The 72,089-nt window shown below is 36.5% G+C and overlaps 1 protein-coding gene across 2 annotated transcripts; it reads left to right on the top strand.

Annotated features, from left to right (window-relative positions):
* The first annotated feature begins 16,490 nt into the window (after nucleotides 1-16,490).
* Nucleotides 16,491-71,106, top strand: LOC124363259 (serine/threonine-protein kinase 3). 2 transcript variants are annotated; one of them, XM_046818466.1, is made up of 14 exons: nucleotides 16,491-16,609; nucleotides 27,200-27,671; nucleotides 33,180-33,260; nucleotides 36,801-36,981; nucleotides 37,512-37,739; nucleotides 37,854-37,959; nucleotides 38,062-38,274; nucleotides 40,564-40,688; nucleotides 41,560-41,716; nucleotides 60,414-60,502; nucleotides 61,765-61,857; nucleotides 62,482-62,610; nucleotides 65,263-67,867; nucleotides 68,605-71,106. In XM_046818466.1, exons 2-13 carry the CDS (start codon nucleotides 27,535-27,537, stop codon nucleotides 65,419-65,421), a joined length of 1,698 nt encoding a protein of 565 aa, XP_046674422.1. In that variant the 5' UTR covers nucleotides 16,491-16,609; nucleotides 27,200-27,534; the 3' UTR covers nucleotides 65,422-67,867; nucleotides 68,605-71,106. The 2 variants fall into 2 exon arrangements, with proteins under 2 accessions (XP_046674422.1, XP_046674421.1); XM_046818465.1 differs by lacking the exons at nucleotides 16,491-16,609; nucleotides 27,200-27,671; nucleotides 33,180-33,260 and adding an exon at nucleotides 36,588-36,722 and having other exon boundaries at nucleotides 36,904-36,981.
* The last annotated feature ends 983 nt before the right edge of the window (nucleotides 71,107-72,089 follow it).

Raw genomic sequence — 72,089 nt, 5'->3', positions numbered from 1 at the left:
ATAGTCCATCTGGAGTCGCCAAGTTTAAAATTTACGAACACTACGGTGAACAAAATATTACTCAGTAATAATACGGAAAATGAAAAGCAGGACAAGAAGTACAAACTACAACATACTAGGAACATTTTAAGATATAAATCTCAGAACTTGGACAACAACGATCAGACCGGCGCGGCGTTTATAAACTGACTCATTCCGATTGCATGGTTTTTTTATTCGGACAGACAAGTGACAAGTGGATATATCGTTTAGCTAAAGATTTAAAGAGCGTTGCCCGAAATCTGAATTTAAAAAGCAGACTTATCATTCGTCCACAATTTGCTGGCTGAGAACCACACAATAAACGGAATTAAGGAAAATACGGAAGTTTTACATCGATTTCGCTAAGGAAGCAAATTAAACACGCTTGAAGAATTTGAAATTTATAAACATTCCAACAGGAGTGTATTAGGGGCTCATTTTAAATTAGAAGCTACAATTCAGCTCCCATTATTTGTTCAGCACATTACTCCATCGCAACAACGTCTCGCCGACCGACCGATCAGCTGGTAACTGGAATCACCCAGTGTCAGTTGTCCTGTCTCCTGTCTCTTACCGGCCGTGGTATTGTATCGTGTGCGATACGCCTATCAAATCCTATTAGTTATTTATTAATAATGAGTTTTGTACCGTGTTCAGAAATTTTGAACTATGACGACTCCAGATGGATATTGACACCGACTGCGTCTTGTTGTGAAGTTATTGCGTTGAGTTCCGATCATTTTAAAATCCGCTAGTATGTGTACATTTGTTTCGTTATACACACCAGAAAGTACACCACAACACGTGTCGTGCAGCAGATTGCGCTGAGGTTGCTTGCAACATTTCAAATCTGTGGCTCATTTCATTCTCTCGAGATGTCACGCGAACTGATAAGAAAAGCAATCAGAAAAGAGTGACGCACAGCCAAATTCCATGGCTACACATCATAGAACTTTTTCTTGTCGCTGTCAAAGTAAAGTTTTATCCCAAATTTAAAGTCCACGGATGATCCGTACTCGAGATATATTCCCGACACATTCATATTAATTGCACAATAACCTTTCATAACAGTAAGTTTCATAGACGTGTTAATGTATTTTTTTTTTTTTTAATCAGGTGGTCTGTACTACAACGCAAAAATAGTGCGCTGAAATCAAGTCTTAGCGCCGACTTTTAACATTAACTTTCCACTTTATTACTTTTTTAACATTTTCTCTGTGAATAAAAATGTTACATGTTATAATCTCATATGGTTGTAATTATTTTGTTTTGGAAATTGATGTATTGTGCTATCTTTAGTTGCCATCATGGTTACCCAAAGAACAATGTAAAAATATCGTTAAATCTCACCCAAATCCCAAGGGGCGACACGCGCCATCTTCATACTCATTGTTGCTTATACAGAAATGAAGCTTCATGCACAAAATTGCACGTCTATAGGTCAGATCATTTTCGACATATCATGCGGACAGATAGACACCTCCGAATCTGCCAAATTTACCAATGGCGCAGTGTAGCGGGTACGGCGGTTATCAAGCAGCCCGCCTGCCCGACCATTGGTAATGGTTCGGAAGTCACCTTTAAGCCGTTGGTCCCCAGGTTAAGTGTTAGAGAGCGTTTCTTAGCCCTAACTTCGCCTGGTAAAATAAGACATCTTCGCTTTTCTTGATGACATACGGAAATAAGTCAATATATAACAGTTTCAGTATAAGAAATTACAGCTTATAAAATTGTACAATTCAAACAAATAATGACACCTGTGAGGTAATTAAAATTTTGTTTTATAAAACGTGACAGTTTATTGCTGCAAGTTTGTGCGACACACTTCAGCACTAATGCTTGCAGCGTATTACCGCAATAATTACAAACTAATAGCGGTAGTGGTGGTGGGATCCTCCAGTAGCTTATATGTGAATGAGTCGTTGCGGTAATCCAGATCACCCCGTGCCGATATCCCAAGGGAGTGTTGGGGCTATCATAAAGTCAAGGGTCAATTCTCCCCCCCCCCCCCCCACCACTCAGCCACCCTACGCGGTAATCCCTTAGAGACGCGCCAGGGTGGTACGCTGTTATCTGCTGAATTTTAAAGGTGGCTTTTGTTGAAAATCGTATGGGGATGAATGTAAAGAAAAATTAAGTGTAACATTGTTAAACTTCCACCATAAAAGGCTGGTGCTTGAAGGGTCAATGTTCTTATTAGTCTACTCCATTGAGACTGTCAAATAATAGAAATATTAATAAGATATTATTATTATTATTTCAAAATGACAGAGGGTAATGATTGTGAGGGTTACAGAGAACTTTACAAGCACAGTTTAGAGTGCATTTTCCTTGGTAGTTTGCCGTATGTATTTTTGTTTTGTTTGTTATCCCTAAAGTACCCCAAGAAGTATGTCTAATGTATATGTAAAAGTTATTATTTAATTAGATTAAAGACAATAATGGTGAATTTTGGTAAGGTCCAGGTTCATTATTTACTAAATCATTTTTATCCTTCTTTTAATAATTTTACTTCTCAAAAAACAGTGTCCAGTCTGAGGTGCGTGTTTTTCCATGGCTGATCTTTCTTTTTGTTGCTGCTCTAGGCACACTTTATGTTCCTTAACTGTCTTTTTTTCTTCATTTTTGTTCGGCCAATGTGTTTTTTTATTACAGTTGTTACATTGAATTTGATCAATTCCAGATTTTTATTCATTAGGCTTCTATTTAATTTTTTGGATCTCCTAATATATTTTTAGAATCCTGTTATTCTTTTAAAATGTCCTCTGTCAGTATTTTCATTTGTTGGTTCTGTAAACTAAAATCCCAGCATAAGATTACATTTTAATAATTTTAGAGACTAATTATTTTGTGTCATTTGACAATGCGAACCTCCAGTCTACACTTAATGCGCTGCATATACAAATTAGTAGAATTAATGGAAGTCAAATTGTAACATGAATGATTTTAATAATTTTAGAGACTAATTATTTTGTGTCATTTGACAATGCGAACCTCCAGTCTACACTTAATGCGCTGCATATACAAATTAGTAGAATTAGTGGAAGTCAAATTGTAACATGAATGATTTTAATAATTTTAGAGACTAATTATGTTGTGTCATTTGACAATGCGAACCTCCAGTCTACACTTAATGCGCTGCATATACAAATTAGTAGAATTAATGGAAGTCAAATTTTAACATGAATGATTTTAATAATTTTAGAGACTAATTATTTTCTGTCATTTGACAATGCGAACCTCCAGTCTACACTTAATGCGCTGCATATACAAATTAGTAGAATTAATGGAAGTCAAATTGTAACATGAATGATAAAAGTATTTAAATGAAAAGCTGTAAAGGCACGAATGGCCTACTCTATAAAGTATACCGTCAGCTAAAATGTGTAACACGTTAATGACAACCAATGGCAAGACGGTCAGGCCATTGAGTTACCCCTCCCTCCCCCTCCTATGATCTAATTACGTAGTTATCTTGTTTACCGCACTCGATCCTGAAGTTCCTTGCTTCAATTCTGTTCGGTAACACATTCTTGGTGCTAACATGATCAAAGTACGTTGAACAGAACAAATACGTATTATGTTCATGTATGTTAGCCTCTGGGGTGTTGAATAATCTGATATAAATGTAACTGGCCTTTAATGATCCTTGTTTTTTTTGTTTTATACCACCGAGACCGGATTAGATGTCGAAACATCGTAAGCCAGGTTTTAGAAAGATGTAAATGATTCATCTCCTCTACAGGACCATCAATTATGTTAAAATAAGACATTATTATACAGTACACTCAGTAGGTATAGACAAAAAACTGGATACTTCATTGGTTAGCCAACACGTCTAACCTAACTCACTGATGCCAAGTATGCAGACAGGACTAATAACAACGTTATCTTAACTGTACAAGGTTTTTTAAGTAAATGATTCATCTTCTCTACAGGGCCATCAATTATGTTAAAATAAGACATATTATACAGTTACACTCAGTAGGTATACACAAATATAAAATATATCCAAAAACTGGATACTTCATTGGTTAGCCAACCACGTCTAACCTAACTCACTGATGTCAAGTATGCAGACAGACTAATAACAACGTATCTTAACTTTACAAGGGTTTTAAGTAAATGGATTCATCTTCTCTACAGGGCCATCAATTTATGTTAAAATAAGACATATTATACAGTACACTCATGTAGGTATAGACAAATATAAAATATATCCAAAAAACTGGATACTTCATTGGTTAGCCAACCACGTCTATAACCTAACTCACACTGATGTCAAGTATGCAGACAGACTAATAACAACGTATCTTAACTTTACAAGGGTTTTAAGTAAATGATTCATCTTCTCTACAGAGCCATCAATTTATGTTTAAAATTAAGACATATTATACAGTACACTCAGTAGGTATACCACAAATATAAAATATATCCAAAAAATGGATACTTCATTGGTTAGCCAACCACGTCTAACCTAACTCACTGATGTCAAGTATGCAGACAGACTAATAACAACGTATCTTTACTTTACAAGGTTTTTAAGTAAATGATTCATCTTCTCTACAGGGCCATCAATTATGTTAAAATAAGACATATTATTACAGTACACCTCAGTAGGTATAGACAAATATAAAATATATCCAAAAACTGGATACTTCATTGGTTAGCCAACACGTCTAAACCTAACTCACTGATGCCAAGTATGAGGACAGACTAATAACAACGTATCTTAACTGTACAAGGTTTTTAAGTAATGATTCATCTTCTCTACAGGGCCACCCAATTATGTTAAATAATAAGACATATTATACAGTACACTCAGTAGGTATAGACAAATATAAAATATATCCAAAAACTGGATACTTCATTGGTTAGCCAACCACGTCTAACCTAACTCACTGATTGCCAAGTATGCAGACAGACTAATAACATCGTATCTTAACTGTACAAGGTTTTTAAGTAAATGATTCATCTTCTCTACAGGGCCATCAATTATGTTAAAATAAGACATATTATACAGTACACTCAGTAGATGTCAAGTATGCAGACAGACTTATAATAACAAACGTATCTTAACTTTACAAGGTTTTTAAGTAATAGTAAATTATTCATCTTCTCTACAGGGCCATCAATTATGTTAAAATAAGACATATTACTACAGTACACTCAGTAGATGTCAAGTATGCAGACAGGGACTAATTAACAACGTATCTTAAACTTTACAAGGTTTTTAAGTTAAATGATTCATCTTCTCTACAGGGCCATCAATTATGTTAAAATAAGAACATATTATACAGTACACTCAGTAGGTATACACAAATATAAAATATATCCAAAAACTGGGATACTTCATCGGTTAGCCAACCACGTCTAAACCTAACTCACTGATGTCAAGTATGCAGACAGACTAATAACAACGTATCTTAACTGTACAAGGGGGGGTTTTTAAGTAAATTATTCATTCTTCTCTACAGGGCCATCAATTATGTTAAAATGTAAGGACATAGTATACAGTACACTCAGTAGGTATACACAAATATAAAATATATCCAAAAAACTGGGATACTTCATTGGTTAGCCAACCACGTCTAACCTAACTCACTGATGTCAAGTATGCAGGACAGACTAATAACAATCGTATCTTAACTTTACAAGGTTTTTAAGTAAATGATTCATCTTCTCTAACAGGGCCATCAATTATGTTAAAATAAGACATATTATACAGTACACTCAGTAGGTATAGACAAAATATAAAATATATCCGAAAACTGGATACTTCATTGGTTAGCCAACCACGTCTAAACCTAAACTCACTGATGTCAAGTATGCAGAAGACTAATAACAACGTATCTTAACTGTACAAGGTTTTTAAGTAATGATTCATCTTCTCTACAGGGCCATCAATTATGTTAAAATAAGACACTATTATACAGTATAAATCAGTAGGTATATGACAAATATAAATATATCCGAAAACTGGATTACTTCATTGGTTAGCCAACCACGTCTAACCTAACTCACTGATGTCAAGTATGCAGACTGACTAATAACAACGTATCTTAACTGTACAAGGTTTTTAAGTAAATGATTCATCTTCTCTACAGGGGCCATTCAAATTTATGTTAAAATATGGACATTTTATACAGTACATCAGTAGGTATAGACAAATATAAAAATATATCCAAAAAACTGGATACTTCATTGGTTAGCCAACCCACGTCTAACCTAACTCACTGATGCCAAGTATGCAGACAGACTAATAACAACGTATCTTAACTGTACAAGGTTTTTAAGTAAATGATTCATCTTCTCTACAGGGCCATCAATTATGTTAAATAAGACATATTATACAGTAACACTCAGTAGGTATAGACAAATATAAAATATATCAAAAACTGGATACTTCATTGGTTAGCCAACCACGTCTAACCTAACTCACGATGTCAAGTATGCAGACAGACTAATAACAACGTATCTTAAACTGTACAAGGTTTTTAAGTTAAATGATTCAATCTTCTCTACAGGGCCATCAATTATGTTAAAATAAGACATATTATACAGTACACTCAGTAGGTTTACACCAAAATATAAAATATATCCAAAACACTGGATACTTCATTGGTTAGCCAACCACGTCTAAACTAACTCATGATGTCATGTATGCAGACAGATTAATAACAACGTATCTTAACTGTACAAGGTTTTTAAGTAAATGATTCATCTCTCTACAGGGCCATCAATTATGTTAAAAATAAGTACATATTATACAGTACACTCAGTAGGTATAGACAAATATAAAATATATACCAAAAACTGGATACTTCATTGGTTAGCAACCACGTCTAACCTAACTCACTGATGTCAAGTATGCAGGACAGACTAATAACAACGTATCTTAACTGTACATGGTTTTTAAGTAAATGATTCATCTTCTCTACAGGGCCATCAATTATGTTAAATAATAAGACATATTATACAGTACACTCAGTAGGTATAGACAAATATAAAATCAGAAATCAGAAATTCTTATTTGTCAGACAGTAGAACACTGCAAAATAGCGTCAACAATATTATGTAATAGTTAATTACATTAAGTTATTTTCAGAATAGCCCAATAAAATTAAATATAAAAACGTCAGATTAATTTTAAACAGCACTAAAGTTTTTGTCAATTGCTAAAATAAATCAAACTAAAGCTTTACATAGGTGGCTGGTCTTAACATAAAGCTTAACATAAGCTAGTCTGACCAGAGCACTCGACAATAGGTCCCTGACACTGTAGTAAGCCCGCTGTACCAAATGCCGCTTGACCTCCCCTCTCAAAAGAAGGACTTGTTTTTGTTTTCATAGAGTCTGTGAGTGCATTATATAGTTTAATGCCGCTGGTTAATAAATGTCTTTCAAAAAAACTTGTTCTATGGGCAGGGAATGGTAATCATATTGGAGTGACGTAGATTGTGACGATGTAGGGGATTTTGAGATTTGAAAAGGTGGAGGTTTTTGTGAACAAATGTCACGCAGTACAAGATATAAATCGATGGGAATGTTAGAACCTTTGCCTCCCTAAAAGCGACCTACAAGAAGCTCTACACGGTTTCCCAAACAAAACCGCTCTCAAACGCCCTTTTCTGGAGTTTAAAAACGAATTTTGTACGTACACTTTTCACATCCCCAAATGACTTACAGCATATGTGAGAAAGGGGTAGATAAGCCCATAGTAAGCAGCCAAGGTCACTATGGTTATCAGCAAACTTTGGACAGGTTTCTAAATAACAAAAAAATCCCCGAGCTTAGTTTCCTACAAACGAGCTCATATGATCGTGGAAGCTTAATTTATTGTCAATCTGAAACGCCTAGAAAACTTTAGCGGACTTACCAGATGAAATCTCTTCATCCCCAAGTGGAATGGAATTTGCATCCAAATCCGGAGGTACTTCTGATAGAAAAATGGATCATTTGAGTTTTCTCGTTATTTACTACGAGCTTGGTTATGCTGGGAAACCACTGGGATATTTTTTGTGCTTCTTCAGAAGCCAGAGTCATGAGGTCCAAGTGGTTTGGGGCTTTCACTGTGAGGGATGTATCGTCTGCAAAAAGACAAATTTTGGCATTGGGACCAGAAATGCAATTTGGGAGGTCATTTCACAAACAAGAGGAACTAGAGATTGGTCCAGTACTGGAACCCTGCGGGACTCCTCTTATTACCTCACATGGTTTTGACGAGGCTGTTCTTTGACAGCCATAGCTGTCCAAAAAAGGAAGCTGAACTGATTGCGTCCTCCCACGCAGTGGTAAGATGAAATCCAACAGTACGATACAACCTCTAATGCCAAGTAAGTGAAGTTTTTTTTAGCAAAATTTTATGATTAACCATATCAAAGGCCTTGGATCAAGTCGAAAACAATCCCCATAGCTAAATTGCCCGAGTCCAGAGCCTGTGTCAAAAATGAAATAACAGAGTCAACTGGCGTCAGTGGTTGATTTTCCTTTAATGAAACCAAACTGACTTGCAGAGAGAACTCCGTTTTCTCGCCAGAAAAAAGACAATCACATATTTCCAGAAAATATTCTTTCAAATATCTTAGAAAAGGTTGTAACCAGCGAAATAGGTCTGAAGTTACTACAAACGTTCCTAGCTCCTCTCTTGTAGAGAGGGTGGACTATAGCGTGTTTTTGTGAATTAGGAATTCACCCACTGAAAAAAGATAAATTAATTAAATAAGCAAGTGGGGAAGAAATTAACATCATGGATCTGCTGAAAAGCTTAGACGATAGTCCATCATTTCCACAAGATGGCTTAGGTTTTTAAAGCAAGTATCACACGCGATACTTCCCGCTCTGTGGTGGGGGACAAGAACAGCGACTTGGTTACAGATTTGTGGGTGTAGTCAGTTTGTGTTGACTCGCTTAGGCCATGCGGAATATATATTTCCAATAGGTGTCATGGTTATTGACCAATAGTCGAGGAAGAAGTTGTTAAACATATTGGCAACCCTGACAGGATCCCTAAGGCTTCATTGTTATACTCCTCCCCCCATCATCAGAATCAAGCAAAGAGTGGGGAAAACATTATTTTATTTTTTCTGGAAGGCTTGCTGTCATTAATGAGAGTACCAAATTGGGTTTTTTGTCTTATTTGCTGATTCAGAGATCCTACTACAGGAGTTGATCCGACTTAGACTTCCCTTATTTGCACTTTTATAGGGCGCCTGGTTCGAATTTTCTGTATGCCAATCTGGAGGGATGTGAGGATGCTAGGTCCTTCGTAAAGGAATAGCAAAACTGTAGCTGATCCTTGAGTCTTAGAATTTCGGGACTCTCCGTGACGATCCTGTTAGAAGTATTAAGAGGGTGTATTCTTGTCTTTGTCAGAGGAAAAGTTGCTTCAAAGTAATAAAGAAATTAGATTTGTAAATTCATTAAATCTATCCATTGAAGTCCCTGATTTAAAAACACACTACTCCATGTTTCCCATTTTTTAGAAAATGCCTGAATGTTTGGATATTGCGGGACGTTATCCTTCGCGACATTCTAAACTTAGGCAAAGGTATGGTCTTAGCTGGGAGGACGATAACAGCTTCCTGACCATGATGATCTGATAACGCAGTTATCACCACATTGCTATTTATCAAGCTAGGATCAATGTTAGTAAATATATTGTCAATTGCAGTTTTTGAACCCTTAAAACTCTCATGGTGTAGAGGTTATGGTATGTCTTAGACCAAATGTTTTCATGATATGAATGAAATGTCTACTGGATGCCTGATTACTCAATAGATCTATGTTGAAGTCTCCAATAACAACAAGTCTATGACTCCGACGAACAACAGCAAGACAGTCACCAAAAAAAAAAAAAAAAAAAAAAAAAAAAAAAAAAAACAAAAAAAAAAAACAAAAAAAAAAAAAAAAAAAAAAAAAAAAAAAAAAAAAAAAAAAAAAAAAATAAAAAAAAAAAAAAAAAAAAACAAATAAAAAAAAAAAAAAACAAAAAAAAAAAAACGGGAAGAATTCTTCACAGTTATATCCAGGAATTCTGTAGACAGCAATAATTATAATACTCTCACCGTTCCAAAGCTGAACTTTTGCAGCAGATAATTGACAAGAACTCTCGGAACAAAACTGGGATACATCAACACGTTCACAAACCACATTACTATTTGCCAGGATACATACTCCACCCTTTTGCCGAGATTGGCAACAAAAGGCCGACACTTTGTTATACTCCAAATAGAGTGAGGACTCGAACTGTATTTCCGATAGATTGTGCTCAGATAAACAAATTATTTCAGGGTGGTCGCTCTCTAGGTGTATTTCTAGGAGGTCTTTGTTTGTTCGAATCCACAGAGATGTTCTGGTGGAAAATAGTGAAAGCTCCCTTTTTGTAACCGACACCTGTCGCAGAGGGAAAGACTAATGTCATTTTCTCTTGCTCCGTAACCTGTCCCGTTCTAAAAAATTATAATTTGCCTCAGAATTAGTCCATGTTTTCGATTCTAAGTTAGAATTGTGTACACTATTCGGGTACTAAATATTCGTTCTGCTTTAGAACATTGTTCCATTTTGATGTGTAGGGGGCCTGTGCTTTACGCCATTTTGAGGACTTCTCGAGATCCAAGCCCAGGAGATAAAGGCCTGATTTTCCCAAAACAGCTCGGTAGAGCATTGACTATCGAGTTCCGCAACCCTTCGCTTCCCGAGCTCGTTAAAAATGCAGCCCATGCCTCGTAAAGAATCGCCTTGGGATACACTCGAGTGAAACAAAAGTCGAGCATGATCATGTCTCCCAACCGTAGCAAGATAGATCCCGGTTAACACCATTAATGACATCATTTAGATTTGGAGCATCAAATCTCTTGGGAATACCAAATACAATAACATTGGTGTCCGCCAAACCCTCCAGTGCCCGACCGCGACGAGAGACACGCAAAGCCCCATCGCAGTGTGGTCAGGGACATTGTTTCGTACCAGCCAAGATGACAACATAATCCTGTTTTGTGAGTTTGCGGCCACTGAGGTTGCTGCCTTCCATTACACATTCAAATTTTTTACCCGGCAACACTACAGATTCAGTTTTAACTGCAGGTTTCACCAATAACTTCACTTTTACCACATAAACGCCGGGTCCATGTGAGTCACTTATTAGCAAAACACTTTGAACATCCTTTGGCGGCATATCTACATTATTATCAACAGACATTTCCTTGACTCGAACGCTGGAAGACACAACCCCGTAGATACGCCTTTAGATTGTTTCACCTTGCTCGTTGGTTTTTTTCACGGATGGATGGAATGAGTCGGTCGTTAAAGAATTATTTACATTGTCATCTGGGAGTGCCCTGGGATGAATGTTTTAAAGGTAGGATACTCAATTTATTTGACATATACTTAGGTTTAGCACTTTGCTTTGGGGAGACCACTCTCCATCCATCTTCTCCACACTTTTTAAGTCTTTATAGACAGGTAAAGAGTTTTCCTTAGACTTTAATGTCTCACTTGCAATGGAAATCATAGAGTTGGGCAGTACTTTATTTGGAGACAGTAAAGGGAGAGTGCTGCCCCATTTTTACTATCAATTACATTTTGTAGGGGATTTTTTAAAAAAACAATTTACTATACCACTCTATAAAAGATGACGGAAAATTTAGGGTTGAATGTAACAGTTTTACTATGATCTTGTAGATTTACCATCAGATTCAGTCCACATTCAAAATTGTTTTTTTGCTGAATACAAGGCGCTTCAATAAAGTTTTCCTCACTAATTCCCAAATTTGTAGAAAGCTTCATGTGCATGAGACAAAAATTTGCACCACGATAAGAGTCGAGGTGATCACGCCTGCTTAACATTTTTGTCAATAAAAAGGGAGACTCCAATGCGAGCCACTGGTCATCGTTAGTTTATCTATACTATTGCTGACACAACAAAGAATAAGTTTTTTACTGTGTGTTCTGACATTTGGCTTAGTAAACTTTGTGCTATCATCCCTCACTTAGTTTAATCCAGTGAGCAGTGCAAGGGCAAGCACAGTCACATCGTCTCTGTCAGCAATATGTTGCTCACAGGCGTCCACGTAGCATTGAATAGTTTCGTCATCTACCCACCTAAGCTTACTCCACTCTTTATTACTAGGCTTAGAGTTTAATATTTATTCAGGGACTTCAGAAGTGAGGCCTTATCATGAGTTCAACTCAGCAACTTTAATATTATTTAACTCTCAGATCTTTGTTCAACTCAGAAATCCAGATACTTTAAGCAATCGTTTTCTAAGCATACATTTTTTTAAAGCTTACCTGGGCAGAACTAAGTTCGTCTTTTAAGTTTACAAATTTTAGCCTCCAACTCGTCCCTTTCAAAAACTGCTTGTTCTGGAATTTAATGAATCGTTCATTTCAGAACGCCTTACTTCTTTCTCACACGAAAGTTTGCTTTCTAGTAGTAAAGCTAGATTACAGCTAAGGTCATTTATTGTTGTTTGCAGTAAAGTATAATCATATAGTGTGCTGTCAATTTCTTTCATGAGATATGCAAGTAAAACTACAAGGTTTACCATAGTCAATATTTGGGTATTAATAGTAAGGTACTTGAATTCACTAAGTAATTCATGGAATAATTTTCTATCTTTTCATTTTAAGTTTTTTGTATTATACAAAGCAGTTTTCAAATTCAATATAACTATTAGTTCCAGTTTGTTTATTCATGATTTTACAGCGTAAAAAACTAATATGGTGAACTATTACTAATGGTACAACATAACAAGAGTTATTGACATATAACACAAACAATTATCACAACAATGTACAAATAAATAAATAGTGTAGCTGCTTAATAAAAGTTAACAATATCCGTTAAGTAAAAACGCCTTCAACTTCTCGCTGCAACAACCGCAATACCGAAGCAGGACAGGAATCCGCAGCAGGAGAAATTTCGGTGCGGGAATATTCACCGCTGCTGGTCACACTGGTGAGTGATGCGCCGCTAGCATGAGCAGTTGACGTAATCAGGTGTAACTGTCAACTGCATGACAGGCCTAGTCCGTCTAGCTGTTGTTAGTTATGTTCCAAATACCATGCACATAGAATAACTTACAGTGTCATACGTGCGTTAATATTAAATGGAGCACTCACGAAATTAGTTTGCAAAATTCCACTGATTAATAAGTTTCCAATCACTACTGAATAAAGTGAAATTTTAAGGGCAACATTAAACCAGGACTTCTGAAGACGGCAGGCAGGCATGCCAACTCATAAATATATCCAAAAACTGGATACTTCATTGGTTAGCCAACCACGTCTAACCTCTAACTCACTGATGTCAAGTATGCAGACAGAACTAATAACAACGTATCTTAACTTTACAAGGGTTTTAAGTAAATGATTCATCTTCTCTACAGGGCCATCACATTTATGTTAAAATAAGACATATTTATACAGTACACTCAGTAGGTATAGACAAAATATAAAATATATCCAAAAACTGGGATACTTCATTGGTTAGCCAACCACGTCTAACCTAACTCACCGATGTCAAGTATGCAGACAGACTAATAACAACGTATCTTAACTGTACAAGGTTTTTAAGTAAATGATTCATTCTTCATTACAGGGCCATCAATTATGTTAAAATAAGACATATTATACAGTACACTCAGTAGGTATAGACAAATATAAAATATATCCAAAAAACTGGATACTTCATTTTGGTTAGCCAACCACGCTCTAACCTAACTCACTGATGTCAAGTATGCAGACAGACTAATAACAACGTATCTTAACTGTACAAGGTTTTTAAGTAAATGATTCATCTTCTCTACAGGGCCATCAATTATGTTTAAAATAAGACATATTATACAGTAACTCAGTAGGTATAGACAAATATAAATATATATCCAAAAAACTGGTTACTTCATTGGTTAGCCAACCACGTCTAAACCTAAACTCACTGATGTCAAGTATGCAGACAGACTAATAACAACGTATCTTAACTTTACAAGGGTTTTAAGTAAAATGATTCATCTTCTCTACAGAGCCATCAATTATGTTAAGATAAAGGACATATTATACAGTACACTCAGTAGGTATACACAAAAAATAAACTGGATACTTCATTGGTTAGCCAACCACGTCTAACCTAACTCACTGATGTGTCAAGTATGCAGACAGACTAATAACAACGTATCTTATTAAACTTTACAAGGGTTTTAAGTAAATGATTCATCTTCTCTACAGGGCCATCAATTATGTTAAAATAAGACATATTATACAGTACACTCAGTAGGTATAGACAAATATAAAATTATATATCCAAAAACTGGATACTTCATTGGTTAGCCAACCACGTCTAACCTAACTCACCGATGTCAAGTATGCAGACAGACTAATAACAAACGTATTCTTAACTGTACAAGGTTTTTAAGTAAATGATTCATCTTCTCTACAGGGCCATCAATTATGTTAAAATAAGACATATTATACAGTACACTCAGTAGGTATAGACAAATATAAAATATATCCAAAAACTGGGATACTTCATTGGTTAGCCAACCACGTCTAACCTAACTCACTGATGTCAAGTATGCAGGACAGACTAATAAACAACGTATCTTAACTGTACAAGGTTTTTAAGTAAATGATTCATCTTCTCTACAGGGCCATCATTTATGTTAAAAATAAGACATATTATACAGTACACTCAGTAGGTATAGACAAATATAAAATATATCCAAAAACTGGATACTTCATTGGTTAGCCAAACCACGTCTAACCTAACTCACTGATGTCAAGTATGCAGACAGACTAATAACAACGTATCTTAACTTTACAAGGGTTTTAAGTAAATGATTCATCTTCTCTACAGAGCCATCAATTATGTTAAGATAAGACATATTATTACAGTACACTCAGTAGGTATACACAAAAAAACTGGATTACTTCATTGGTTAGCCAACCACGTCTAACCTAACTCACTGATGTCAAGTATGCAGACAGACTAATAACAACGTATCTTAACTTTACAAGGTTTTTAAGTAAAATTCGAGGTGTGATAAAAAATACGTTGAATGAATGTTTATAGCGGCAACTGCTGACGCTACATCCATATGATGTAATTTGCCGAGTAGCGTGATCTGTTGACAGGAGCGACAAGTTTCAACACGCTGGAGCTTGTCAGTCGACTGCCAGAGCCGCTACAGTTAGGTCGTGTTTATCGTTGTCTGTCCCGCATCATGGATTTCGAACAATGCATTAAAATTAAGTTTTGTTTTAAGTTGCAAAAGAATGCCAAATACACTCACGAAATGGTAAAATCTGTGTATGGCTATAATGAGGTAATGCTGAAGACTATACAAGTGGTATGACCTATTTAAAAGCGGAAGTGAGTCGGTTGAAGACGAACATTGTTCGGGATGTCCATTAACCTCAAAAACAGACAATGTGCAAAAAGTAGAAACAATTGCTCGTTCAAGCAGGAATTACTATTTGAGAACTATCGAAAGATTTTAACATCTCGTACGGTACCGTTCAAAGCCTTTTAACCGATAATTTGCAAATAAGACGAATAAGTGCAAAATTTGTTGTGTTAATTTGAAAACTACAAGTCCCTTGTAACACCTGTAAGCATCTTGCTCTACGTCTTAGGTACAGTCGGCCTTGCTTTGTTGGAGAACTTAGCAGGTGTAGTACCTATTTCTTAACAAGATCTATGTTCAGACTTCGTTATTGACGATGAAAGGTTTAATAAGATAACAGGATTTCGAACATTTGCCATCGTTACATGTTACAAATTGTGTAACACAACGTTTCGATCAGGATTAAAATCTACCCTCTGTTCTGTTCTCAGGTGTAACAAACTTACATAAACATGTACGCACAATCTACAACGTGCGGCAATGGACTGCTGCTTGAAAACATGTATCAAAGCTGACACGAACAGTTTGTTGGAGTCCAGACTGGAGAAAATGAATCCAGGCGTTTTCACTGCACGCAAAGTCGAAAGCACAAACAACACTGCACACCTGCACATGCGGTAGTGGAACACTGTAGGAGTATGATACATTCCTTCAAGTGGCAGGCAGTCCATTGCCGCACGATGTTGATTGTACTGTACATGTTTATGTATCTCGACCTGAGGAAGAGGGCATATTTCTTTGAATCGTAGTGTTTTATATATATATATATATATATATATATATATATATATATATATATATATATATATATATATATATATATATATATATATATAGCAACATACGACGATGGGAGTGTCCGATACCTCTATTATCCTCCCAAGAAGATCTAGCTTTGTAGAGTTCGCAGACGAAGGTCGCTCTCAAGGTCGCTCATCTCCAACTGTCGGTGTGACAGGAAGGAGTATGGACGTGGTGTGACGTCATCGCCGGCTTATTTCTGTCCCGCGGGAAGTCTACAGATATCCGAGCGTATCGCCCGCCGCGCCGTCAGTCGTCAACCGCGATCGGAGGTTCTCGCTAGTGCAGTGTTTGTGTGGACGGAGAGTGATGTGATTATTTTAGTTTATCCGAACGTATTGTGCGATTCGGTTAGAATTTATTTGTATAGCAACTTTACAGTGGTACTTCAAATAATACTATTGCCTTAGAAAATCCACTTAGTTCATAATTATCAAATTTAGATGACAAACTTATTTAACTCTATCCACCAGGAAAAGTTTTAGTCGATATTTATTCTTTGCTATGATATCCTATAAGACGTCATGGATTTTTCTTACAAATTTACAATTATGTGTACTCATAGTTAATCAGGCAGGCCTTGGCCAACGTTATATAATCTTAGGTCCGTTTACTTCTTTGAAAGTTCTTGGTTTGCATATTACATGACCGTATGTCAATATGGTAAAAATTTACAATTATGTGCACTCATAGTTAATCAGGCAGGCCTTGGCCAACGTTATATAATCTTAGGTCCGTTTACTTCTTTGAAAGTTCTTGGTTTGCACATTACATGACCGTATGTCAATATGGTAACAGTTTTTATTTTTATTAATAATGAAATTATTTCGCTTCTAATCTACCTTTTAGGCATAACAATAAGTACATTTTGTGTGTGTTTATATATTCATAACAACTATTCATTTAAGAGGTTATTTATATATTTGAAAACATAAAACCGGACAATTATTAAGGTATGGGTATGCTAACACGCGTAAACTTGTAAGTTTCAAATTAAAAATCTCTGCATTTTCTTATGTTTAACATGGTTGTTAAACGAAGAAAGGAATAATGAATGAATAGTTAATATACAATGAATATGTAAACAAGATAAATCAGCATTCTAGTAATGAAAAATCTTTAATGGAATATAAACCAGATGAGAGGTAATACACCTGATTGTACTAATCACTGACCTCTTGTAGGTGATACCGATAGACTGCGGCGCCTGAGTTCAGGCGGTACCGATGGGAGCGGTGCTTGGCTTCAGGTGGTACCGATAGGGAGCCGTTGCTTAGTTCAGGCGGTACCGATGGGAGCGGTGCTTGGCTTCAGGTGGTACTGATAGGGAGCCGTAGCTTAGTTCAGGCGGCACCGATGGGAGCGGTGCTTGGCTTCAGGTGGTACTGATAGGGAGCCGTAGCTTAGTTCAGGCGGCACCGATGGGAGCGGTGCTTGGCTTCAGGTGGTAACGATAGGGAGCCGTTGCTTAGTTCAGGCGGTACCGATGGGAGCGGTGCTTGGCTTCATGTGGTACCGGTAGGGAGCCGTAGCTTAGTTCAGGCGGTACCGATGGGAGCGGTGCTTGGCTTCAGGTGGTACTGATAGGGAGCCGTAGCTTAGTTCAGGCGGTACCGATGGGAGCGGTGCTTGGCTTCAGGTGGTACCTGTAGAGAGCCGTAGCTTAGTACAGGCGGTACCGATGGGAGCGGTGCTTGGCTTCATGTGGTACCGATAGGGAGCCGTTGCTTAGTTCAGGCGGTACCGATGGGAGCGGTGCTTGGCTTCATGTGGTACCGATAGGGAGCCGTAGCTTAGTTCAGGCGGTACCGATGGGAGCGGTGCTTGGCTTCAGGTGGTACTGATAGGGAGCCGTAGCTTAGTTCAGGCGGCACCGATGGGAGCGGTGCTTGGCTTCAGGTGGTACTGATAGGGAGCCGTAGCTTAGTACAGGCGGTACCGATGGGAGCGGTGCTTGGCTTCAGGTGGTACCGATAGGGAGCCGTTGCTTAGTTCAGGCGGTACCGATGGGAGCGGTGCTTGGCTTCATGTGGTACCGATAGGGAGCCGTTGCTTAGTTCAGGCGGTACCGATGGGAGCGGTGCTTGGCTTCATGTGGTACCGATAGGGAGCCGTAGCTTAGTTCAGGCGGTACCGATGGGAGCGGTGCTTGGCTTCAGGTGGTACTGATAGGGAGCCGTAGCTTAGTACAGGCGGTACCGATGGGAGCGGTGCTTGGCTTCAGGTGGTACCGATAGGGAGCCGTTGCTTAGTTCAGGCGGTACCGATGGGAGCGGTGCTTGGCTTCATGTGGTACCGATAGGGAGCCGTTGCTTAGTACAGGCGGTACCGATGGGAGCGGTGCTTGGCTTCATGTGGTACCGATAGGGAGCCGTAGCTTAGTTCAGGCGGTACCGATGGGAGCGGTGCTTGGCTTCAGGTGGTACCGATAGGGAGCCGTAGCTTAGTACAGGCGGTACCGATGGGAGCGGTGCTTGGCTTCAGGTGGTACCGATAGGGAGCCGTAGCTTAGTTCAGGCGGTACCGATGGGAGCGGTGCTTGGCTTCAGGTGGTACCGATAGGGAGCCGTAGCTTAGTTCAGGCGGTACCGATGGGAGCGGTGCTTGGCTTCAGGTGGTACCGGTAGGGAGCCGTAGCTTAGTTCAGGCGGTACCGATGGGAGCGGTGCTTGGCTTCAGGTGGTACCGATAGGTTCTTATTTTTAGGTTAGGCTTTGGACTTGGTGTACATCTTTCAATAGACTTTAAAACAATGTACATCTTGAGCTATGCTTACGTAAATTTATTTGCCTAACTTCGTGTAGACCATCCTCTATTAGATGTGAAGAGACACTAACTACCTTAAAAACTATTTCGTATGTCCAGTATTCATTTATTAAGTTTTAACATTCACAACTTGAGACAAGACAAGAATATCAAACCATCCAGAACAAGACCCACATTGTAAATGTTTCAAACTTGAAACCAATGTCAATAGTGAACCTCTTGAGGTCGGATTTGCGGCCTTGTACTCTAGTAATAAAAACCCTTTAATTTGATGTACTACTCGTCCTATACCCTATCTTATAACTCCTTCTGACTCCCTGCGGGCCATCCCCCTGTCATGGTTGTTACTTCAAACAGTAGATTTTATGGTTACAGGAATAATGTACCAACTTTTATTGCTTTACCTGTATTCGTTCGGGAATTATCAAGCCCGTGCGGGACACACACACACACGTTTTAGAAGAATATAACTTAGTATTTTATCTCAGTCAAATGACAAATTATATTTTGTGCGTTGCGTATTTATTATGCTAGTATTTTGCCTGCCAACGCATTTGGTCATTTTTACTTGTCAGACTTGCCAATCAAAGTAAAATTAGAATATTTTCCTGAGCTGAGCGAGTGTGGTGTTTACGCTTATGAATCCATCAATAGCAAGCAGCCTCTGACCATTTGTTAAGCAATAAAACATTTGTTGTCATGGGTGCGGTGGTGTTTAATTTCCCGGAAGTGTTATCGCTGCGTGGCCGTTTTCTGATAACACAATATTAAAATATCGCTTAACTCAGTTGTTAACCATTACTCGTATGTCCTGGAAGATGAACACTTTGAGGTTACGGTTGTGTACATTTTACAATTTGTCTGTTATTCTTGATTTTATTCGTGCTACACGTTATTGGGGTTATTATAATAAACAATATAACTACAAAGTAGGCGTATAAATTAAAATTAGGCTACTTTTTCGTAGTTTTTGTTATGTGAGAGCATACAAAAGTTATTGTGTATGTTAGTATAACACCAACAATGCAAGGGTTTAATAAAAAACTATATATGGTTTGTTCATTGTTAATTGACAAATAATGTAACTGTTACAACTGAAATGTGCCATTTCACCAGATTAAACATGAATTTACAAACTTATAAAAGCTACCATATTTAAGGTGGTGAAGTCAATTTTACGTTTGTCTCTAATTTCAGAGCCACAACTCTAAAACCTAAAAAATGGGAATTTTTATCCGTCCACGAGTAATAATAAATAATAATAATTTTAAATAGGAACTTTGAGTAGTTTTTAACCAAACCTTTGCAAAACAGGTGAAAATATTAATTTTTTTACGGTACGTATATGAAACGCCGGGAATTACGTGTTTTTTTGTTAAGTAATGTATGACTCAAAGTAATAACACTTGCTTTTACAGTTAATTAAGGGATTTTGTTATAAATTTAAAATGTGCTATTTCCTACAGTCTTCCTTCATACACATACTGTATTTATCTTCAGAGTTAAGATACCACACAAAATATCTTAAGTGCCACAATTCCTTTTGAAATAAGAATTCCCTATTTTTCTGGTTGTGGCTGTGGGCTCTGGCTGAAAAAGTTACATTTTTTTTTAATTAACCTAATGGAACATCGACTTCGCCGCCTGGAAAAGGGTGTAATGGTCCGTAGTTTAAAAGACTTTCTAAAAATGGTAGAATAAATCGTATTGAAGTACTTCCATGTTATCAGTCAGGGGGGTCAGGTCGGGTCCGGCCATCGTTATCTTATCAGCCCGGGAGTCCAATTTGTTCATAGTTATCACATTGAGTCATATTATCGTAATTTTATCAGTTTGTTTATATTGAGGTATATGTTCATAAAAATGCAGTAGATAACATTCTAATTGTTGGTTGAATTTTAGTTACACTTTTGTAATATGTTTTTTTTCAAAATTTTTGCAATAAAAATAAAAAACTGCCTGTACTCTAACTACGTATGCTAGTATGTACTGGATCTGTGTTCCTGCACACACACCACATCCGCTCTGAACCTCGCAGTAGCCCCCCTGACCGCTTGAGGAAAAACTCAAATATCTTCTGTCAAGAGTAGACTATACATAATTATTATTCCACTTTTATAACTTTCGCACCAAAATGTACGTAACACGAATCTTTAGTTTTAAAGGTACTACTCAAATAAAAAAAGTTGTTATATTAACTAGTAGTAATAGATTTGCGTTTTAGTTGTTTCCATACAATTAGACTGAACGGTTCAGGGGGCTTCGTGACATGGATAGGGCGGGACAGGGGATTCATGCCCCCCCCCCCCTTCTCACAGTTGACCGAGCCTGGGCCGGTCCGGTCGCAGTGGGCGCCGTGATTAAGGTAACATTAATTGAATCGTGCAAATAATCAGATTAAAACGGTTCTCAAACTCCTTTTGGTGTCCAAGGCTTTCTACTCTGTTGATGAATTCGTGATAATATCAAGGTAAGATCGCTGGTCAACGCGATTGTGTCTTATATGATTGTTTGAAGTGTGAGTATGAGGGTGTGTGAATGTGTAGATGAAATTGTGTAAATTGAATTAAACTATTGACGATTGCAATAAAAATGCAATAGAGATTATTATTATGTTACTCACAGAATCGTTTCTTTGTCTGGGTCTGTTTTTGTTGAGATTTCAATCATCTACGGTAAATTACCATAATTTATTAAATCATAAGACTGTAAAGTATTAACTGAAAAGCTAAGAACTTCGACTTTAGTCTGCTTTATATTTAGAATTTTTCCACACTGGTCTAAAATATTTCAATTCTTACTGAAATCATTGGAGCTATTCAATAAACACAATGAATTATTGCACAGACATTTCGAAGGTGCCTATAAAAATGGAATATCTTTCAGTGACAATCAATTATCTCAGGATTGTTTTAAATGCAATTTACAAAGAATATGCCCATTGTGTGTCCCTGTTTTACAAAATGAAATTGCCTACAAAGCCTTGTATTATAATCATTATAAGTGGATTATGTATTGTTAAAAACAAATTTGTTACAAGGGGTGTCAGTACGGGAAGGAATAAGAATTTTTGTTTGTTTTGAAATTTTTGTTTTGAAGTTTTGTTTGGATACCACCTTCATGTTTTTTAAAGTAAAGAAATGTCTTATGTTATCACAGAAGCAACGGTTGTGATCCAAGTGATGGTAGGTGACTGTCGTGGGAGGAGGGGTGAGGAGGTGTAGTTCCACCCCTCAGATATTATTCACGGCCACTGCTGTACAGACCCTACAATAGCCCCGTTAATGTTGCAGGCTCTATTCCTCGCTCAGCGCCACTTAGTGTGTTACCTACTGTCATGGTCTTGGTGAAAGTAAAGTCGAGTAAAGAAGTCTTATTGTACCAGGTGAAGTTAGGGCTAAGAAGCCCTCTCTAACACTTAACCTGGGGACCAACAGCTTAAAGATTACTTCCGAACCACCACCACTGGCCGGGCAGGCGGGGTGCTTGCAAGGACAGGATCGCTCAGCGGTCACCCATCCAAGCAGCAGCCACGCCCGACGTTGTACCCTCTACACTACGGTATTTGCAAAGTACTGAGAAATTATTTTGTTAACAAGAGTGACATCGGTAACTGCTCTCCCAAGCTCACCGGGAAATGGTGCTTCTAGTTTTCAATCCACCTCCCACCTCGGCGCCATCATTATTATTTTATTGTTCTTCTAAACAGTTACAAAATTTGTTAACTTTGATTTCTAAAAATTTTTCATGAATATGGTCAACAGGTTTCAACTGGGCAAGGAAGATAAGAGATCTGCGATGGAAACAATTTCTTACCATAAACATGTGATGTAGCTATGGTAGGAAGGGTTGATTCAATGTGAATGTTAAGTTTAGCTCTATTTCACCTCCCTCTTAGTGTAGCGTCTGAAGTCTGACACTGTCAGATACTCAAATCCTGGAATCTGGAGTCCACATCTAAACAGGAACCAAAATATCGAGACTACAACTATTACGATCGCCTTCATTCATATGTGCACAACGTCAAAGTCAAATCTTTATTGTACACCCCCTTAGTTACGGCTATTAAGGCACCTTGTAATTATTCATAACGAGGCGACACCTATTACGATCGCCTTCATTCTAGTGCACAACGTCAAAGTCAAATCTTTATTGTACATCCCCTTAGTTACGGCTATGCACATTGTAATTATTCATAACGAGGCGACACCTATTACGATCGCCTTCATTCTAGTGCACAACGTCAAAGTCAAATCTTTATTGTACATCCCCTTAGTTACGGCTATTAAGGCACCTTGTAATTATTCATAACGAGGCGACACCTATCACGATCGCCTTCATTCTAGTGCACAACGTCAAAGTCAAATCTTTATTGTACACCCCCTTAGTTACGGCTATTAAGGCACCTTGTAATTATTCATAACGAGGCGACACCTATTACGATCGCCTTCATTCCAGTGCACAACGTCAAAGTCAAATCTTTATTGTACACCCCCTTAGTTACGGCTATTAAGGCACCTTGTAATTATTCATAACGAGGCGACACCTATTACGATCGCCTTCATTCTAGTGCACAACGTCAAAGTCAAATCTTTATTGTACACCCCCTTAGTTACGGCTATTAAGGCACCTTGTAATTATTCATAACGAGGCGACACCTATTACGATCGCCTTCATTCTAGTGCACAACGTCAAAGTCAAATCTTTATTGTACACCCCCTTAGTTACGGCTATTAAGGCACCTTGTAATTATTCATAACGAGGCGACACCTATTACGATCGCCTTCATTCTAGTGCACAACGTCAAAGGCAAATCTTTATTGTACACCCCCTTAGTTACGGCTATTAAGGCACCTTGTAATTATTCATAACGAGGCGACACCTATTACGATCGCCTTCATTCTAGTGCACAACGTCAAAGGCAAATCTTTATTGTACACCCCCTTAGTTACGGCTATTAAGGCACCTTGTAATTATTCATAACGAGGCGACACCTATTACGATCGCCTTCATTCTAGTGCACAACGTCAAAGGCAAATCTTTATTGTACACCCCCTTAGTTACGGCTATTAAGGCACCTTGTAATTATTCATAACGAGGCGACACCTATTACGATCGCCTTCATTCTAGTGCACAACGTCAAAGTCAAATCTTTATTGTACACCCCCTTAGTTACGGCTATTAAGGCACCTTGTAATTATTCATAACGAGGCGACACCTATTACGATCGCCTTCATTCTAGTGCACAACGTCAAAGTCAAATCTTTATTGTACACCCCCTTAGTTACGGCTATTAAGGCACCTTGTAATTATTCATAACGAGGCGACACCTATTACGATCGCCTTCATTCTAGTGCACAACGTCAAAGTCAAATCTTTATTGTACACCCCCTTAGTTACGGCTATTAAGGCACCTTGTAATTATTCATAACGAGGCGACACCTATTACGATCGCCTTCATTCTAGTGCACAACGTCAAAGTCAAATCTTTATTGTACACCCCCTTAGTTACGGCTATTAAGGCACCTTGTAATTATTCATAACGAGGCGACACCTATTACGATCGCCTTCATTCTAGTGCACAACGTCAAAGTCAAATCTTTATTGTACACCCCCTTAGTTACGGCTATTAAGGCACCTTGTAATTATTCATAACGAGGCGACACCTATTACGATCGCCTTCATTCTAGTGCACAACGTCAAAGTCAAATCTTTATTGTACACCCCCTTAGTTACGGCTATTAAGGCACCTTGTAATTATTCATAACGAGGCGACACCTATTACGATCGCCTTCATTCTAGTGCACAACGTCAAAGTCAAATCTTTATTGTACACCCCCTTAGTTACGGCTATTAAGGCACCTTGTAATTATTCATAACGAGGCGACACCTATTACGATCGCCTTCATTCTAGTGCACAACGTCAAAGTCAAATCTTTATTGTACACCCCTTAGTTACGGCTATGGCACCTTGTAATTATTCATAACGAGGCGACACCTATTACGATCGCCTTCATTCTAGTGCACAACGTCAGAGTCAAATCTTTATTGTACACCCCCTTAGTTAAGGCTATTAAGGCACCTTGTAATTATTCATTACGAGGCGACACCTATTACGATCGCCTTCATTCTAGTGCACAACGTCAAAGTCAAATCTTTATTGTACACCCCCTTAGTTAAGGCTATTAAGGCACCTTGTAATTATTCATTACGAGGCGACACCTATTACGATCGCCTTCATTCTAGTGCACAACGTCAAAGTCAAATCTTTATTGTACACCCCCTTAGTTACGGCTATTAAGCACCTTGTAATTATTCATAACGAGGCGACACCTATTACGATCGCCTTCATTCTAGTGCACAACGTCAAAGTCAAATCTTTATTGTACACCCCCCATTAGTTACGGCTATTAAGGCACCTTGTAATTATTCATAACGAGGCGACACCTATTACGATCGCCTTCATTCTAGTGCACAACGTCAGAGTCAAATCTTTATTGTACACCCCTTAGTTAAGGCTATTAAGGCACCTTGTAATTATTCATAACGAGGCGACACCTATTACGATCGCCTTCATTCTAGTGCACAACGTCAAAGTCAAATCTTTATTGTACACCCCATTAGTTACGGCTATTAAGGCACCTTGTAATTATTCATAACGAGGCGACACCTATTACGATCGCCTTCATTCTAGTGCACAACGTCAAAGTCAAATCTTTATTGTACATCCCATTAGTTACGGCTATTAAGGCACCTTGTAATTATTCATAACGAGGCGACACCTATTACGATCGCCTTCATTCTAGTGCACAACGTCAAAGTCAAATCTTTATTGTACATCCCATTAGTTACGGCTATTAAGGCACCTTGTAATTATTCAGAACGAGGTGACACCTATTACGATCGCCTTCATTCTAGTGCACAATGTCAAAGTCAAATCTTTATTGTAGATCCCATTAGTTAAGGCTATTAAGGCACCTTGTAATTATTCATAACAAGGCGACACCTATTACGATCGCCTTCATTCTAGTGCACAACGTCAAAGTCAAATCTTTATTGTACATCCCCTTAGTTACGGCTATTAAGGCACCTTGTAATTAGTCATAACGAGGCTACACCTATTACGATCACCTTCATTCATTTGTGTACAACGTCAAAATCAAATCTTTATTGTACATCCCCTTAGTTACGGCTATTAAGGCACCTTGTAATTAGTCATAACGAGGCTACACCTATTACGATCGCCTTCATTCATTTGTGTACAACGTCAAAATCAAATCTTTATTGTACATCCCCTTAGTTACGGCTATTAAGGCACCTTGCAATTAGTCATAACGAGGCTACACCTATTACGATCACCTTCATTCATTAGTGTACAACGTCAAGGTCAAATATTTGTTGTATATTTCCTTATATGGTCATTGGGCAATATAGACTAGTTTGTAGTGGAAACATCACTTTGCCTGCAGGAACATGGAGGGTTGTTGAATCCTCAAAGGGATTCTTTACATTCTAGAGGTGCTCCAATATAAAGAGTCCCTTTTCTTCCTGAACTACCTTGTTGTGCAATCTTGATATCTCTATTTTTTCCACTTTGAAATATAAACATTGAAAATATGTTATTTAAGCAAATGTATATTTGTTATTGGAAGATTACATAATTTATTTGGTTTTTCAGTAAAGATAATATTAATGTTGAAAGTTAGTAAATGCATTTGAAACTACATAACGAAAATGTCTAGTCCTCATTTCAATAGCGTTTTGGCAAAAAGAAAATAATTATTGTGTATTTGTGTTCAAGTTTTAACAAATATGAAGATAAATCCTGTAGATCAACAGTTGTAGTATGTACTGACAGACAGAAATCAGATTTCGTTGATCAGCGACGGGTGGGGGAGGCCTCTAAGTGCTCAACCAATAATTTCTATTAGATAAATTGTACCATTAAACAATTATATTATTAGTAGAAACATCATGATTTATTTTTAATTCAAAGTTGCATTCTTCCTTCAATATAATGAAGCTGTATTAAAGGCTCTCAAAGAAAGGTACAACAATAAAACCTATAATAAACTATTTAAAAACATGGAGAAGTTACTGAGAAACTATTGTTCTTACAAAATTTAAAATTATTTTATGTAGGAAATTTTTGTAACTTTTATGTTTATTTAAATATTTTTATCTATTAGTTCTGAAATTTATCATAGGGATGGAATGGACTTGATTTTCAACTCCAACATTCCTATTTTATGATTGAACAAATATTGTGAGAGGCTGGAGTCATCCAACCTGCTGGAATGGAGCCATCATCTGGCAGTCACTGGCACTATTTCTGGCATTCCCTGTTATTACTGGATAGGCTTTGATATATCAAAAATTTCAACAACTTCACTGACTCTAAGAAAGGTGCATTTCAAAATGAAGCAATGTCATTTACTATGTGTACTCTCATGTGTATTGGTCATGGACTGTGCGTGTCAGTGTGTGACTGTGTGACTGCAGTACAGTGATGGGAATGTGAAGTGATGAAGATTGGAGAACTATGGAGAACACACTGGTGTTTAAGAACGGTGGAGTGTTCGAGCCCAGTATGCCTACCATCAACTGCCAGACTTGCCGTGTTCGCAGGCTGCGCCGACTCATGTGTGCCTCTCTGCCGCAACACCACACTGACAACTGGTGCGGTTTGTTTGGCTCTCAGTCCGACTAGAAGTCATTAGAATGTATTTTCATTTTGTTAGGGGGTTCTCGAGAGCTTTGCGTCACTTTTAAAGCATCTTTAACGATGGAAAAGATCATTAATAACAGAAGTACCAAATCAATGTAAACATGCTTAATAGTTAGACTATGATGTGGGATTACACTTTTAAACATAAATTTGAATTAAAAAAAATAATTTTTCAAATAATACAAATATATTTGAATGAAGATGAAAAGTTATTGAATATTTTTTATATTGTAAATTTACTTTAGGTTGTATTCTAATTACCTAGATAAATGAAAACATTAATTGGATTCTGTTACTACAAGAGAAAATAATTCATTTCTTATGTTAAAATTGCAAGTACTGAAAATGGGAAGGTGTAAATAATTACAGTAGGGAAATACAGAAAAGTGGGATATTAACTATGAAATTTTATAAAGCACGAAGAGTTCTCCAGTTGTGGTTGACCTAGCTGATGAACAAAGCATGGAATGAGAGCTGAAGTCTGTCACAAGCCTACACATTAAACATTATGTCCAGATGTTAAAAAATTTAAATTTAATAATAGAATATTTTTAAAATCCGTAATAGTTTTCAAATAGAAATAAACGTTTTTTAGAATAAAAAGTTTAAAATTGTTGAAGGTTCTTCAAGATTAAATGTTTATAACACATCCAAATGACACGTTTCTCGACTTGCGTTTTCTACATGTCCTAATTGGTGAAGTTTGAGTTAGGTCTTTACTTACCAAATATTTCTTCTTTGCCACAGGGATGTCTTGATATTGCAAAAGGAGTAATAAAACTACTTTGGCAACTGTAGATCAATGAAGATTCGAGTTCTTGTTGACAATACTATCTTTATATTAAGGAAGTTTGCCAGGAACGGTACCCAGAAAATAAGCTTAACACAAATATATCCCTGCTGCTGGTGGTGGTAGGAAGGTTGGTACTGGTTAATCACATCACTGACCACTTGGTTCTGCACAAAACCATGAGGAAGTGGTGGCTATTTCAAAGCCCTTGTATAGTTTTCACTGCTTCATCCAGGAAAACCACAAACGTAACATATCTGGCAGTGAATGAGAATGTAGTATTTGGTTACTTTTGCGGCTTTTTTTCAAAATGGCTATCTGGGGTGACTCCAATATTTCTTATGGAAAGTCACATCTAGTAACCCTAATTTTAAAGATTTTGGTAAAAGAGTATTAATGGTGAAAACTAATGGCTGTTTGAAATTTTAACATGTTTTATTATCACCTTGTTGGTACGTTATTTTTTAGAAAATTTTAAACTATCACACCCCATCACTAATGTGGCAGAATATGTTTGAATCATCAATGTTTAAAGTTCTCGTAATTTGACAAGGGTAGAGAATGGACATATGGACAATAGCTGTCAGGGACAATATTGACAGTCCGTCTGTCAACATTTCACTGGATTTTTGGAAACATTTGGTTGTTTTAAATAATGCTGTATTTACTGAAAGGGATTTCAAATGAAAGATTGATGTATATCAGTATTTTTTAATCATTAACAGAATAAATAGCTTAACTTAGTTTTAGATTTTGTTGGTAAGTTCAAGCAATGATAATGGTTTGTTGTGGGGAATCATTTCTCTGTCAGGTTCTAAACAAGCACAGATGTCCTGTTATATTTAGACAGATAGTAGAAGCCTGCCACCGAAATAGTAACATTGTTCCTGAGGTTTGTAACATCTTGTCTCTCTCCCACAGAATGTTGGGACAACTTTCATTGTATGATTAGGGTTCATCTGTGACACATCCTGTGTTTGTCTTGTTTAAACTTGTAGACATATTCATACTTATAAAAACTGAATATACATTATATTTACCCTAGTAAAGTGATTTTATTTGTGTTGTATCTTGTTTTAATGTTCACTCGATTTACTCAGTATTGTTTTAAAATTGAATATTCTGCTAATTTAGACTTAACTTGGTTTCTCTAACTTGTGAAGAGTACTCAGTTAATATAAAGTACCTTTTTTAAATTAAATCATGGAGCAAAATATTTTCCCACGTCTCAAAATATCTAAACCCATACTATTCTTTCTCCAAAAAGGAGGTTAGAAGTATGTTGAATATTACATACCAATATCTCTTGCTACAATATTTAATAAATAGTGGCCGCTGTATAAAAAAGCAACTACTTATGTTTTTAATCAAATCAAGGTCCTGTATGAGAAAAAGTAAAATTTTGTCTAGGCTGAATACCATATTATAAAATCTTCACAAAACTGTGAGTGTTAACCCTTTTGCTGCCAAACAATTGTAGTTACATGTCTCCATATTGCTAAGCCTTTCACCATAGTGTATATGTTTTCAAATTGCCACGGTCACTTTTAAATGTTTTGCAGAGTTTAAAATAAACGTTCATAAAAGTGTTATATCTGCCAAAAACAAAATTATTTTTCACGTTTATTTAATGTAGGTAGTCTTAGGTGTTTATAATTTTTTTAAAAACCTATGGTAAAACTTGACACTTTCAATCCCAGTCATTTTTTGCAAAATTAACTAAATAATCCTGACCTTTTACTGAGATGTGCCTGTTGAAAATTCTCACCAATATTTGGCTCTTTTCGCAACCAATTTTCAAAATTGTATCTGATTTTATTCAGCATGAAATGGGCTCAATTATTAAATAATAACTCATTCTTCTAATATGTTATACTGAAACTAACATAACTAAAAAAAGGTTTTTGAACATTTTTTGACTATTTACGAGGTGTGTTAGAAAAATAATGAGACTGATTTCATACTAACCAAAGTTTTTATTATTTTCAAACAACAATGTTATCCCCTTCAAAGTAGTTTCCTTGGGCAGCTATACATCGGCGGAGTCGTCGTTCCCACTCTTGGTAGCAGCGCTGGAAGTCTTCAATTGGTATGGCTTTTAACTGGTCGGTCACAGTCTTTTGAATGTTCTCCAGAGTTCCAAAATGACGTCCTTTTAGGACATGTTTCAATTTCGTGAAGAGGAAAAAGTCACAAGGACTTAAATCAGGTGAATAGGGGGGTTGAGGAACAACAGTAATGCGTTTTGAGTTCAAAAATTCACAGATGGAAATGGCCGTGTGACATGGGAGCATTGTCATGATGAAGCATCCACTTGTCTGCAATTTCCGGTCTCACACGGATCACTCTTTTCCTCAAATTTTCAAGGACACTTTTATAAAACACTTGGTTGACAGTTTGTCCTGGTGGAACAAATTCTTTTGTGTACGATACCTTTCCTGTCAAAAAAACAAATTAGCATGGTCTTGATCTTTGATTTGCTCATTCGACATTTCTTCGGCCGAGGAGATGACGAAGTGTGCCATTCTTTACTTTGCCGCTTTGTTTCAGGATCGTACTCAAATATCCAGGATTCATCACCAGTGATCACACAATTGAAGAATTCTTGGTCATTAGCAATCCTCTCAAGAAGATCAACGCACACATTTTTTCGATTGTCCTTCTGTTCAGTTGTGAGATTTTTCGGCACCAATTTGGCACAAACCTTTCGCATGTTCAAATCATCTGTCACAATTTGATGCACGGTGAAAGTGTTTAAATTTAGCTGTTCACTGATCATCTTTATTGTTAAACGACGGTCTGATCTCACAAGCGCCCTCACACGATCCATGTTTTCGTCCGTTCTTGAAGTCAAAGGTCTCCCTGAGCGAGGTTCATCTTCAACGTGTTCTCGGCCTTCCAAAAATGATTTGTGCCAGCGGAAAAACTTGTGCTATCGATAAGCACTGTTTCCCATAGACCTGTTTCAACTTTTCAAAAGTCACACTCGCGGATTTCACCAAGTTTAGCACAAAACTTTATTGCACAACGTTGCTCTAAATTTCGATGCTCCATTTCTGTGACGCACAATTAAAACACAACTTTACTAATGGCGCTGTCAAAACTAATGTGTTAACTGTACGGAGTTGTAACTCGGACTGAGGAAGTGGAAGGGATAAATAAACAGGTTTAGCGTCAGCCGGTAGACACAACGTTGCCAGATCTCCCGCAGTGTTACCAATCTCATTACTTTTCTAACACACCTCGTATGTAAGTAAATAGTACTAAATGTAAATAAAACAATACCTTTCCAATATAGTTTTTTTTTCTAAAAAAAATGTGTATGGTAACAAGGCCAATTACGACAAAAAATTATTATATTATCTGTAATAATTTCAAAATGGCAACCATTAAAACATTTTAACTTTGAATATTTTGAAAACTAGCAATTTTACTAAGGAATTACAAGAATAACATTCATGTTTTAATAAATTAAAGTTTTCTTTGGAGATGGGTGTGTCCTACACTGATACAATGGTTTGGAACTGCAGATTTGTTTTCTCTATTTATTTTGATGTGGGAGTAATGTTATATACCGTACATTTTGTAGGAAATTTTCATTTTGTTATCCCATGTATTTCTTATTGCAGCAATTAACTTGTATTTGGTATATTCCTGATTTATTTTATTTTATACAGTATATTTTGAATTTTTAGTTCATTTTTCAATTTAATTTTTATTGTGTATTCAATATTAACGTGTACCTACGTTTTTAGATATTTTAAAAATCTTGTCCATATATTGCTTAAAACATTAGGGTTCTTTTTCACATGTTTATTTTTTAAACGTACATTCTACTAAATCTTATCCATTAAAAACTCCATCTATGAATCTCTTCTGGTAGAGAAGTATTTTTACCACCTCAATGTCAATGAATGGAAAATTGCTTGTTTTTGTGCTGATGGTTTGTAATTTGATTGGTTAGTTTAGTTAAACAATATAATTTACTATGTTGTCATTATAATGAATTAAAAAATGAAAATAATTGTCTCAATAAAAATAAAAATACTAACATTTTTAATATCATGAAAATGGAACTCAAAATTATAATGAGCGAAAATTATTTTTTAATTAGTTTATTGAATTTAATTGTTTAAAAAGAACATAATTTATACTGAAAGAATGTTTTTTTAATTGTTTACAAATACAAGGTTTGGCAAATATAAATTTAATATTAAGAATTATTTGAGTAATTTTACAAAAAAGTGAGTATGCTAGCTAAATGGTAAGGTTTTTAAAGAAAGTTTAGTATAATTCTGTTTAAATTTATATTTTTTCATTTTTATTTCACTCTTTATTATTATAGATTTTTTTTAAATAAACACATGTATGTTTTTACATTAACTGTCAAAAAAAATAAAAATAGGGGAGTTAAAATTGGTTCAAAATATGTATTTCAATTTAATTTGCGTAAGCTTAATGGCATTTATTGATTGTCTTGCATATCCAACATTATTATTTCTCGTATTTTGATTATCCTTTACCATTAATACTTACTTAACTATTTTTTATTGTAAGGGGGTTTTTCTAAGTAAATGAAACTACTATCAAACTAAATACCAAATACAATTCATGACATTATTAGCTTGTATAACTACAGCCATGCTGATGTATTTTCTACTTGTTGCAGTGAGCTCAAGAAACTGTCGGAAGAGAGTCTCACCAGGCAACCAGAAGAAGTTTTTGACATCATTTGTAAACTTGGAGAAGGGTGAGTCCCAAACTGTTTACTACCACTACAACATGCAACTCTGTTGGATACGTTGAGGGATTTCAATGAATTTTAGCTTAAGTGCAAGAAACCCAGCAGCTTTGTACTCAGTAAAGATATATCAATGTATTACCACTACAACATGCAACTCTGTTGGTTACGTTGAGGGATTTCAATGAATTTTAGCTTAAGTGCAAGAAACCCAGCAGCTTTGTACTCAGTAAAGATATATCAATGTATTACCACTACAACATGCAACTCTGTTGGTTACGTTGAGGGATTTCAATGAATTTTAGCTTAAGTGCAAGAAACCCAGCAGCTTTGTACTCAGTAAAGATATATCAATGTATTACCACTACAACATGCAACTCTGTTGGATACGTTGAGGGATTTCAATGAATTTTAGCTTAAGTGCAAGTACTCAGTAGCTTTGTACTCAGTAAAGATATATCAATGTATTACCACTACAACATGCAACTCTGTTGGATACGTTGAGGGATTTCAATGAATTTTAGCTTAAGTGCAAGTACTCAGTAGCTTTGTACTCAGTAAAGATATATCAATGTATTACCACTACAACATGCAACTCTGTTGGATACGTTGAGGGATTTCAATGAATTTTAGCTTAAGTGCAAGTACTCAGTAGCTTTGTACTCAGTAAAGATATATCAATGTATTACCACTACAACATGCAACTCTGTTGGATACGTTGAGGGATTTCAATGAATTTTAGCTTTTATTCAGTGCATTCAAAACTATTACCACACTAAAAGGATAACAGTATTTTGGATCTTCACCCATGACACATGCAATAAATATAACTAAGAAGTGTCTTTACTTCCTCGAGTAGGTTTAACAGTTATAGCTGTCAGTATTCTTCAACAAGTTAAATAATGTAATGAAAAGGAAACCTACTTTAAGGGGAACACTATGCCGTATTCTTTTTCATGTTAACTAATTTTCCTTATTCTCAGGACCTATTTGTGATGATTTGCTTCTGTTTGTTTTTCCAATGAAATTAATATTCTTTTTCTTTATATTGTGAACCAAACAACATTAAAATATGTTTTTGTTTAAATAATTTTTTATATATTTTATTGGTCCTACCTGAGAAGATATATGTTATACTCTAGCATTAAATATTTGAGAATGAAATATCAAAGGAATTCTGTTAAAAAATAAGATAAGATTTAAAAAGTTTTTGGAATATGCAATAAAAGAAGTATTACTACCTAATAACAAAACAAGTAGCTTTGATATGATCCTGGTCCATAGGATGGAACTTCTTCCTCAAATTTGTCTTCTAGTGTTTTTTTAAAAGGTTTTTATGTTGTTTTATCTTCTTTTCAAACTCGTCTTGTAGTTTCTATGGTGTCTTGATTCTTATTTGGTCAACTTTTTGACAGCCATAAACTAGTGTTTGTACAGATTAAGCCCACATTCATCCAATCCTTTGCAGAAAACCACTGCACATTCATTAAAACAAGATACTGCCAAATACACACCAATGTAAGAGTGTTGTCTTACAAATTTTTCTTTATGAACAAAACTCAAATTACATTGTTGACTCATTACTTATTCTGTTTTTTTGCCTCAAAACAATCTTGCATGGGACAGATCTCTGATAATTGGCTTTATGAAAACCATTATACATACGATCTGGCAAGTGGAGATGTTCTGTGTCATCGTGCGAGAGCTGGACTTTTAAACACCTCAAAACATTCACTGAAACTAAAAATAGATTACATTTGAAAAAACACAATACTTATTTTTATATATAATTTTAAAGGGAATATTTCAGACTACAAGATATGGAGAAAAAAATAATGAAAAAGAAATTGTCTCTAGCAGTGTGTAAAATGTTCCAATCCGTGTTTTTCATTTGTTTATCTATTTTGTGTCTGGTACATCCCAATAGTTAACTGTCTTGTAAATTTCAAGTTTATTGTGGTTACATTTTATTTTAAATTCTACAGTATTAAAAGTGTATATTTGGTATAAACTGCATGAATATATCTGTTGAATTTTAGAGTTTTACTTGTATGGAAATTTTATCTTTCCTGTAAAAAACAAAAGTCTGATTTAACACATTGTTTGTAGGTTTCACATTCAGAAATAGGTTTACATATAATTTATATAAAAAGAGAAATATCTCAATTTAAGGCAAAATTATGGCCACGAGGTCTTAACAATATTACCAGGAAGAAAAGACCAAGTTTTGTGTACTAAAGACCTTAAATTTTGTAAAAACAGTTAAGTTTATGAAGTCCTTTCAGCCATTCAAAGCAAGATCGCCCTTATAATATTGTTAGTTTTTTCTACTCAAGTCATCATTTGAAATGTATAGATAATTCCATTAAAAAGTCTATCAAAAGAATCAAGAAATCTTTCTATCATCTCCAATCCCCTGTTATTTCTCAGAGATGCCTAATTTACTCAGTGGAACTGGCTGAGCGTTAGTGTAGTCTAACTATCCACATTATATCTACAGAATGATTTCATCTGTCTTACATTTTACATGAAACTTTGTTTCTACCTAGACAAGGATGAGATTGACCTCGGTGGTGGTGCATATCCCTCCTTTGTATTTGGCTGGCCCCGTATTGAAACCTGTCACTCAGAGGGCTGGCAAAATCTCTCTTCTAGACAGGAAACATTTCTTTTCTGTCTCTCTGTTTGTTTGCAGAAACAAACTATAAACTTGAAGTTTCCCATGCAATAACAGTGAAGCCTATCATGATGTGATATTTCAACTGGGGTATTTCTACTTTATAATTAAATATGCCACTTTTAATACTTATTAAACTCCTCAAAACAAGTAAAAATCATAAATTTATTGAAATTTAACCCTTGATTTGCCAGTTGACAGTTTCAGTGTCAAGCCTACAATCTACTGTAGGAATTTTTTATGTTAATGTCATTCTATCATGCAGCAGTGTGGCAGTCCTTACGTGGTTAAATACTGAAAGTGACGTGCACATGACTGACTGTTACAGATCGTACGGCAGCGTGTACAAGGCTTTACACAAGGAGTCCGGTCAGGTGTTGGCCATCAAGCAGGTTCCGGTGGACACAGACTTGCAAGAGATCATCAAAGAGATCTCTATCATGCACCAGTGTGACAGTCCTTACGTGGTTAAATACTGTAGAGTGACGTGTTCATGACTGACTGTTACAGATCGTACGGCAGCGTGTACAAGGCTTTACACAAGGAGTCCGGTCAGGTGTTGGCCATCAAGCAGGTTCCGGTGGACACAGACTTGCAAGAGATCATCAAAGAGATCTCTATCATGCAGCAGTGCGACAGTCCTTACGTGGTTAAATACTGAAAGTGACGTGCACATGACTGACTGTTACAGATCGTACGGCAGCGTGTACAAGGCTTTACACAAGGAGTCCGGTCAGGTGTTGGCCATCAAGCAGGTTCCGGTGGACACAGACTTGCAAGAGATCATCAAAGAGATCTCTATCATGCAGCAGTGTGACAGTCCTTACGTGGTTAAATACTGAAAGTGACGTGCACATGACTGACTGTTACAGATCGTACGGCAGCGTGTACAAGGCTTTACACAAGGAGTCCGGTCAGGTGTTGGCCATCAAGCAGGTTCCGGTGGACACAGACTTGCAAGAGATCATCAAAGAGATCTCTATCATGCAGCAGTGCGACAGTCCTTATGTCGTTAAATACTACGGCTCCTACTTCAAGAATACAGATCTTTGGGTGAGAATTCAGAATTTTATTATCATTAGTGTAAGGGTTTACATGACAAGGTGAGAGACATTGAACATCTGCAGCTATAATGATTGAAATATTTTGTAATATATCAATCTAAAATTGATGTATAATATCCACTTATTCGTACAATAATATAGTGGCCTACTTGTTTTTATCCAAATTGAAAACTTACAGTAACACAAGGAAGATGTTTTAGTTAGTCCTAGATACAACATTGTTGAATATATATTGTAGAGATACAATGTCAAGTATTGTTTTCACATTTTTACTTTAACGTCTTCATTATTCTGTTTACAATAGGTTTCACATGCTGTTTAGTTTTCATTTATCATAAAGCTTTTATAACCCAAAAAAATAATCACTAATATTCTATTGAGCGTGTATCTCAACACAGAAAAATATAATAATGCTAATTATTTATTAAAGGTGATTGTAAAATAATTCTTAGTGTGATTTGACTTCCTGTCATGAGGAGTTGTGTTCTGTCTCTTTATGAAGATAGTGTTTATGTGCAGATTGTAATGGAATACTGCGGTGCTGGCTCTGTCTCTGACATCATGAGGTTAAGAAAGAAAACTCTGACGGAAGACGAGATTGCGACGATACTGTGCGACACGTTGAAAGGTCTAGAGTACCTCCACCTGAGACGGAAGATCCACAGAGACATCAAGGCCGGGAACATCCTGCTCAACACAGAGGGTCATGCGAAGCTAGCAGATTTTGGGGTTGCAGGCCAGTTGACGGTACGTTAGAAACATTCTTATATCTCTGATTTACATAGTGTTACAGAGAACATTCACTATGATCTGTTCCTTTACCCGATGATTTAGTGACTTTGCTCTCAATGTCTGTGACAGGACACTATGGCAAAACGAAACACTGTGATAGGAACACCTTTCTGGATGGCACCAGAAGTTATCCAGGAAATTGGATACGATTGTGTCGCTGACATGTGGAGTCTAGGTAAGCCGTCGCATCTATAAGTTTTTATCGTTGAAAGATTCCTTGAAGTACTTCATTTTTTATGCATTAATTTTACCATTAGTTGATCCTGTACTGTGGCAGGTATCACGGCACTGGAGATGGCTGAGGGTAAACCACCCTATGGGGACATCCACCCCATGAGGGCCATCTTCATGATCCCCACAAAGCCACCACCCTCCTTCAGGGAACCTGACCAGTGGTCCTCGGAGTTCATCGACTTTGTGAGCCGCTGCCTCGTCAAGAACCCTGAGGAAAGAGCGACTGCCAGCGAGATGTTACATCATGAGTTTATAGGTTAGTTTTGTTACAGTAGAAATATCAATTAAATTGTTAGGCAAACACCATTTGTATGACTAATAACTGTATTGAACTTTCATATGGTGTAAGGTAACAGAAAACAATGCAATTCTCTTTTCATTCTCACTATAAGGTGAGTATGTGCATTTTACATTATTACAGAATAACACGTGTATGAGACACTAAAAAGTAATTTTGGTAAGGATGAAAATTTTTTATTCGGAGACTGCGTGTTGATAGTTATGTTTATGAAGGTATCGATAGAGACCATAAATACAAAATAAAATAAGCTGATATCTTTTGATCATGAAACACCTATATTAATTTTGACTTCCTTTAGTTCTCTAACAAAGCTGTGTATCTTCTTTGATTAAATAAAGTCTATGAGAAGATATCAAACAATGTTAAAATCTATTGCACAATGAATTGTTCAACCTGTACGGTATGTAGCAGCAAACAATAAAATCAGCAAAACATCTTACTGTTAATTATTTTTGTATTATTTTGAGCAAACTCAGACACAATAATAAGAAATACTAAACTTTTAAAATATAATTTGTTAACATGAGAATATTATTAAAAGTTTCGATATATTACAATTGTAAACAATATATTGACCATGTTAGAGAGCTATCCACTAGTTGACACACATAACTTATCTTCACCGCATACAATTTCTGCATACACTCCTGATGCATGTTAGAGAGCTATCCACTAGTTGACACACACAACTTATCTTCACCGCATACAATTTCTGCATACACTCCTGATGCATGTTAGAGAGCTATCCACTAGTTGACACACACAACTTATCTTCACCACATACAATTTCTGCATACACACTCCTGATGCATGTTAGAGAGCTATCCACTAGTTGACACACACAACTTATCTTCACCGCATACAATTTCTGCATACACTCCTGATGCATGTTAGAGAGCTATCCACTAGTTGACACACACAACTTATCTTCACCGCATACAATTTCTGCATACACTCCTGATGCATGTTAGAGAGCTATCCACTAGTTGACACACACAACTTATCTTCACCGCATACAATTTCTGCATACACTCCTGATGCATGTTAGAGAGCTATCCACTAGTTGACACACACAACTTATCTTCACCGCATACAATTTCTGCATACACTCCTGATGTGTCTTGTCGATCACAATATGAAAATTATCATGCAGGAGGGCTGCCCGGAAAGTATACAGTGTTCGATATTTCTGAAGAATTAGTTTAACAATCAAAACCAAACATTAGTCTCCTTCAAAGCGCTCTCTTTGGACACAATGCAGTTGTTCAAACAATCCTTCCACATCAAGGAACAAGGTGCTCAACATCAAGCAACAAGCTCATCAAGTTTGCTGGTTGCTGCCGCATTCAGTTTGACCTCTTTAACTGTTTTTAAAATCTGGTTCCTTTGACCATGGATCTTTAACTGTTTAAAATCTGGTTCCTTTGACCATGGATCTTTAACTGTTTAAAATCTGCTTCCTTTGACCGTGGATCTGTAACTGTTTAAAATCTGGTTCCTTTGACCGTGGATGTAAATTTCGAGTAGAGCCAGAAATCATATCTCGCCATATGTACAGAGGATGTGCTGCGAGGCCAAAAACATTATCGTGGTGAAGCAACCAGTCTCCACTGGATAACAAGTTAGGATGTTTATGCACACAACTTCCCTGAGATGTCCCAAAAGTTTAACGTGGTACTCCTTGGTGATAGTATGACCCTCTGGACTATTCGTGGTGCACTATACCTTTGTGGTAAGAACACTGTCATCGTACTCTTGATTTTACTCCGAGCTTATCCAACTTTTACCAAGCTTTTTTCAGGCACTAGCTTCTATGTTTCATTCAGGCTGATGATTGGACTTTTAATTCGGGGTTGGTGGTCATGGTTTCGTACAAGTCCATGCTTTTCTTCTAAATCGTTCTCTTAATATAGAATTTTGAATTTTGCAACCACTCAATTCAGACCTTAGTCTTCAGACAGAACTTTTACAGCAATGATTTTCGATGTGTCCAAATCTATCTATAATCTTTATTTACTAGTTTTTGTGGTTTCCATGGCTAGTAAAAAGTAAGTCAAAGTGTGCTGTAAGCAAGATTGTCAAACTAAAAAAGATTTTAGCCTAATGTATTTTATTCCATATAGATATTTTATAGGTGTTTCAAATGTCAATGAAGTGCTTTTATGGGAATAGTCAAGAACAGTGTGTAACTGAACATGTTTTTATATACATAATCACAGAGACTTTACTCAACTTGTTTTATAGGAAACGCCAAACCACCAACAATACTTGGCCAGATGATTGCAGAAGCAAGGGAGATAAGAGAGAACCAAGGATGCAGGAACAACGCCAGCAATGCCGCCATGGCCAAGCAAACCCACATGGAGTCGGTAAGTAATCTTTGTAATTCGGCTGAACTCACTCTGAATAATTACAAGAGTTTTAAAAACTTGGGAGAGCTGATGGCAGAGAAGTCTAAGAAGTTGGATTTTGGGTCCGAATTACACATAGCATGGATTTAAAACCTGTCTGTTACTGTTGCACCTTTTATCAGTACAGTACAGTGACCTTGCACTGTATCGACTCTCCCTCTTATTCTGTTTGATAAGATCCTGGCAAAGGCCAGTAGCCCATGAAGTGGAACTAACAAGACTTAAAAGGAGATCGGCCTCTCCTTTATTATCTATAAACCTCTGATATCTCCCACAAGAGATCGCCGTATCGATTTCTTCTCCAGTTAAAATATTTTCTGTAAATAAAATCATCTCTGTTGCTGTACATTATCAAAATCAATGTTATCTCCATTCTTATAATACTTTGCCAATAAATTAACTGATTCATACAGTGGTTATAAGAAAGAAATAGTTATTAAAGTTATTTGGCTAATAAAAATTGTAGTTTTACAAAAATTTTAAGATTTTTGACCATTTCCATTTAATCTAATTATTCTTATTCCACTATTTCTTAGAAATTGATTGACATGAAAGTGATATCTGTTTGGGGGCTGTAAAAGGTTATTATTGTTTTCTTTTATCTTGGATACATTTTTATTTTCATAAACTAACATTGTATAGATTTATGATGTGTTTTGCATTATGTGTGTTAAAGTATTTTGTTTATGCAATTTCTTCAGATGAGAATACAGTATAATTAGATGGAAACAAGTTTGTTCTCCAAGCCTTTTATAGTTTATTAAACAAGTATATTTAGTAAGGATACTAAAATGTGGATAACTACAAACCCCTGTGTGTGTGTGTGTAGGACGAGGAGGAAGTGAACAGTAAGACAATGGTGAACTACAGTGAGGTGGACAGTGGCACTCTGGTACCAGACAGGACACATAACACCTCCCAGCTGACAGAGGAACTAGGCACCATGGTCATAAACAGTGACCCTGAGGACGAGTCCACCATGAAGAGTGAGTACAATCATCACTAGTCTGTATACTCTCCTTGACCTTTGGTGCCAGACAGGACATATAACACCTCCCAGCTGACAGAGGAACTAGGCACCATGGTCATAAACAGTGACCCTGAGGACGAGAGTAGTATACTTTGGCCGTTCCTGGGACAACGCACTCGAGACCGGTTCTGGGACAAACCGTGTGAGACCGAATCTGGGACAGAATTGTTAGAGAGCGACTAAGAGTGTGAGTATGGGTAGTCAGAACCGCGCCGCGCGAATCATCACGCATGTCATCGCTGACCCGTCACCGCGCAGACACCACGCGTTGTTACTGTAAGTATACAAGCAATCGGCATGCGCCTCGTCAGCACCGCGCCGCGCGACTGCTGAACCGTCACCACCACCGCGCCGTGTGAGACACCGCGTGTTGTTTCTATAAGTATACAAACAATCGGTACGCGCCTCGTCACTGTCCAGTCACCGCCGCGCCGCGCGAGACACCGCACCTTATAAATTACTAGTTTTGTATAATGTAAGTGTATTGTGGATAGTATCAGGAATTAATGAAGCAGAAAAGTCGGAAAGAAATCCTGCTTCGAGCATTAGAGGTTCATAAACCTGTGGTTAAGCGATTCCCTAAGAGAAAAATTGTAACTTTGGGTATTGATGATTTGTGGGCTGCAGACCTTGTTGTAATGATTAGGTTTTCAAAGGAAAATGATGGATTCAGATACATATTTAATGTAATTGATACGTTTTCAAAATATGCGTGGTCAGAACCATTAAAAACTAAAAGCTCACAAGAGGTTACTAAATCGTTTGGTAAAATATTAAGAAGAGCGAAATTGGTTGGTCACAAACCCCCGAACCTTCTTCACACGGATAAAGGACGAGAATTTGTTAATAAGGAATTTAGAGAGTTTTTACACAAAAATCAAATAAAGTTATACCATACTGAAAATGAGGAAAAAAGTGCCATTATAGAGCATTTCCATAGAACTCTCAATAAAAAAATGAACGTGCACTTTGAAATTCAAAACTCTTTTAGATGGGTGTCACATTTACAGAAGCTTCTACGTCAATATAACAGTAAATTTCATAGCACTATAAAGATGAGCCCATCAGAAGAGAATTCAAGCAATGAACAAACTTTAAGAAACATGTACGCAAACACTGGACGATGTCTAGTATTCAGACCCAGACTTTCGGTTGGAGACCGTGTAAGAATTACTATAAAGAAAGATGTATTTGGAAATAAATACCGCAGAAATTGGACAAGAGAAATTTTTCGGATTGTGGCTGTCAACAAAACTTGCCCTGTTACCTACAAAATCGCAGACCAGTCTGGTGAGGAAATAATAGGATCGTTTTATGAAAAAGAGTTACAAAAAACTATGTTCTAGTTCAGAGTCAAATGTATTAATAATGCTCTCATCCTTCCCTCCACTCATCCCACTCACCCACCCTCTTCCTACTCCTCTTCCTTTTAGAGTCAAATGTATTAATAATGCTCTCATCCTTCCTTCCACTCATCCCACACACCCACCCTCTTCCTATTCTCATCCATCCATAACTCATCATTTTCCATCGTCAATCGCCCATACAATAAGAGAGTAGCCAGCTCTATAATAATGGCGTTTTCTCCTGCTAGCAAGCAAACAGCATTTCTCAATGCTACGGATGGTCTTCGAAGATCATCAGTCAAGAAATGTCCGAATTTTGGAGAAGAGGTTACTGCATCTAACCTATCCCGCCACCAAAAAACAAAGAAGTGTATCCATACCTCATCCTTTTCCATCGTCAATCGCCCATACAGTAAGAGAGTAGCCAGCTCTATAATAATGGCGTTTTCTCCTGCTAGCAAGCAAACAGCATTTCTCAATGCTACGGATGGTCTTCGAAGATCATCAGTCAAGAAATGTCCGAATTTTGGAGAAGAGGTTACTGCATCTAACCTATCCCGCCACCAAAAAACAAAGAAGTGTATCCATACCTCATCCTTTTCCATCGTCAATCGCCCATACAGTAAGAGAGTAGCCAGCTCTATAATAATGGCGTTTTCTCCTGCTAGCAAGCAAACAGCATTTCTCAATGCTACGGATGGTCTTCGAAGATCATCAGTCAAGAAATGTCCGAATTGTGGAGAAGAGGTTACTGCATCTAACCTATCCCGCCACCAAAAAACAAAGAAGTGTATCCATACCTCATCCTTTTCCATCGTCAATTGCCCATACAGTAAGAGAGTAGCCAGCTCTACAGTAGCCACCAAAAAACACAAAGAAGTGTATGTCAGCGTCAAATCCACCAGCTTATGCTTCTTCCAACGGATTCAATGAAAAACCTCCTTCGATGAAACAAGTATGTTCAAGGTGTGGTGCTGAAGTCAGGAACTCCTCCATGTCCCGCCATAAAAAAACAAAGAAATGCATGTCCACGTTAGACAGACAAACTCCGGATTTTGAATGTCTATGTTGGAAAACTACGCTGATGCTGTGAGTGACAATCAATTCCAGAACGTGATTGCTGATTTTGATATGTCTATGTTGCCAGAGTCCTATTCAAATCTCAGACCTGAAGAACAAGACGCGATTGCTGATTTTGATATGTCTATGTTGCCAGAGTCCTATTCAAATCTCAGACCTGAAGAACAAGACGCGATTGCTGATTTTGATTTGTCTATGTTAGACACTCCAGATTTCTATTCCAAAATTAGAACTATAATTGGTCCATCTACAGCTGACGCTCCAAAGTTTGAACCACCAGTAAAAAGGATACACCCCGATTCATTGAAAATTAAATCAATACTTGGTCCACCACCATTTGAAGTTCCGGATAAGTCAGACTATTCACTGCATATACCATATAGACCTGTATACCATTCACCACTACATATCCCAGAGAGTCCAACATACAACGTGCTTAGTCCGACCGATGTACGTGCTCAAATAAAACCCCAGAAGAAACCATGTCCAAAATGCAGTAAGGAAATAACGGTTTCCAACATGGCTCGGCACCAAAAATCTCAAAAATGTGCCAGAAACCAGCATGGTATGACATATAACGAACATCTGAAAAAGATGGAAATCAAACCAGCTCCTAAAAGTAAAATGTGTTGGATTTGTGAAACACCAATAGAGTCATCCAACTGGAACCGTCACAAACAATCGAAACGCCATATCCGTTTGTCAGCACTTCATGAAGGTCCTCGATACAGGAGTGAAATATTACCCATTACGAGACTGACACCAAGACTGCCGGCACCTACTCCAGACATCAACATGCTGGTAAAGAAATACCCAAAACGACCAAGGGAAGTCAAACAAGTACCGAAGGTCAATACAAACGATATAGCTCTTGAAGCGATGATCCGAAAACCGACTAGACCACAAAAGATTCCTACAGGTGTGAAAAAGATTATTAGTGAGACACCGACTAGTACAATTAATAGTGAGAATTCGATTAGCCCTACCATGGAAGAGAGACAGCTTCTGTCTGAAACAGAATCACCTTCAACACCTCATCTGGTCCCGGTACGTATTCCAGAGGAGTCACAGACAATACTTGATGAAATATCAGAAGTCCAGTCGGCATTCACGGGAAGATTGAAAACGTATGTGATTATGAACAAACGTGGGATCAAAGATCCAAAAATGTTTCTTGAGATATGCAAACCACTCGTTGTTGAAAAACTTCAGGAAGCTGTAAAAGAAAAAAATCTTAAGGTAAACATGGTTTATCATGCTGAATTCAAGAAAATAATAAACGATGTGGAGGTGACTCAAGTCATGAACTTTAAAACAAAAAATGAAATTCTTTACTCGACAACGTCTCTGTCTGACTATTATAACTCAGCAAAACTTAAGATGTTGGTTGAGATGGAGGAGTTTGAGGCAAACGGTTCTCAATGGTCACTAAAAAGTGTGAAAGACTTGGAGATCAGAGTCAACCGATACGTTCCTTTTCACGGATCCAGATATGTGGTTCTACCAAAACAGATTCAATCCAAAAAGGCTGTTATTAATGTAAAAAACGAAGATCAGAAATGTTTTATGTGGTCTATTCTGGCAGCTTTACATCCAGTTAAGGTTCATCCAGAAAGAATCAGCAATTACGAACCTTTCAAACGAGAGCTGCTTCATGCACTAGCAACTTGCGAATGCCCCATGAAACTTGATGATATAGCAAAGTTTGAAAGACGTAGTGGAATTTCTGTTAATGTCTATGCTTATGATGACAAGTTCGATATATTCCCGCTGAGAATAACTGATAACGAGATAGAAAAACATGTTAATCTACTGTTTATCAGAGAAAAAACAAACACTCACTACTGCTGGATCAAAGATATGTCCTGTTTGGTTAGTTCACAGATCTCACGAAATGGACATAAGATGTGGATATGCAATAGGGGTTTGCAACACTTTACGAGAGAGGATTTACTCATCAAGCATAGAGAAGACTGTAACACACACGATGCTGTGAAATTGGAACTACCAGAGCCAGGAACTGTAATTAGATTTAAACATTTCAATTGCTCAATGAGAGTGCCCTTTGTGTATTACGCAGACTTTGAATGCTGTCTAGCACCTACTTCAACATGTCAACCGTGTAAAGTGGATTGTAATGGTAATCATCAGTCGTTCACTATTAAATATCAGAAACATAATGCCATTTCCTTCTGTATGTATGGGGTGTCAGAGGACGGCTTTTCCAAACCACCGATTAAATACTTTGGAGACGATGCTGCACATGTATTTGTAAAATCATTGATTGAGGAGTCGATAAGGATTAATGAACTTTACAAGAGTGAAGCAATAATCCCCATGCAGTTGATGACAAAAGAGCAACAGGAAATGTTTAAATCTACTACTACGTGACATATCTGTGGAAATTTTCTTGGTGATGATTGTGTTAGAGACCATAACCATTTGACGGGTTTGTTTAGAGGAGCAGCTCACAACAAGTGTAACATCAATTTCAAAAAACCTAGGTTCATTCCTGTTTTCATTCATAATTTAGCAGGTTACGACACTCACCTATTCATTAAAGAGTTTGGTAAGTTCCAAAATCGCATATCATTGATACCCAACAACGAGGAGCGGTACATTTCCTTTACGGTCAGTGTGGAAGGTGGAATTGAACTACGATTCATCGATTCATTCAAGTTCATGTCACAAAGTCTCGATAGGTTGGCAAAGAATCTGACTAGATCTCAATTCAAACACATCTCAACATATTACAATGGTAAGGACCTAAATTTATTGCTACGAAAAGGAGTGTACCCTTACGACTACATGGACAGTATAGAAAAATATAGTGAAACATCACTACCTAGTCAAGAAGAATTTTACAATAGACTGAATAAACAACACATAACAAATGAAGATTACAAACATGCGTGCGATGTATGGACCGCCTTTAACATTCAGAACATGAAAGAATATACAATGCTATATAACGAAACCGATGTCTTGCTGCTTGCAGATGTTATGGAAAACTTCAGGGATGTATGTCTCAATACATACAAATTAGATCCTGCATGGTATTTCACAGCACCCGGGTTGGCTTGGAACGCAATGCTAAAAATTACAAAAGTCGAACTGTCCCTATTGACTGACATCGATATGGTACTCATGGTTGAAAAGGGTATTCGTGGTGGTATTTCACAGTGTTCTCATCGATATGCGAAGGCAAACAATCCCTACATGAAAGACTACGACAAATCGAAACCAAACAACTACCTCATGTACTTGGATGCAAACAATCTGTATGGGTGGGCAATGTCTGTAAAACTACCATATGCAAACTTTCAGTGGAGCAGTACAGACATCGATGTAATGAAAGTTAGTGACGATTCACCCACAGGCTGATTCAGTACATATTAGAAGTTGATTTGGAATATCCTGAAGAACTACACGACGTACACTCTGATCTACCTCTCGCTCCAGAACGTAGAGTCCCACCAGGGTCGAAAATGGCAAAGCTTCTGACAACTCTCTACAGCAAAGAAAAGTATGTCGTACACTACAAAAATTTAAAGCTTTATTTGAGTCTGGGTATGAAACTAAAACATGTTCATAGAGTTCTTAGTTTCAGTCAAAGCAATTGGTTGCAACCGTACATTAATCTGAATACCATGGAGCGTACAAAGGCGAAAAATGATTTTGAGAAAGACTTTTTCAAACGAACAACTCAGTTTTTGGAAAAACTATGGAAAATATGAGAAATCGTGTACATTCATTGGGGTACTAAATCCAAATTAGTGGAAAGATGGGTTAGCAAACCGAACTTTAAGAGTCGAACCATCTTTATAGAAAACCTAGTTGCTGTACATTTTAGTAATAAAAAACTTTTGTTAAATAAACCTATTTACATAGCTATGAGTATTCTAGACATATCAAAGACACTGATGTATGATTTCCACTACAATGTAATGAAAGAGAAGTATGGATCTAACATAAAAATGGTGTACACCGATACCGATTCCCTGATATATGACATCAAAACGAAAAACTTCTGTGAAGACATGAAAAATTTAATTGGATTATTTGATACAAGTGACTACCCCAACCCCAACCAATATGGGCTTCCCCACGTAAACAAAAAGGTTCTGGGTAAAATGAAAGATGAACTTAATGGTCGAATCATGCGAGAGTTTGTAGGACTACGATCCAAGATGTATGCGAGCAATATAGAAGACAACCATTTCATAAAAAGGTCTAAGGGCGTGAAAAAAGCTGTAGTTGAAAATGAAATTACCTTTAGCAACTATAAAGACTGTTTGTTTAGTAACATCGAGCACTACAAAACGATGAATACAATTCGGAGTCAAGCACACAACCTCTACAGCGTAGAACACCATAAAGTGGTACTTTCATCAAAGGACGACAAGCGTTTCGTACTCGAAGACAATATCCAAACCCTAGCATGGGGTCATCATAGAATATGCGAAAACTGTTAAATTGCAAATGTATGTAAAAGAACATACTATGGAAACTCAAGTGTATTGCAGAGAGAAATTCGAAGACCAATTTTTACCTAGACCGTTACGGTGTCTTATTGTAGGACCGTCTGGGAGTGGTAAAACGAACTTGTTATTGAATTTCATTTACAACAAAGATGGAGTTCCGTCCAAGAATCTATACGTGTTTAGTCGTTCAATAGAACAACCTGCATATGTAGATCTGCGTGAACAATACAGTAGATTAGAAAAAAACCTTAGAAGACACATAGCGTTTTTCTATTCGTCCTGTCAAGATCTCATTTCTATCGATGACTGCAAACCAAACTCACTTGTGGTATTCGATGACTGCCTCCTAGAAGAGCAAACTAAAATCAAAGACTATTTCATTAGAGGACGTCATAAAGGGATTTCTTGTGTCTACCTGAGTCAGAGCTATGGTCGGGTTGATATGCAGGTCATACGAAACAATGTTAATATGTTGTGTCTGTTTACAATGAACAAGTACTATACAAAGAGAGTGTTCCAGGACTTTGTAGGTTCTGACATGACTTTCAACCAATTTGAGGCTCTCTGTTTTGAGTGCTGGAAAACACCTCATGGATTCATATCTATTAATACAACAGCTAAACCACAAAAAAGGAAATACATGTGCAATTTAAAAAGGAAACTAAGTGTTGAGTAATACTTCGTTGTACAACGTTACAGCAAACGTAATTTGACGTACTCTAAACGTAATTTGACGTTCTCTAAACGTAATTTGACGTTCTCTAAACGTAATTTGATGTTCTCTAAACGTAATTTGACGTTCTCCGAACGTAATTTGACGTTCTCCGAACGTAATTTGACGTTCTCCGAACGTAATTTGACGTTCTCTGAACGTAATTTGACGTTCTCTAAACGTAATTTGACGTTCTCCCTCCAAACGTAATTTGACGTTCTCTGAACGTAATTTGACGTTCGAGTATAAAAGTAATTTGACGTTCGAGTATAAAAGTAATTTGACGTTCAAGTATAAACGTTTACCCTATATATAAGAGAGGATATATTAGAACAGTGATCAGTGGTAAAACCAGTGATGGAGAAACTGTATATTGAATTTTCGAGCGGTATAGCAAGAAGTGAGTATAGAACTGCAATGCCAGTTTCAGAGCTCAACTTCAATGCACCCAATAACAATACAACATTCAAACTGGATCATGGAGACGCATTTTATGATTCACGCATAATGTACCACATTCAAGGAAAGTATGTGCAAAAATCTGATGGATCTGATTATCAAACTAACTCTACCGTCAAACTGGTAGACAACTTCGCGGCCTTCTTGTTTTCAAGAATAGAGCTGAGGAAACACAATACATTGATCGACACAGTAGAACTCCCCGGCATCACCAGCACTATAAAGGGGGATTGTTAGTTACAGTAACACTGAAAAACAAACACTCTCAAGTAGTGGTTACTCATCATCGTTTACAGGAGGTGGGAAGTTTGAGGCACTCGGTACACTTGGGCATTTAGGATTAGGGTTCTTTGACCACCTACGTTACCCGATGTACAAGGGAGGTTTTGAAATCACATTTACTAGGAATGAAGATAATGATGCGTTGTTTCACTGGAAAGGGGCAGGGTCCACAGCAACGGATCCTGGCGATGGGAAAATTGTGATAGAGTCGTTTGTGTTACGAGTCCCCATAGTCGATTATACCAGCACTTCCAAAATCCAGCTAATTGATGGTTTGAAACATTTGAGTGACAAGGATGCTTTAGTCTACAACTTCTTTCAATGGCAATGCATCGACAAAAGAGGGGTGTTCATGATGGTGAAGATGATTCAAGATGGCGCCTAGAAACAAAAAATTCGTTGTGTGGTGTTTGTTCTAAAAGGGTCACTAATTAGCAGCGGTGGCATTATGTGCGAGGGAATTTGCAAGAGCTGGTTCCACTTTCATTGTGCAGGAAAATCTAAAAGTGAATATTCATATTCAAAAGGGGAAAAATCGGATTTTAAGTGTGATGGCTGTCTGGGGCAAACCGGTCTGCTAGACGACTTGAATACATCTTCTAGAGTTGCTGTGAGTACATCACCTGGAGTTGCTAGTGCTGTTGAGAGCAAAGGAATTGAGGACAGTATGTGTAAATGTTTTGATTTTATAAAATTTTGACTGATCAAATTTCTGATCTAACACAAAATCAGCTAGAACTCAGAACTCAATTAAATATTATGCAAAATGAAAATGCCAAAATAACCTCAATCGTGAATAATCACACAGAGGCTATTGGTGACATTTATATTGGAAATAGCAGTGTTTCTTATGCTAGTGCCATAAAAATCTGCTTTGCCGAAAAATTGACTCTTCTTTGGAAACCAAAGATTTGAATTTTACAAATAACTGTATGAAGTCAGTTAGAAGCGTAAATGACAAACATATTTTGACGCCAGCAGTTAATTCACCTTTTTCCTGTAAGAGCAAAGAAATTTCAGTGCTACCACCTAAAACTTTTGCTAACGTGAAAAGAAAACCTGTCTGAAATGGAAAAAAAAACGACAAGGTGAGGTCAGCCAGGCTACATGAGAACCAGGCATTACCGTCCACATCACGTCCCAGGTCTGCAAAAACAACAGATGTTCCGTCTGTCCCATCGTCCAATGTGGAACAAGTGGTTTTGGAAGAGGAACGTGAGTAACTCCAATAACGGATTTATTGAAGTGAAATACAGAAAGCGTAAACAAACGGAAAAGGTTAAAAAATAACCCCAAAAGATATCAGTTCTTAAACGGGCCGCGCTTCGGTTAATGACGACAGACTGAAGATTGTGGAAAAAACATAAGTAATATATTTGTTTCTAGGTTTGCCGAAGGTGTTGAAAGTGACAATATTAAAGCAATATGTTAATGCTCGAGCCAAAGGTAAAAAATAATTTTGAAGTGACAAAGTTAAAAAATAAGTTTTCCAGGATACAGTTCATTTAAAATAGGTGTCCCTTTGTCGCTGTGGGACCACAGTATATGATGAAGAATTCTGGCCTGAAGGTTCTTATGTAAGTCGGTTTGTGTTTAAAAACGCCAAAGTCCCGTGGAGAAAGAAGCCCATGAGGCTTCTTTTTTGGAAAATGTACAGGCGAATCTGCAAAATACTTAGGCCTAGTTTGTGGATCTAAGCTTGTACCCTCTATTGAGGATGGAACTAATGTTGAGGTTAGTGACACTACTACGATTAGGTGCGACGGTGCCTACCCAGGGTCGCCAACACAAGACGTCATATATAGGCCTACCTCAAAGCCTAACCTAAAGTTACTGTTCTTAAATGTACAAGGTTTGCAAGAAAAAGAAAATATTTTAAGTGTCCTGGGTGATGAAAATCATTATGACCTGCTGTGTTTTTGTGAACATTGGCTCAGTGATCAGGAACAGGATTGTGTGGATGTGGAGGCTATGTGCGAGCATCTTTATTCTGCAGAAGTAATCACATTAGAGGTGGAACAGGCATATTTATTTCAGCTACTAGTAACTTAAGGTATGAGCGTATAGCGGTGGATCAATTCTGTGAAGAGCTCCATTTTGAATGTACAGCAGTTTTGCTTTCTTACCTCAACCTACTCACAATAACTCTTTATCACTCTCCAGCTGGTGATGCAAATATATTTTTAGAAAAACTGGAGCAGCTTTTAATTTATTTGGGTCGCTTCAAGGCTTACATAGTTATAGGTGGGGATGTTAATGCTAAATTTGACGTCACTATAAACTCGCCTACAGTTAAGAAGTTGAAAATTGTTCTTGCTCAGTTTAACTGTCCACTACGTCAACAATCAACCCACAAGGAATAACAACTGTCTGGATAATATTTTCACAGATATTGAGACATCTGCTTATGAGTACAAAGTTGTATGCCCTGACATAGCAGATCATGAGGGTTGTCGAGATGGAAATAAAATGTAATTGTTTGCTGGAAGTTGCGCCCAAAGAAACTCCTGCAGTAAAAATGGTATAGAAACATTTCTGTAAATAGCATTTTGTATTTTAAATTTTGCTTAAAGTGAAATGAACTGGCTAGAACTTCTCAAGTGCAAAACAATGACAGCAGAAACCATGTTTGACCAGTTCTTCAACAAGTTTTTAGAAATATTCAATGATTGTTTGCCCTTTGAAGTATGTAAAAGCTAAAGCTCATACCGTGAAGAAACGGTCTATTAAATCACATCTTGCGTGGTATACTCCGGAGCTGGAAATTTTAAGGAAGAGGGTGATGGGGTTTACCGAAACAGTTTTCAAAACTACTGGGAGCGAACAGGCTCTTAGGGCCTATAAGGAGATCAGATGTCGGTACAGGAAATCAGTAAATCAAGCCAAACTAGTAGCCAATGTCAACTTTATTGAGTCTGCGAGCAACCCTTGTCAGGCAGCCTGGTCTCTTATAAAAAAGAAGACATCCCCCAGCCGTAAACGAGACAACAAACATTTCCGCTGATGAGTTCAACAACTTCTTCATCGAGTCAGTACGTACACGCTACCAAGGCTGCGGAGTCACAACCTGTTGCGACTTCAAGCCACTTTCTGCGGAACATCGAGCAACCTCAGCAGCAACTTCATTGGGAAACTGTATCTGAAAAAGACTTGTTGTGTACAGTGAATAAAATGAAGTGCACCAAAAGCAAAGATGTATATGGCCTGTCTAGTTATATTTTGAAAATGGTGATTAGTGAAATAATGCTGCCTCTTATGCTGTGCATAAACGCTTGCCTTAAAGAGGGTGTGTTTCCTACTTCACAGAAAGTGTCCAGAGTTGTGCCGGTGTTCAAGAAGAATGACAGAAACCAGGTCTGTAACTACCGTCCTGTATCTCTTGTGCCTTGTATTGGTAAAATCATAGAACATGTTGTACATAGGCAATTGTGTACCTTTTTAAGTGAGAATGATATTTTTTTCAAACTCACAATTTGGTTTTCCGTAAAAATAGATCGACAGTTGATGCCCTTGAGTCCTTAATTTCAAAAATGTTACAGGCTTTCGAAGACAGACGCCTTGCTCAGATCACAGCTTGTGATCTGAGTAAGGCGTTTGACTGTATTGACCACCAGATTCTTTTGGAGAAACTTAATTATTATGGTGTTTGTGGTCACCAATTAGATTTCTTTAAATCGTACTTACTTGGAAGGTCGCAATATGTAGATAATGGTAAGGATCAATCTAAAAAAGTTGAGGTAAATGAAGGTGTGCCTCAGGGATCTATATTAGGCCCAACATTGTTTCTTTTGATTATGAATGATCTGCCAAATAATATTAGTCGATCCTTTACCGCTATGTTTGCGGACGACACTACTTTTTTAAGTGTTGACAGTGATGTAAATAGTCTTTCATTAGTAGTAGAAAACACCATGAAGCAAGCAGTAGATTGGTTTGCAGCAAACAGTTTAACACTGAATCAGGGCAAAAACCCAAAATCTTTTATGTAGCTTTAAAAAATAGTGTAAGCCTAGGCCATATTGAATCCATCACAGAAATTAAAATATTAGGAATAATAGTAGATAATAAGTTAACTTGGACTCCCCAAATAGAATCAATGTGCACAAAGTTAGCCAAAGTAATTTACTTTGCTCAAGAGTCTTTCTTCCATGTTACCATTACAATATTTACGTATAGTTTATTTTGCCTTTTTTCATTCTGTGATATGTTATGGTGTTCTCCTGTGGGGAAACAGCAGTCATGTAAATAATATTTTATTGCTCCAAAAGAAGGCCATTAGGATTGTTACCAAATCTCTAGTCAAAGCTCATTGCAAACCCCTTTTTGTAGATAGTAGAATTTTAAACTGTGATAAACCTGTATATATTTGTCTGTGTGGTAAATGTGAAAAATAACTCAAATTTTAGTTTCCGTACATAGTGATGTTCACAATCATGACACTCGCAATCAGTCTAAGGCAGTAATCCCACTTTGCAGATTAAGTAAGAGTACAAATAGTTACAATGTTGTTGGCCTCAAGTTGTACAATAAACTACATATTGCATCCAAGTCCTTACCTCTTAGTCTATTTAAGGTCAGATTTCACAAATGGTTAATTGCTAACCCTTTTTATGACTTAAAAGATTTTTTAAAGTTTGATAATATTATAATTTAACTAGGGCCTACTTGTTATATAGACTATTATTTTAGGCTACTTATGTTTCATACATTTAAATTATTGTAATAGCCTAACTTATTGTTACAAATTGACTATGTCTATCACATTTTTGTAATGTTTAATGACAATAAAGAACTTATGACTTATGACTTATGTTCGGTTCATCGTTCAGCTTCGATATTACAAGTGTTTACAGAAATGTGTACAATCCTAGATTTGTTATAATCGCACTTCACACAAACAGAACAAACACTCAGGCAAAAGATCCTAGTAGATTTGACAGCTGCAACATCAAAAATGTTTCTGTGAAAATTAATGGAGAAAGGTACCCTCAGGAATTGCAGAATTTTGATATTACTAATGGTATATACAGGATCATGTACGATCAGTACCTAGGGTTCCGAAAAATAAACTTCGGAGACAATAACGTGTTAGTAAACCTGAAAGAATCTATTGATAACTCACCTTTGGTTGTAATTGACACACATCTACATCAACCAACAACAGACAGATCTCGAAGTGACATTCAGATTGAATTAGATTTTGTAAAAGCTATTGCATCTCCACAGGGGAGCAGCGGCACCACAGCATATGTTGTCGTTGTATCTGAGGCACATTTCTCATATGACATTACTCGAAACATAATCAAATTCCTGTAAAAACAAATAAAAAAACAAACAAACAAAAAAAGTAAAATAAAAATGATTTATTTTTTTCATTAGTAGGGGGCAATTATTGTTTTCATGTCAGTGTTTTCTATATAAGAAAGCGTATAGAATGGAAAGTCAGTATAATTATACAGTTCGGCTATCCGAAGCTCAAAAACGTAAGCTTCGTACAGCGTACAAAAGACGGAAACCTACAGTAATCAGATTATCTAATGAACAGCTGTCTCACGGAAGTGATCGTATACTTCTTTCTGGAGAGCAACACAAAGCCGTTTCTAGAGCTGTTAAGAACAAAAAAGGTTTACAATTGCTTCTAAGTTACAACCAACTCGTATCTAATAAACAAGGAGGGTTTTTGAAGGAAATTATGGAAATGGTGGATTCGTCAGTTCCTGGAGGTAAACGCTTCATCTCTCCATTAATAAGAAGAAAGGTGGCTCCTTTACTGAGAGAAAAATTTATACCTTGGTTAAAGAGTTTAGTCGATGAGGAGTTGGACACCATTATTGAAAAAGACCCTACGGGTAGAGGGTTGAAACGACATATTGGTCGGAAGCTTATGCATTGTTGGCTGTGAATAAAAAAAAGAGATCTTCCCGCTGTCTCTTGGTGAAATAGAAAAATTAGCAGGTATATTAAACATTAATGAGTTTAGAGGTGTTTTCATGCGACAGTTACTTCCAGACAAACCTACAAATATTGAACGTGGTATTGTAAATCTTGGTGACCTTTCATCTGGTGGTACTCACTGGACGTGTTATGTGAAACGTGGTGAAAAGAAATTCTATTTTGATTCATATGGCGATGTCAATCCTCCAATAGAAGTAGTCAGGTATTTGGGGTCAAAAGGGTTGGTTTATAACTCAGAGCGTATTCAGGGGTTTCATGATCCCCCTATCTGTGGACATCTGTGCCTGGAGGTTCTACAACGAGATTCAGCTGGTGAGGACTGGGAACATATTCTTCGTAATATAAGAAACAATAAAAATGCATGGAAACCGTGGTTTTATTTTCAACAGATTTGGAGAAGAAATTGAAATTGGGTCAATACCAACTCAACCCAATTCAGACCCTTCTCCTGACGAGATAATTGAGCTTGCAAGTGATGTATCAAAAGTCTCACAAGATTTATCCGAAGTCAAGAAATTATTGGAATCGCATTTGGTAAAATCGGAAAAAATAATAAATGCGATCGAGATTGTCCCCACTAGTACCGTAAATGGTGAAAAGATATGGGGCAGCTTCCTACTGAAAAACCACCAGAGAATTGGTCAAGTGAGCAAAGCAGTGGAGCCATATGATGTGGTTGTCAAAGTTCAATTGAGTGAATTAGAAGGTAATATATACATCATGCAGAAAAAATTCAACAACGAAATAAAAAATATATGGAAAGAGGTTTTAACGACTTCCATGATGGTAGTAACTTCATCTAAAACTTGTATAGAATTATAAGTATATAAAAAACTGCAACCATGCCATTACTCAAACTAACTGGAACTGAGTCTGTACTGACTCTCCATCTAGAACACCCCATCCACTTGGATCCAAACGCAGAGTATTATATAGCTCTTGTTGGATTTTACTCTGAGAACAACATATACAACTTGTTGCAACATGCAAAAGTCTATTTTTGGAACTTGGAAATACATTTCATTCCGAAACCACTGATACTTCAGTGTGGTTACTGGACCATTGAAAAACTTGAAAAGAGTTTCAGAGATTACATACAATCGTTGAATCTTAGTATAAATTCTGACGATTTCAAGATCTTTAAAGATGGTGACAAAATATCAATTAATTCTCCAATTAAATTCTACTTGGATAAAACCGTTAGTGATCTCTTAGGTTTTAAAAAATCTGATGCAACAAACTTACAAAAAGAATCGTCTTACTTCAACTCAAATGAAAATGTAATTGCACCTCTCAGCTGACAGAGGAACTAGGCACCATGGTCATAAACAGTGACCCTGAGGACGAGTCCACCATGAAGAGTGAGTACAATCATCACTAGTCTGTATACTTTCCTTGACCTTTGGTGCCAGACAGGACATATAACACCTTCCAGCTGACAGAGGAACTGGGCACCATGGTCATAAACAGTGACCCTGAGGACGAGTCCACCATGAAGAGTGAGTACAATCATCACTAGTCTGTATACTTTCCTTGACCTTTGGTGCCAGACAGGACATATAACACCTCCCAGCTGACAGAGGAACTGGGCACCATGGTCATAAACAGTGACCCTGAGGACGAGTCCACCATGAAGAGTGAGTACAACAATCACTAGTCTGTATACTTTCCTTGACCTTTGGTGCCAGACAGGACATATAACACCTCCCAGCTGACAGAGGAACTGGGCACCATGGTCATAAACAGTGACCCTGAGGACGAGTCCACCATGAAGAGTGAGTACAATCATCACTAGTCTGTATACTTTCCTTGACCTTTGGTGCCAGACAGGACATATAACACCTCCCAGCTGACAGAGGAACTAGGCACCATGGTCATAAACAGTGACCCTGAGGACGAGTCCACCATGAAGAGTGAGTACAATCATCACTAGTCTGTATACTTTCCTTGACCTTTGGTGCCAGAAAGGACATATAACACCTCCCAGCTGACAGAGGAACTAGGCACCATGGTCATAAACAGTGACCCTGAGGACGAGTCCACCATGAAGAGTGAGTACAATCATCACTAGTCTGTATACTTTCCTTGACCTTTGGTGCCAGACAGGACATATAACACCTCCCAGCTGACAGAGGAACTAGGCACCATGGTCATAAACAGTGACCCTGAGGACGAGTCCACCATGAAGAGTGAGTACAATCATCACTAGTCTGTATACTTTCCTTGACCTTTGGTGCCAGACAGGACATATAACACCTTCCAGCTGACAGAGGAACTAGGCACCATGGTCATAAACAGTGACCCTGAGGACGAGTCCACCATGAAGAGTGAGTACAATCATCACTAGTCTGTATATTTTCCTTGACTTTTGGTGCCAGACAGGACATATAACACCTCCCAGCTGACAGAGGAACTAGGCACCATGGTCATAAACAGTGACCCTGAGGACGAGTCCACCATGAAGAGTGAGTACAATCATCACTAGTCTGTATACTTTCCTTGACTTTTGGTGCCAGACAGGACATATAACACCTCCCAGCTGACAGAGGAACTAGGCACCATGGTCATAAACAGTGACCCTGAGGACGAGTCCACCATGAAGAGTGAGTACAATCATCACTAGTCTGTATACTTTCCTTGACTTTTGGTGCCAGACAGGACATATAACACCTCCCAGCTGACAGAGGAACTAGGCACCATGGTTATAAACAGTGACCCTGAGGACGAGTCCACCATGAAGAGTGAGTACAATCATCACTAGTCTGTATACTTTCCTTGACTTTTGGTGCCAGACAGGACATATAACACCTCCCAGCTGACAGAGGAACTAGGCACCATGGTTATAAACAGTGACCCTGAGGACGAATCCACCATGAAGAGTGAGTACAATCATCACTACGGCACCCTTGTTTATAAAGCAGTAACTGAACGAGTGACTTATGACACGAAGGACGTCACATTTGGGAGTGGCGTAACTGTCTCCTCACCTCTAACCTGACCCCAATAACTAAGATGTCTGAATCTCCTCAAACATCATGCACGATGATACGATCTTTGTTTCTACTGGGAAAACATAAAGAGTTAACGGACCAGCGAAACCAATTTCAAGTTAAATCATATTTTGTTTACAATATTTACCTTTAGTAAACACATGATATTTCAGAAAGTATTGGATATTTAAAATAATAATTACAAATTTGTCTTGAAGGTAATATAAATTGAGAAATGAATAAATAAAAAGCACAGCCAATCTTAGCACCAGTTAAAATGCCACATAAAGTAGGGTAACAAAATGGAAATATGTAGTCGTTAAAATATATAAACTTGTAGCTTTGAAATTTGGAGGGAGTTTGTTTTAAAGTTTCAAAGCGGAGTAGTATACTTGTACTTAATACAAAACAAATTAGTGGACTGGGTAAGCAGGATATCTGCTGAGTTGTCAATTCTGAAAGTTTGAATCAGAAAATAGACTGGCTGAGCTACACAGAATTAACGAGATTACAGCTACATCAGGCTCCAGGTACAAAGCGTTCTACACTATGTGGTTCTGATTCTATGTAGAATGCCGCTAGTCAAGCATTCAAAGTAAAATCTGTAGTCATAATAGATTGTAATCATGCATGGTCTAAAATGTGCTGTAACCTATAATAGTTCTGATGAACCACAAGCAATTTCCCATGTTTTACAATTGTGTAGAACCACTCCTGTTGTCCATTGATTACTAGGCGGAAAAGCATATTGTTAAATGCTTCAGTAGATGAGCAATGACTGCTTGGGCTTTGACTGAGTTGTACTTTCAATGCTTATTAAAAGTGTGTCGCTCACATCGGGCGCTCTAATGATCCAAATATTTAAACTTATTTCAATGCAGCAAACAATGGCTTTATCTTAAAAATAGTAACTCTTCAGTAAAAAATTATTTTTTCTAAGTTCGTTTTTACGAATGAAAGGAGAGGTCAGGTGGTTTAGAATTATTTTCTCTCTGTCCGATATGACATTAAATCAGCCAAACTGTTACATCTAAATGATATATCTTGTAGTGGTGATAACCTGTATTAATGTGATAGCATGAGAACATCTCTTGCTGTACAATATAAAACAAATATATAATAATTCCCAGTACAGTTCGGTGCACTCTCCTTGAATATCGACTATTCATAACATTGAGTATTGTGTAATAACAGGTTTCACAGTCTGTACACAAAGAGTACTTTTTATGATTTAAAAAAATATTATATTACAGAAAAGAATGTTGCCAAAAATGAACATAAATGGGTATTTTAAATCTGTTTACAAGTGTTAAAACTTTGTATTATTAAATTTTGTGTGTTTCAGGGCATGACACTGGGCCTGGTGAGTCGGGCAAGAAGTACAGACCTCTTTTTCTTGACCATTTTGATAAAAAGGAAGTTGAAAGTATAAAGGTAAGTATTTTTCTATTGTCTTTAATTTATTATTGTGATTGATTAATTAACATACAGAATTTCTGGAATAGACATGTTTTATTTTAATGTTTCCAAAAACAGCATAATTATTTATCTCATGGTTTTGCTAGTGGTTGTATCTATCACATGTTTAGGGCATCCTATGAGGTAGAGTCAATAGGTTCCTGGAATCGATTAAAATATAAACCAGTGGGGAATTTTTGTTGACCAGTTGGTACTCTTCTGGGGAGAGAATATTTGTAACGTTTGTATCACTCAATTGCCACTGCTTACTTGTGGGGTATTTTTTTTTATATGTCTGCAAATTAACCCAATCAATTTTAAAAAGTGGCTATTAAATTAAATGTTGTGTGTTGACTTCAAAATTCTAGTTGTTAATTCATGCTTATAGAGACAAAGCGATGAAGAAGAGTTATATTTATGTTATACAAACGTTTTTTCAAGCGAGTATGGCAAGTTGTACTAGCAAACAGGAGACTAAAATTGGATTGATGAAATTGCATTTGAGGTAAATCCGTTTTATGATAGTGTCCACAGCATCCTTCATGAATATGCACCAAATTTGTTTGCGAAAGGTTCCACAAATGCTGACTGAGAAAGCAACTCGCCTGGTGAGTTGACTGATATAGCCGACACAGATTCGGATTTTTGGAAAAATTGTAACTGATGACGAAACATGGTGGTAACCTCTACGATTCTCAAATAAAATGTTACTCCTCTGAATGGAAAACGAAAACATCTCCAGGGAGAGAAAAATTTTTACTTGGACAAAAGCGAGAACTATGTGATGATGCTTAGGCACTTGAAGAGAGATGCCTTAAGGAGGAAACTCCCTGAAAAATGATTGGTGAACAATTGGTTTTTCTTCATGACAATGCTCCTGCAAATTGGTCTTTGTTAGTACACAGTGTCACCATGCTAAAACATCCACCTCGTGAACTGACCTGGTGCCAGCCAATTTATTGCGTTGAAAACATGGTTGAATGAAAACGATTTGCTGAGGCTGTCAAGGAAATGGCGACGAAAACAACTAAAGAACTTTTACAAAATTATTTCCAAACGTGTTTTGGACAGATTTATGAAAATTGAGGCAAGTTGCAGGGGAGAATGTTTTGAGGGAAAATAGATTTGTAAGTTTTTAACTGTTCAATAAATATATACCAATTCCAGGAACCTTTTGACTGTACCTCGTATATGTGAGTATTTTATTCTGCTCATTTGTATAAACATGTTGTACCCAGGGCAGTGGAGCTGTGCCTGTGACGAATGTCCCCAACCATCTGACTGCTGCCGATCACAACTCCAATGTACAAAACACCCAACAAAATAATCAGGTAACCCAAACTATCCAAACTCTACTATACTAAACAGAAAAACATTTGAGATTAGTTTGTTTTATTTTGTTTTGTGTTTTGTTTTATTTCTCAAATTAAGCTATCATTAAAGATAGCTTATTTTAAACCTTTATAGGCTAGATTGAAAATAATGAAAAGCTTTAAAATATTTATTTTTATAAATTGTTCATTCATTTACAGTTTAATATTTTAAAGCTAAATTTAAATTTTTCAATTTTTTTAATTATTATATATCCAGAATTGATGTCTTTATTGTGAAGGTTCATTCCACAGAGTGGGTTCACTGTAAAGTATGATCAGCTTTGACCATGAAAAAGTTTTATCAATTCCTAATATATTATCATAAGTACTCCCAGGATTTTGAATGAAAAATGGAAATGAATGAATGAAATGAAAATAAAAAATTGCCTTTATTAAAGATGCGTAATTAGGGCTATCCCCCTAGGATTTGAATCCTGATTTATCGCCACATACCTTGTCTAAAGATTTGAAGGACTAATTTATAATCGCTATACAAATACAGCGTTCCATTATCAATGTCAGATGGGAAGAGTAGTTGTCCTGTTACTACTATGGCTCCTCTTCACTACGTGCTTGTTGCAGAACCTGGAGGGAGTGGATGAGCGGCAGAGGGTGCTGGTGGCTATTGGAGGGGGTAACAGCATCATGCTACCGACCCAGGAGAATCAGGCCAAGTTCCACGCAGCGTTTGTCGACAGAGACTTTGAGTTTGTAAGTGACAAGAGTTGTTTAGAGGTTTTTGTCACTATATAATTATCTCATTTAATGAAATCCTGAGTAACGATGTAAAGTAAATTGATCATTAATAATTTTGTAATTTTTGCAGAAAGGTTGTATGAAATTACTGAGAAACAAATAAGGGTAGTGAAGGGTGGCAGTTTAAAGCTATCCAAGTACATAACTCAGGCCAGAAGTAAATAGACTAAAGAAGGAAGACATTACTAAACTGTTGTTAATAAAAAATGTTAGGCAGTCGCGTGACTGACCGATGGAAGTGACTACTTTTCATAACGCGCTGTGAAATATGTGTATATATATCTGGGAAAATTAAGTTTGCTAATAATTATTAAATGGTTATTTTTTTTATTTTAAAATAATATGGGACATTTAATTGTATGCATATCTTTGTAATATATTTTACATTTCATATATTACAATAACCACTGACTTCTATTTCTAATCATTTATGATACAAAATTTGATTACCTAAACTATTAACAATAGTTATTCACACATATCACCATAACCTTTTTATTATTAAGCGATGTAGGATATTTGAGGTTATCAAAATGATATATTATTCCACAACCCTGTATTTCACCAAGTACGCATTTTTTTCATTAAATTCCAAAACACAATTTCTGTTTAAATTTATGTATTTTATATGAAAAAAAATACTGCAATCAAATAACTTTTGACAAACGTACTGAAATCATTCAAATAATTATTATAAATTTAATTGTGTAATTAATTGCACTTTTCTTTGGTAAATACATGTAGGCTATCAACAGTAAATATACGCATTTAATTTCTGAAGAACCTTTCTACCTCAGTTAATATGCATTTTTCCAAAGAATCTCAAGAATAGTTTCAGTTTAGAATTATAGTATAGAATTATGTCTAGAAAAATATTAGCTGAAAAAGAGATAAACAAATATTTACTACCCGTGAATGCAAATAATATGCCTGGATAGCCACTGAACGGAGAAACACACTGACATCAAAGTGGCCGAGATAGTCCCACCCATGTGTGTGTGATGTGTGACGTGAAACAAAAGTTCTTCCCCCGTTTAAAACTTACATCCATAGTCCGCCAAAAGAAGTAGTCACTTCAATAAAGTTCATTTCCTTACTACATTGTGAACAAAACATAATTAGAGAAATTATGTTTTGTTCACAATGTAGTAAGGAAATGAACGACTGGTTTTTATGAGTTCTGTAGTAATATAAATTGTTAGTTAATTAATTTCTTTCATTGTTTATCTCATTATCATGTCGAGTTTGCAAAAAGCATCTAGTTCCATGGCTAACACAAGACATCATTGACTTAATTGATGGTCTGAAGGAACTCTGTGTACTGCCTCAGCTAGGAGGTCTCGAGATGTGGATGAGATGGACGAACCTGTATTGTTGACTTCGCAACCAGATGAAACAGAAATTAAGGAGCTAAAAAAGATATATAAATTCACTATTTGCTAGTAAGCATCAATCTTCATGTGATTTTTGGCACAGTATCAGAAATCTCGGGTATGGAAAACAATCATCACCTGTTAACCTTGAGATTCCGTTGAACACAATGAGGCGGAATATCGTACAGCCGGTCACATGACTCCCCACCCTCCACTCCTCATGTTTTGTCTGCCCCCCATACTTATTCCACCCTTAGCTGATCATTTTCTGCAAATCTGTTCATGACTTCCGTGGTTTTTTTTTATTTTACTGTTTCAATAGTTTCAAACTCTCAACTTGACTTTATAAAACAAAAGTCACAGGGAGCCAAGCCGGGTGAGTAGGGTGGATGATCTAAGACCTGTAGACTTGGAATTTTGCATGAAGCTTTATTTATATTAGCAACACTGAGTTTGATGATGGTGTACGAGTATATCACCCCATGGGATTTGGCTGAGCGTTAGCAAACTTTTTACATTAGTCTTATGGGTAACCATGTTAACAACAAAATTATAGAATGAATCAATTTGTAAACTAGCTGAATTTCGTTATTTTACATGTGATTTTTACTCATATAGTAAAAATAAAAAGAATGGAAAGTTTATAAAACACGATGGTAAGATTTGATTGCAGCGCACTCTTGCATTGTAGTAGCCTCCCTAGCTCACTGGAACTGTTATTATTTGAACACTGCTGCGAAACCTAATTTAATGAACAAAAGTGGGAGTTGCATTATGTGGCAAAACGTCTGTAGAAATATTTCATCTGTTGACTTTAAATTTGCACAAAACTTCATTTCTACATAGACAATAACGTGTTCTATGATGGTGCAGGTCCAACCATGGAATTTGGCTGAGCGTCATTGAGGGCTATGACTCAGTAGTCTGACAGTTTCTCTTTTACCTTTTAGAGGAGATGTAAAAATGTCTTTATGATTGCCCACCTTTCTGTTTGTTTGCAGGACATCTAAAAAATTAAACAAGCTATAGATTTGAAAGATTCCATGCAAACTCAGTGAAGCCTGTTGTGACATGCTCCTACCTTGTAATGTAGTTATCAAGAGGGGTCTCTGGATGAAACAAGTCTCTGTGATTCCAAAGACATCAAAGTCAAAATCTTTCAGGAAGAACCCTGTGTTCAGACCTGAGATCACTGCACTATCAACAGCCTCAACAACTCTTGGTTGTGTTCCAGCTAAGGTTCCTGAGCTACGATGAGCTGCAGCAACGTATGACGAGTCTGGATTCGGAAATGGAGCGAGAGATTGACGAGCTGCGTCGCCGTTACCAGACTAAGCGGCAGCCCATCCTCGACGCCATGGACCAGAAACGCAAACGACAACAGAACTTTTAAACTGAAATGTTACCAGTCTTCCCCCTCGAATATATCAGAAGGCGTGTTCTATTTTCAAGTGAGATTTTCAACGTACCATAAAACCTGTTTTTGTAGTGGTTATAAAAGTGAAAAATCTTCCATGTGCGTGACTTAATCGCCGTAACCTCGCCTAACCTCCCCTGTCTCAAGGTTATAGTGTATATATAGATTAGGTTGGTTAGGCCGGGTTAGGTCGTTAAAACGTTTTAAGCACACTTAAATTTGAAAATACAATAAGTTCTTTAACTTCTTCTAAAAATATTTAAAATGTTTTTTGTTGAAGTAAAAAAAAAACACTGCAATTGAGTGTTGAAAATCTCGGCTTGTAAATAAAACACGATAAACCATTTCAATAAGTGTTATGGGAATATTTGATCTGCCTGTAAGAAATCAAAAGATCGTGTAGTTGGTAGTATGAGACTACGTTACGTGCCAGCCCACACTCGAGTTTTGTGTATTTTAACAGCATAGTGCCGGTAGTATTAATAATTAATTGTGTTGACTTTGACAATATGATATCTGAATCCTTCTCTTCTGTACAGTGTTTAGGTGCGAGTGTTTGCATGAAATTTAGGTCATTCGTTTTACATCTATCTACATCTTTTAACTAAATATAGGACACGAGTTAGTTTCCAAATTTGGCCATTACAGGATCTAATGGTCTTGAATTTTTGTTGCGGCTTCAAATTAAATAAAATAACCATGTACTTTTAGTCGTCAGTAGTTCGTCATAGTAATACATATGACATAAGTATTTTTTATTTAAGAATTATGATTTTCATTGTAAAACATGAGCAAACCGATCTATTTGAAAATTTCTCTAAAATGTGATTCGTGATAAATAAGGAACAATGCCTTCATGAAGAAAGAAATATTTTTAGCTCCAATAGTTTTAATATGAATGTTACACTGAAGTCGGTGAACTGCATATTTTTCTATACACTGGAATAATTAATAAAGTAGCAGCAGGAAATTAAGTAAGTAGATTTTGTAATAAAGCATTTACAGTATTAAAAAACATATTTTTCATACTAATTAATGAGGGAAAGTTAAGAATACGCTGTGTGACTAATATATTGTTTGGTTTTATTTATATCGTTTGGTTGTCCGTTCTTTATTTTATGTAATTTATAGGCTGGTGTTTATCCTGTGTTTACAGTTATTCGATTATTATTGTTATTATATTTTGTGTATGTTTTATTTTTATTGAGATGTTTCAATAAGTTGATTTTTATATACTCTATCTTGTATGCATTTGACTCTTGGTACGTGATGTTATGTTTTGCATTATTTTTATGTTGAGTGTATGTTTACGGTGTATTGGAATTTATATGGACATATTAAAGGTTTATGAACTATTTAAACATTTCCAAAATTTCTTGACAATAATAGTTTTTTATACCGTTTTAGTATACGTGAAGAATTCAAAATGTATTATTAAAAGAAATTGTACATTTAGGCGAATATTTTCTAAAATTGGTAAACAAAATAATGATTGAATTCTATGAAATCTTATGAAGAATGTTATTAATAAATACACGAAAATAATTTTCTAAGCATACTTAGAACATAGAGAGTTAGAGTTTGGCTTTTGCATGTTCTTATTCAATTTTTTGTAGTCTTGTTACATTTCCTTATCCACATTTTGGCTTCAATTTGGATTTTGCTTTTTGTTCATCCAAAAACACAAAAGGTATTTGTGGCAAATGATGCTCTGCTCAGATCCCCATGGTAACTCTAGGATAACCATGCGTTTTCATGGTCTTTAACCCTACATTCGCAGTAATAATATTCACTATTGTCACTCAGTATGATTGTGGAAGATCTACAGGACTTGATTGTTACAGTTTAAACTATGCACATACTATAGAAGTATGTTGAAACGTCACATGAACGTTATGAAAAATGTTTTAGGTTACAATTTCAGGTTAAAATTTGTTAACTACTTGTTTTATTGTTTTTGTAGTTTATGTAATACTCTTACAGTAAGCTGATACTTTACATTTTATACATACTTTATGTCGAAATCTCTAAGTTTATTAAGTTACGATGAACTACAAAACATTATAGTGAGGAGACATTCAAAATATGATTGTAGGGTTAAAATTATATACAAAAAAAGTCCTGGAACGGTTAACTATTTTAGAAACTATTTCAGATAATAACTTGGTAGAGACTTAATGAACATAAAAATCTAATTTAACACGTATCCAGTGACTCGCTACTTCCTCAGGGAGGCGGCCCAGAAGGAGTCAGGAGAAAAACTTAAATGTGAGCATAGATCGGTGTGTAAGTTACAATTAAGATCTGTATTAGTAGAGTACAATGACACAAACCTAACCTCAAATGGACCACTGAGCCAGAAATGGCAGCCGTTCAGCGATGGCTTGAATTTACAATTATTACGAGAGTAAACGTAACCAAGGTCATGGTAATGCTGTAGATGGAGCTTATATTGGTCACTGTTAAATTACATTAAAAACATAAAACCAATATTTAATACATTTTATTGTTTTGTGAGGCCTTTCAATATCCAAGATATCTTCTTCAGACACATCACAAAATAAATACAAAAGTAAATTTGATTATTAATATTAGTTAACATATGTGATTTAATATTAATTTGTCTTGTGTGGCGTAGTGTGTAAATATAATTAAATATTATACTTGTGTGGTAGTGTGTAATATATATAAACAAATATTATTACTGGTATCTATATCAAATAAATTTTGAATGTTATTTTTGTAATCTTCGTTTAAGTAATATTGAATTTTGAATTGGTCCATCTTCTTGATTTAATAGATCATCTGTATTTGTTTGATTTTTGATTTAATAGATCATCTGTATTTGTTTGATTTAGATGATCTATTAAATCAAGAAGATGGACCAATTCAAAATTCAATATTACTTAAACGAAGATTACAAAAATAACATTCAAAATTTATATAGTATAATACCAGTAATAATTTATTTATATTTACACACTACACCACACAAGACAAATTAATATTAAATCACATATGTTAACTAATATTAATAATCAAATTTACTTTTGTATTTATTTTGTGATGTGTCTGAAGAAGATATCTTGGATATCGAAAGGCCTCACAAAACAATAAAATGTATTAAATATTGGTTTTATGTTTTTAATGTAATTTAAGGTCATGGTAGTTTTCTTAATTTATTCATAATACTGAATCACACTACAGTGGCATAATCTAGGGATGAAATGGCAAGGGTTCAAGCACTACTAGTTTATTATTTAGAGTGCTTAATTGAAAATTCAATCCATCTGTGAATGGCGGGCTATATTACACTGGACCTAAAATATCAGGCTTTCATATTTTTCCAAAACTTGAGAAATTTCTTGATTTGAAGTACAGTAAACTTCCGTTCATCCGGCACGGTCCGGACCTGGGGCATTCCGACTTATAAAACACACCAGATTAGTATCAGAGAAATAATGTAGACACAATCAATAAACAAAGAGTCACAGTAAAACACGTTTTTATTATTCAAATATAACCTTAGGTAGTTCTTGTTATACGTGGATCTATAGATAACACCCTCTCTAGAGGCTGTTCAAAATGTTTTTTTTCCAAAGAGCGTACTGGATTACCAAGTGTGCCGAATTAATGGAATTTTACTGTATTTGGGAAATATTGTGGTTTATTGAATGACACTGTTATTATTGTCTTGTTAAATGGAAAGGTGACAGAGTTCTTTAGTAACAGTGTCTGAATAATGTTTGTTTTCATTTCGTATGAAAGTTTCTCTCATAAACGAGCTTCTTCTGTTAAGTTGTTACAGGTAAGTTAGAGTCCATGTGTCAGATTGTAAACCAAGAATATAAGTTTGCGTTTTCTGCCCTTAAATATTAAAATTTGTTTAAATCAATAGAAACTTTTAGGAAAGTAAGTCTATAAAGTTCACATTCTTGTAAGTTGTTCATCATTAGTAAGTAACCGAATAATTTTGCTTCATAAGAAAAGAGTCAAAATAAAAATATAATCATACCACAGTGTTTTACAGTTTAAAATTAAACATGTTGGTCCATCACTGTTGTTTTTTCCGCAGAAATGTAAAACAAATTTTATTTTCTCAGTAGTAAATTCATTTATGTAAAATTTTAGTTCCTAAATTTAACACCCTATATGGATACTGATCTCAAGTTATTATTTTATTGTTGCATTTTTTGAGCATAAATACAGAGTAATTAACAAAAAATTGCTTGTAAGTAAAATGTTGGATGCTACTGTATAAAATACATTCACACCAAGGGGTGCAATGTGTGTAAACCAATTTAAATTGCATTAAGTTCACATCTCCCATCGTTTAATTTTCATATTAAAAATAATAATAAAATACAATTTAGCTAATTTTTTGTTTTATGTATCTTCGGAGAGTGTAAATTGTTTCGTAAGTACGTTGTCTGATATTGGTTTATTGTATATTTTCTTGTATTTATAGTTTCTCTTCTGAGGTGTGACTGCAGATAAAAACTGTAACACTAAGAAGACAGATATTTAGTGCTCTACAATATGTATTGGTCGAGTAATGGGTTTAAATTTGAACTACGTGAGTGTTGAATGAATATTTGGGTATCATCGGAGAGCATTTTTTAAAATATATTGTAATTTTTAGATCAAGTATGAAGATTGTATAAGACATTTGTGTTTGTAAAAGTTGGTTTTGCAATTAAATATTTTCCACAATTTTATCCAGATATTGACTGTGACATCAACGTAATATAACAAAAATTACGATGAAACAATAAAAAAGTATACAAAAATTAGGCCTTCTTTTATAATTCAACTGGTTTTGATGGTAACATGACAATCAGGAGTATTTGGATATATTTAGTCTTTAGGAGTTCTTTTAGTAAAATTAAATCTAAATCCTGCATGTATCGATTGACATGATGTAATTTACTGTATTGTAGTGAAAGATGGAGTTGTGCGTGTTTTTACATTTAAAAGTTTGTTTCCTTCATGTTTTATTTTGCTGTAGTTCCTATGCAATTTATTATTTTGTTAGAAGTGTAATGTTGGTAGAGCTTACGATGTAATGTTTATTTGTGCTACAGATCAGTTGATTATCGTCTAAAGGTTTATCTCAGGTGACAAGACTCCGGTGCCCAGTATATAGACTCAGTCGCACTTTGTATATAGCTCCACTTGTAAATTGTACATATTATTTAGATTAACAATAAGATAAGACTGGGAAACCAATGTTAGCTTTATTTTTTAATACCATCGAGAGCGTGAAGTGATCGTTGTTGTTGGTAATACGTTTTAAGCAAATATAGAAAAACTTTATGGGAGATCTCGGGAACCTTTATGTGAAACCTCGTTGTTGCCATATCGTTTGCACGAATCAAACCTCGTTTATCTTTAGAGATCATTTCGATTTGTGATATGTTCATTTGTACTTTATTAGCGATACGATAGTTTTGTACAAAATATTAAATAATTTTATTTAATCTTAGTTTAGATACTGAATGTTTAAAATTTAATATTCTGTTATTTATTGCTAGTATTTTGTCTAGGTTATTTTTCGAGTCGTTGATTTTTAATCAATTACTTGGTCGTTGTTTGAAATCAGATTTGCCTTTGTATCGTTGCTGTTTAATAATTTTGTAATAATAAATTGATCACCTCATATGTAAGTGTTTCTTTCACCAGGTTTACCTTACGCTTCCATTCCCTGCCTCTGTTTAGTGATGTGTCCTGGTAGGTGTTGAAATGAGGGTCACTCTGAAAGTTTTTGAGCCAGACTTACCAAACACTAAGCGTGTGTTCATAGTAATCCCCTCCAGCATCAATGTGCGCTTTTGAAATAGGGTTTTCCACCCATTGAAAAAAGTCAGCCACTTAAATTTTGGAATGGAGTCCAAATATATATATTTTTATGAATCTTAACATAAATTTCGGGTTCCAAAGAAAAGTGATGATTGTGAACCTTTCTTGATTGAAGAATAACCATAAATCACACATAGCGAGATCGGGTGGAAATGGATGATGCCATTTTCGGTCTAATACTCCAAAGTCTTTTCACCAGTGTGAGAAGAGGCATTGTCCTGGTGCAAGTAACCCTTTAATGTTGAAGTCCTGTAAGACTTCTGGGTAGCATTGTTCAGTCTATCAACCTGCTGTGACAGTCTTTGTCCCTCGAGCGTAATAGTCTGTGTCGGAAATCAATTACATTTCGCTCTTCACAGACCGTTGTTTATTTTCCATTACGCTGGATGACTCATCTTTAAATATCCATCTACAACTCTCTCCTTGAGTTTGAACATAAAATTATATACCAGTGACGATTAATAATCTAACAACCATCATCATTTAGCAGGTGGCGGATCTGCTCGCTGGTTCTCAAACATTCAGCTATTCCCTCATCTGTCAAATTGTGAGGTACCCACTGAGAAACAATTTTTGCATGACTTTTAAAAAATCATGCAAGATTATTTGCAATGCAGATCCAATCTCTGGGGAAAGTTCAATCATTAAGTAAATGCAGTGTTTGTTCTCTTGGATAATAGCATGTACCCAATCAACATTTTCTTGAGTTGTGTCAAAATGTGGGTTTCCCAAAAGTTCGTCATCTTAAAGTGAATTGCACCCCTTTCAAAATTCTGAGTACCACC

This window comes from Homalodisca vitripennis, chromosome 5 (assembly GCF_021130785.1).
Source record: "Homalodisca vitripennis isolate AUS2020 chromosome 5, UT_GWSS_2.1, whole genome shotgun sequence".
In the NCBI taxonomy this organism is placed as follows: Eukaryota; Metazoa; Arthropoda; class Insecta; order Hemiptera; family Cicadellidae; genus Homalodisca; species Homalodisca vitripennis.
This window is presented reverse-complemented; position numbering and strand designations above follow the sequence as displayed.

Excerpts from the sequence above, each read along its gene's own strand:
- LOC124363259 (XM_046818466.1), top strand. The coding sequence starts at position 27,535 with ATGGAGAACACACTGGTGTTTAAGAACGGTGGAGTGTTCGAGCCCAGT. Across the intron at positions 33,261-36,800 it reads ATTTGTAAACTTGGAGAAGG|ATCGTACGGCAGCGTGTACA; the intron begins GTGAGTCCCAAA and ends TGACTGTTACAG. Across the intron at positions 62,611-65,262 it reads TCGACAGAGACTTTGAGTTT|CTAAGGTTCCTGAGCTACGA; the intron begins GTAAGTGACAAG and ends GTTGTGTTCCAG.